The following is a 67718-nucleotide window of genomic DNA, read 5'->3' as shown; positions in this document are numbered from 1 at the left end:
CCCCTCCCCCGCCCGGCAATGCCGGGTACTTCTGCTAGTATATATTATATCCACGACATCCATTTTTCCGTTCTCCAACCTATAGCTTTGTCTTTAAAAAACTCAACGTTTCGGCCAGCAACCCAGCGTGCGCTGGGCCTCCACTAGCCTTCTATCTAACATCTATCTAGCTAATTCCATATTTGTGTAGTCCAACAGTGAATTATGAAGTGACTGAAATTTGCATGATTTTCCTAATCTATATATATAAAAGAAAGTTTTTGTTTGTTACTTGGCAAAAAGAAAAAAATTTTTTGCAAGTATGTTGCTCACTCCGGTTTGTGTGTGTGTTTGTTTGTTTGTCTGTCCGCTCACTTATACTTGCCTACAGGACACAATTTTAAACCGATCTTCACGAAACTTTACCAAATGGTAGAGTTCGTGGTCCGACAAAATCCTATATATTTTTTACTTCAAAAGGTCAAAAGGTCAACATAGGCCAAAGGTCACCATCTTCGTCAAATTTCTAAAATCCTCAATTTTCATCCGATTGACTTGAAATTCGAATAGGATTTACATATCGGGTAACTGAATTCAACCACCAACCATTTTTGAGATCAACATAGGCCAAAAGGTCAACATAAGCCAAAGGTCAACCACTTTTTTTCTATTTCTAAAATCCTCAATTTTCATCCGATTGACTTGAAATTTGAATAGGATATACATGTCGGCGAATTGAATTCAACCACCAACTATTTTTGGGATCAACATAGGCCAAAAGGTCAACATAGGCCAAAGGTCAACAACCATTTTAAATTTCTAAAATCCTCAATTTTCATCCGATTGACTTGAAATTTGAATAGGATTTACATATCGGCTTACTGAATTCAACCACCACTATTTTTGAGATCTGCAGCGGCAAAAAGGTCAACGTAGGCCAAACGTCAACCACTTTTTTTTAAATTTCTAAAATCCTCAATTTTCGTCCGATTCACTTGAAATTTGAATGGGATTTACATATCATCAAGCTGAATTCAACCACCAACTATTTTTGAGATCACCATAGGCCAAAAGAGCAACATAGGCCAAAAGTCAACAACAATTTCAAATTTCTAAAATCCTCAATTTTCATACGATTCACTTGAAATTAGAATGGGATATACACTTCAGTTAACTGAATTCAACCAACAACTATTTTTGAGATCAGCATAGGCCAAAAGGTCAACATAGGCCCAAGGTCAACCACTTTTTTCAAATTTCCAAAAGCCTCAATTTTCATCCGATTGACTTGAAATTTGCATAGGATTTTCATATCAGCCAACTGAATTCAACCACCAACTATTTTGAGGTTAAAAGGATGCTCTACTGAGTAACATTCCACTTTGTTCTGTTTTGCCAAGTGTCGCTCTATGAGTGATTTTTCATTTGTTTGTTTGTTTGTCTGCACGCGCTAATCTCCTGAACGGTGAAAGATAGGAGGAAACCTCTAAAACAAAAAATGTCGGGACGGGCCCCGGGAAGGTTATAGGCTAGGTGGCGAGGCCGGTCGAGGCAACTTCGGCTGGGTTGGGCCCATTTCGCAAATAAAAGCTGAGCTGAATTATAGTAGTCAATCTTCTATGGCTGCGAGTAAAAGCTGAATTATAGTAGTAGATTCATTCAAAAAGAACTAAAAATGTCGGGACGGGCCCCGGGAAGGTTATAGGCTAGGTGGCGAGGCTGGTCGAGGCCGCCTCGGCCAGGCTGGGCCCATTTCGCAATTAAAAGCTGAGCTGAATTATAGTCGTCAATCTTCTACGCCGCAAGTAAAAGCTGAATTATAGTATTAATTCATTCTAAAAGAACCCGGGCAACGCCGGGTGCTTTCGGCTAGTATCCCATATAATCTCACATGAGTTTCATATCATTATTCTGGTAGAGCAGCAATTGAGTGTTCCAATGTGTATATGGAAAGCATTATTAATACTAAGATTTTACCATAATGTTAAAAGAAATGTTGGTGTCCCAGTATTTTTTTTTTCATTTTCTTTGTGACTTATGGTATAAATATATTATTTTCAAATGCAACTTTACTGCTGTTCTTGAATTCATGTATTTTTCATTGCGAATAAAAACATTAATAATTAACAACAATTTTTGTATAGTTGTATAGTATCATGTGTTTATCTTTTGTGTGCCGTTGGTTTAACAATTATGACTCACAACGTAAATCTTCGTGTTCCCCAGTTTTACGTCTGAAACAGTCATTTCTATGAAGTGTAAATTCAAAATAAGTAGCCATGAGGGGGAAATGATAAATATATTCATGAGATTAATCATTCCACAAAATGATGATTAAGCATTTGGAAAACATAGTGGCATGTTGAAAAAGAAATTACGAACACTCGTGATGAGGTTGGAAATCGTGTCCCCCGACATTTTTTACGTTGTGAATTTTCCCATATAAAACTATCACATCAGATAAGCTCCGAGTTTCATGAAGCTACCCCTTGTAGAATTCCCGGATGTTGTTGTTTTTGAACGGGGCAAAACTGGGAGCGCGTGTGGGTGGCGAAATTTTCCTTCGTGTAGTCCCCCTTATACGTGGTGCGAGTGGGAATACCAATTTACGCTGTGGTGGGCACTGTGGCTGTAACCATCGCACCCTACTCAGCCCAGGTTTTGTAAAGCCTGGCAAACCTACGTTCGTGATGACATGGCTGACTGAAATTTGAGTGCAAGTTCTCATTTTGATGAATTATTTGCTGAATTTTCATTGATATTGATAGATTCTCAACGTGTACACTGCACAGCAAAAACCAGAGGGAAGCGAAGATTGTCGTGTCCCGTGTTTACGCTGTGAGTGTCTTGATAATCCAGAAGCTGGCCTTCGCGGCTAGGTTACAAATTGAAACTGATTCTTGAAAGACGAAGGGCAGTGGTTAAACGAGACAATTTTGTATGATGAATGGCTTCAAAAAATCAATTTAGCATGGTGATCTCCACCCCCCTCAAATTCATGTATAATATGTTTTACCCATTATTTTGGAAGACTTTTAAAAATTGACAGAGAGAAGACAATTCTGCATTGAAGACTGCATGAAAATGCACATTTCTTACCCTAGCAGGAGGAGGGGGGAGGAAATTTTGTTGGTACATTGTAGTTCTACATTTTAAAAATTTGTCTGGATATTTATGTCTTGGTCTGGAGACCCACAGACCATTACTAAGTTCGTATTGTCATTGAGCCAGATGGAATTTTGCTTGTTATGGTTTTCATAAATATCTTCGTGATGGAGTTTGGATCAGAAAAAGAAAACATACTGCATGTTCTTATGACCATTCTTTTGTACAGTAGTCTGTAATTCTATTTTTTTTATATTTCACTCTACAATAGTGCCTGTAGACTCTATATATTTTTTATTTCTTTCTTATTACAGATCTGCATTTGCCTTCAAGATGCCTTCGAGAAAAGGAAAGAAAAAACTTGTGAACCCATATCACATGAGGATACGTTTTGAATGTGGGAGGTCTTCAACAGCTAAATCAAAAACTAAATCCAAAGCCAAGAACTGGAGGGAACAACTTCGAGTATCAGATCCTGCCAAGTATGAACAGCTTAAAGAAAATGCAAGGCAGTACAGTAGGCGCTACAGGTTACAATGTGCAACAGCAGCAGCAACACATGGAAAAAGAAACTTAACAGAAGAAGATAGGAAGGAAGCAGAAATGTGGATAAAGAGGAAAAAGAGAAACAATGAGAGTGCAAGAAAAAGGATGAAGACAATGAATGAAAGAAGAAAAGCAAAGGCAGCTACAAATCGGAAAGGCAACACCAATAAAGTCATAACTAGGAGGGAGCATGAGGAAAGAAAAGTGTATGAGAGAGCTAAGAAACAAAACCAGCGGGCCAAGTTGAGCAAGCAACAGAGAGAAGAAATTAACAGAAAAAGACGAGAAAAATATCACCAAAACGAAATCAGTAAACTGATGCTCAAGGAAGAAAAAGGAAGGCTTGCAAAAAAGGAAGAACAGCTAAAAGAGATGGAGGAACAATCGGAAATGAAAGAAAAAGCACTACAAGAAAAGCAGCTTGAACTAAAAGAGAGAAATGATTCACTTGCTACTGAGGACGCCATTGACATGCGATCTGCTACAGCAAAAAGAAAAAGTCTTCAGCGTGTGACGGCCCGCATGCCTCGCAATACTGCATCCTTTGTTAATACAACAATTGATTTGATAAACAAAGCATCCCCAAGAAAGGCGGAAACTTTCAAGAAGGCAGGAATCACACCCACAACAGAACGAAAATTAGAGGAGATTGTGACAGAGGCTGTCAGAAAAGGACTCGAGGATCATAGAAAGAAAAAAGTACTGGGCTCTACTACTGCAATACTGAAGAAATATAAGTTGCAGCGAAAAGCTTGCCGAAGATTTAACATTAGCAGGAAGCTTCTGTCGACACATCTGAAGCGCAAGTCAGGAAGAAAGAAGGTTTCTTTGTCCATAGTGAAATCAATCCAGGAATTCTATGAAAGAAATTCCAACGCATTGCCTGACAAGGAATTGGTAAGCAAGAAGACAGGGAGGTGCAGAAGGATCCTTTGCATACCAATAGGTGAACTACATCGTGACTTCCTAAAGACACATGCTGACCAACAAGTGTCTGCAACCATATTCTATGCTCTTCACCCACACCATGTGAAGGCGAAACAGGCAGCGAAATACTATGGATGTTTATGCGAGTACTGTGAGAACGTTGAATTGAAGAGAAGAGTACTAGCTGCCCATGCATCAAGTACTGCCGTGAATTGTCAAAACCTGAAGAATGTATACTCACTTGTAAACTCTACAATGTGCCCAAAGCTGGCAGACGAGGAGCATCACGGACCCACTTGCATTCACCGCAAGTGTAGTGAATGTGGTGTCCAGAGCCTGGATGCATTCCTCTCCACTAACAAGCACAAAGAAGTTCAATGGAAAAGATGGGAATTAGTATCAACAACTTGCCACACCAAGAAGTCAACAACAGTCAAGAAAAGATCCCTCGTTACAAAAACTGGAACAATCGAAGATCTGGTGTCAGAACTTAAGAAAGAGGCTGGACCATTTGCTGAACATGTATTTAGCAAGAACTGGCAGCACAAGCAACAAACAAAACTACGAGCCAACATTCCCACCGGTGCTGTATCAAGCGTTTTTGACTTCGCTGAAAATTACACGTGTACTTACCAAAGAGGAGTACAAAGTGCATACTACAGCCATGACTCTGCAACGGTACATCCTATTGTCAGCTATTATAGATCTCCTCGCTGCAACAACTCCGTGACCGAGTCCTGCATCATGATTAGTGACGACTTGTGTCACGATTACCATCTGGTCAACACGTTCCAACAAGTTGTTTGCCAGCACCTCACATCTTGCCGACAACTGAAGATCTCTGCGATGCACCGTTTTTCCGTTTCCGCAAGTCAGTACAAGTCAAGAGGGGCCATATCTGACATCAGCTATGCGCAGGAAGACTTTACATATCCTATACAGCACAATCACGTAGGAACACGTCACGGCAAAGGTGCATGCGATGGGGAGGGCGCAGTGATTAAATCCCAGGCATCAATAGCAGTAAGAGCAGGAACGGCAATTATCAAGGATGCCAAGTCACTCTATGAATACTGCCAGGAAAACTTGAGAAAGGATGTTGACAGTGACCAGTGCTGTGGAAAATTCCTGCGAAGCGTCTTCTATGTTTCACATGACCAGGTTGACAGGGAGCGAAGCAGCAGGTGTGTGAAAACAGTGACTGGTACAAGGAAACTTCATTGCATCAAGACAGTTGCACCTGAAGTAGTAGCAACGAGAAATTTGACGTGTGTGTGCAACAGCTGCATGCAGAACGATGGCGTGTGCCAAAATTGCCGCTATGTAGAGGCATGGAAAGTCGTCAGTTTGCAAGGAAACAGTGAATCAGGTAATAAATGTATTTGACCTACAGATTTGCTGAAACACTAGATGTTCACTTATTTTTTCTTTTCTTTTCATTCTCAGGAAACGTTCACTGTAGATCACTGGCTCTTTTTTTTTTTCTCACATAAAGGCATGAAACATCTTGCCTTCATGGCATAAAATTACCATAACTTTTATTTTCAACATGTTATGAAGGCATTGAGTATTGCTTGCTTTTCAAATTTTGTACTTGAAAAGGAGGGAAAAATAGAAATGAAATCATGGTACGCCGTACAATGCAATCAGTTTTTTTCAGATTCAGACTATCATATAGACTTTATTATTATTTATGCATGTACTTACCTTTTTTGTTTTGTCATCGTTAATATAGACATGACCAAGTCACTTTGCAAGGCAGATGTTCACGATGCCCATCATGCCATCCCATCGCAGGACAACCAGGCTTTGAGTGATCAAGCAGATAACCATGGCAGAAATGATCAAACTACTCAACTAGGTAATATTGTTTTGATACTGAATAGCAATACAGATAATAAGTTTTCTTGTGCAAGTGAAGCCTTCAAGACAAAACACTGGTTCAGAATTATTTGTTATTTCCAACTGTAGATAATCATTTTCCCAATTTTCTTTACATCTTGAAGAGACAGCACTAACTACAATCAAGTCGATTCATTTCACTTCAATTTCAATTTTATTTCAATATCACACAAAGAACATACAAATCAAGGAACAAATTTGATAAAGAAGAGAAGAACCACCTTTAGAGGCCATTTTTCCCCGCAGAGCAGGGGTTGGCCTTTTTCGGGCACCGTGGTCCCCTTTTTTGAAGCAATGTTTTATGGCCGGATGCCCTTCCTGCCGCCAACCCTGTTAGTCGCCTCTTGCGACACACAGGGAATTACCAGTGAACTTGTACTAAATTTGCCGACCTCGGAAGGATGACAGGCTGAGTCAACCCCCTGGCGTTAATTCAGCGATCGACTGGGATTTAAACCCAGGATCCTCGGATCCCAAGCCGGCACCCTAACTGCTAAACCAACACCAGGCTTTGATTTTTTGATAAATTTGACAAACAAAAAGGAAGACTACAAAAAAGTTGCAATCTTGTCGAGTGTAATCTTCTATATATATATAAAACACAGTTTGTGTGTGTGTGTAATGTTACCGATAGACTCCGAACTGAGAGGCTCACGTGCTTGATATTTGGCATAGACATGGCCATTGAGCCTGGGACGAACATGGCTGAGACCATATTTGACGAGATTCATATTTTTTATTCATATTTACCTCAGCGCATTTCAGCGAAGTACCGCTAATCTCAGCCAGTGCGAGCAGCTCGCTGATTCGCTCAGAGCGATCACGTGATGTTCCATCCCGTCACACGTCACACGTTTGCACGTAATTCAGGGCGAAAAGCCATTGCGTTTTTCACCTTTATGCGACCGTGTTTTGTGTCGATTTTGTGCGATATGAATTAAATTTTAATTCATATTTCGTGTTTACGAATTCGAATACGAAGGATTTCCCCTTTCCCCTTTCGATTTCGAATACGAATCGAATACGAGCTTGAGTCGAAAGGGCGAATGTCCGGGTTGGGAATGTACGGGTCTCCCTCCCCCACCCGGCAATGCCGGGTACTTCTGCTAGGATCACGTGATGTTCCAACTTTGCCGCCATAATCTCACAGTTATGCGTTCGCACGTAATTCAGTTTTTTCACATTTCAGCGACGAACATTGCCATTCACACCACATAGGTCTTTTTTCACTTTCATCTGATATTTGTGATTTATTTCAGAACAAACTGTATTCCCATCTCACGGCCATGTATTCCTATTAACGTTATGTAAAGTACATAATTGTGTGGATTACATCATTTCTGGATGTGATCAATTGCCAGTAACCATCTATATCCCTCCCTCCCTTCCCTCCTCCCCCTCCCTTCCCCCTCCCTTTCCCCCTCCCCTCCCCTACCCTGCCCCTCCCCCCGACCCTGTCCCCCATGCCCCTCCCTTTCCCCCCTACCCCTTCCTTTCTGCCCTACCCCTTCCCCATCCCCCTCCCCCCCTGCCCCTCCCCCTCCCTCTCTTTCCCCCATGCTCCTCCCTTTCCCCCCTACCCCTCCCCTTCCCTCCTCCCTCTCCCTCCTGCCCCCCCTCCCTTTCCCCCTCCCCCTCCCCCCCTCCTTTCCCCTCCCCCTCCCCCCTCCCTTTCCCTCCCCCTCCCCCCCTCCCTTTCCCCCTCCCCTCCCCCTACCCTTCCACTCCCTCCACCCTACCCTCTCCCTTCCCCACTCCCCTTTCCCTCCTCTCCCCTCCACCTCCCCCTCGCCCTCCACCTCCCCCACCCCCCTCGCCCTCCTCCTCCACCTCCCCCTCCTCCCTCCCCCCACCCTCCCACTCCTCTCCCCCTCCACTCCTCTCCCCCTCCCATCCCCCTCCCCCTCCCATCCCCCCTCCCCTCCCATCCCCCCTCCCCCTCCCCCCTCCCCCTCCCCCCTGTCCTCCCCACCCCCTCCCCCTCCCCCCTCCCCTCCCCCACCTCCCCCCCTCGCCCTCCCCCTCCTCCCTCCCCCCACCCTCCCACTCCTCTCCCCCTCCCCCCCCTCCCCTTCCCTCCTCCCTCTCCCTCCGCTCCCCCTCCCTTTCCCCCCCCCCTGCCCCTACCCTTCCCACTCCCTTCTCCCTCCACCCTATCCTCTCCCCTTCCCCACTCCCCTTTCCCCTCCTCTCCCCTTCCCCTCCCCTCCCCCTCCCTTTCCCCCATGCCCCTCCCTTTCCCCCTACCCCTTCCTTTCCGCCATACCCCTTCCCCATCCCCCTCCACCCTCCCCTCCCCCTCCCTTTCCCCCATGCTCCTCCCTTTCCCCCCTACCCCTTCCTTTCTGCCCTCCCCTCTCCCCTCCCCTCCCCCTCCCCCTCCCTCTCCCCTCCCCCCTCTCCTCCCCTCCCCCCTGTTCCCCTCCCCTCCCCTTCCCCCTTCCCTCCCCTCCCCCCGCCCGGCAATGCCGGGTACTTCTGCTAGTCCCCTATATTGAGGAAACAATCATGAACGTTCTAAATTACTGAAACTATTTTCCAATTACACTAAGCAGAATTAAACTAACTACAGCTTACAACTACGGCTACATTTTTTGCTGCTTTCTTGTATGTAATTTTCAGATAGTCTGTAAAATATTTATTTTTAATCATGCATTTATTTTGTACTTTGGTGCTTCTCCTGTTATTCTAGGCTTGACTAAGTTGCATGGCAACATACATGTAGATGCACACCACGCAGGCCCAGCAGAAATGGGCAGCCAGGTTTCCGGTGATGGTGATCAGAGACAGATTACAGGTGAAACCCCGACAGTTGGTGCTCCATTTCACTTTGGCGACCACATTGAAGTTCAGCTGCCCACCCAGTCCAGGAACATGGTCAAAACCTATGTTGCAGTGGTACGATGAAATCCCCTCAATGTGTTACAATTAAAGGCATGTAAGGCACTATTGTAAATTCTCAAAAAGTGGCGCTTGGTGGCAGAAATCTGTTTTAAATGAGGTATTTATCTGTGTAAGTAAGCCATTTTGAAAATATCAAGAAGTCCATATATTTTGGATGAAAACGAGAGAAAAGCTTTTCCATGTATTTCACAAAGGATGTTGAATCTCTTTTATGGTCTTCATAAGTATCTTCAAAATGAAGGTTTGCATTAGTAAACGAAACTGCATGTTTCAGTTGTTAAGACCATTATTAGAGTCAGAAAAATGTTGATGTCTAACTGCAATAGTGCCTTAAAAGCAGATCACTTTTTTGGGGAAGGGAAATAGAAAGCAATGCGATATCACATTTTATATTAAGATGTGTCATCGTATAATGTAAAGATTGTTTTGACCCAAATGATTTTATTTTAACCTACAGTTGGATGGTATGAAACCCATCAGAGAAGTAGGGAATCTGGTCCAACCAGTCAAAACAGTCCAGGTCAGAAAAACATAGGAGTGAACTTAAGGTTGCTGTGAAGTCACTTTCATGTGCACATATCAGAAAAGGCATAAATATGAAAGTTTTCATGTTGAAAGCTGCTTGCAAATTTGAGAAATGGCCAATTCTGTATTGAAGCCTGTTTTGAGTGTTTTATTATTATTCGATATATTTTTATTTATTTATTTATTTTTGGTCCTTGTTCTCATTGTTTGTACCACCTATATGCTATCCATAGCTGCAACATGAAATGTTTGCACATATGAAACCTAGAAAGACAGTGTAGGACATTTTCAAGGTAGAAAATGCTCTTCATTATTGAAAGAGTTTAAAAGCCCCTGTAAATCTTGATATTCCCATGTGCCTTTCACTTAGATTTTGGTGTTCCTTATTGTTAACAGGTCAACAGTGTCGATGTCGACGAGTTGAAAGTCTCTTTCATGCGACAGCAGAAATCTTTCTTCATTTGGCCCACCGTACCAGACGTTTCATGGATCCCAAAAAAACGTGTAATGAGAAAGCTGCCTCCTCCTCTCGTTGATCAACGGAGTCACTACACCTTCCCTTGCGAAATTGGTGCACCATCCAAACGGGTAGAAGAATAGCCAGAAACTGGGGCTCATGTGAGATATGACTGTTTCTCCTTTATCATCATCTTGTATGGATATTTCCCACTATTGTGACAACAAACGTCACACTGTGGACTCTACATGTGGTATGCAGGTTGCTCATTGATTAAAATGTAGCAATGCTAAGTGCTGGTCACAGAGGATCTTTACATCACTTGCAGCAGAACCCCATTAAATATTGTGACATGCAAAAACTTTGGTGTGACAATTTTGCTTGGACTAAACTTTCTTTACAAAGCATGTTTATGTTTTCAAGGCGGGTTGTGTGTGGAAATCATATAATATCTTTGACAAGATTTTAATTCTCAGAGGATTTATCTAAGATGGTGAAATCTTGGATGGAATGCAATTGTTTGAATTTTTCTTACTAGGGCATGCCCGTACTATATATATATCTAAAATTATATCCCCCCCCTCTATTTACATGAAATGGTTTGGTCCAAAGCGAACGGCTTGCGAGTACGGTAGCAATCCCCCCCCTCTATTTACATGAAATGGTTTGGTCCAAAACGAACGGCTTGCGAGTACGGTGACAATCCCCCCCCTCTATTTACATGAAATGGTTTGGTCCAAAGCGAACGGCTTGCGAGTACGGTGACAATCCCCCCCCTCTATTTACATGCAATGGTTTGGTGCAAAGCGAACGGCTTGCGGAGTTTGGTAAAGAAATCGCCATAGCTCGGTAACTACTTGTCCGATTAATATGAAACCTTGAAAAGGCACATCCTCGGGTCCCCAGCAATATACCTGGCAAGTTTCAAGTATATCGGACCCGTGGTTGTCGAGAAACAGCGGTCACAGACAAACACACAGACACACACACAGACACACAGACACACAGAGATTACTGGAATTATAGATAGATAAATGAAAAGAAAGTGATTCATTTGAATTATTTTCATAATTCAAGGGCAGACATATATTTTCAAGAAAATGGTGATGGATAAAATGAACTTCATGCAATAGTTCAAGTAATTTGAACGTGATATTAAGTTAAACAAAAAACCGAGGAAATAATTCCTGCAGGACCAACACAGGTTTACAATCATTTATATTGACCAATGTACATCTACAATGAGCTGAACTTGAGGACAACTTTTCTTTTCAAAGAGGAATTCTGAATTTTTCAATGTAAGAATGTTTTCCTGTGCTGGTTTCGGTCCCTTCAAAGTTAATATTTGAGATCCATTTGTGTCTGGGACCTCCTGGGAATAATACAATATTGTATCATTCACAGGAAAGCTAAATATTGCTTTCTTCAGCTGAGGAGACACAAATGCTGATCTATGAAAACATTTTTTTTTTTTTTTTTTTTTTTTTTTGTGTACAGAATCGAGGCTCGTGAAAGAGCTAACATTTATTTCACAAACAAATCAAACAGACAAACAAAATATATAACTAGAACGGGCACTCGGTAGAGCGCATACCTTCGCCGCAGCTACTGTTCTGTACTTGGTAAAAATACGATTTTGACCTTTTCGTGACCTTGACCTTGACCTTTGACCCGATTGCTCCCAAAATCTAATCAAATGTGTCCCGTATAATAACCAATCATCCCACCAAATTTCATGCAATTCGGTTGAATACTTTTTGAGTTATGCGAATAACATACACACACACACACAGACATACAAATAAATACACAGCGATCAAAACATAACCTTCCGCTTTTGCGAAGGTAAAAAGAGGGAGCGGTAGACAAGATGGGGAGAGAAGGGGAAGCACACAAACACAACATTTGAGAGCAGGGAGATCGGGACATGTGTGGGAGGGAGAAGGCTTGGGGGGAGGAGACGTGGAAAGGGGGGAGGGGGGGGGGGAGAAGTATAAAACACAAGGACACCAAGGACTTCCAGGACAAAAGTTGGTATTTCAAAAAAGTGGATTTGGGGGTGAAATTAGCGGGGGTAGAAAAGATCAAGTTTTTGGATGGGGGAAGATAAGAGATGGTGGTGAACAGCTGTTTTAAAGACCTGGAGGGAGGAGTGGGATTGAAGAGAGTGAGGGAGTTTGTTCCAGAGGTGGGAGAAAAGAGGAATGAAGGAGTGAAGGTGAGCAGAGAGTCTTGATTTTGGCAGTTTAACCATAAGAGGGTTGCAGGCAGATCTTGTGCGACCTGTAGGAATATTTGGGGGACAGAGCCCAGAGAGAGCTGGGGGGGGGGGGCAAGGCCAGAGAGGAGTCGGTAGAAGACGGAAAGACCACCAACCTGCCTGCGGTGAGTGAGTGAGAGGCCCTTGGAGTTAGCTTCATTGCGGGAGATTCCAATGATTCTGAACGCTTTGGTTTCAACAGCGTGAAGACGAGCTAGGTGTGAGGCAGGAGCACCAGCCCAGAGGGGAGAGCAGTATTCCATTGAGCTGCGGATGAAAGCCTTGTATGTGGTGAGGAGCTCAGGTGTGCCAAGGAAGGATTTCGCACGACGGAGGATGCCCAGTCGGCGACTGGCTTTGGAGGCCAGATTTGAAATGTGGTTTTCCCAGGAAAGATCATGGCAGATAGTGAGACCCAAAAGCTTGAGTGACAGAACTTCTTGGAGAGGATTATTCAGAAAGTGGATGGGAGGGTTGTCCAGTCGGTCTTTTCGGAGAGACATCGTAAGAGTGTGAGATTTGTCAGGATTGAAAGGCATGTTCCACTTGTTTGCCCAGTCTGTGATTTTGTCCAGGTCTGCAGAGAGTGAGGAGGCTGCAGACTGCTGCAGATTTGCAGAGTGAGGAGGTTGTTGACCTTTGACCTATGTTGACCTTTTGGGCTATGTTGACCTAAAAAAATAATTGGTGGCTGAATTCAGTTAGCTGATGTGTAAATACTAGTCAAATTTCATGTTAATCAGATGAAAATTGAGGATTTTAGAAATTTGAAAAAAAGTGGTTTACTTTTGGCCTATGTTGATCCTTTGACCTCAAAAATATGTAGGATTTTGTCGGACCAACAACTACCATTTGGTGAAGTTTCGTGAAGATCGGTTTAAAATTGTGACCTGCAGGCAAGTATAAGTGAGCAGACAGACAAACAAACACTCAAATACACAGTGATCAACATACTTGTCAAAAAATGTTTTTTGAACAAGTAACAAACGGACCCAAATGCAATATCCTCCCCTTTAGAAAGGGTAAAAATATGCAATCGTAAAAAACGATTGCATTTATATTATTTATCCAAAATCAGCATATTCTTCTTTTACCTGAAGTATTGTTCTTAAAATAGTGGTGTGCATTGTGGGGCGATGTATCAGCTGTCCGCCCGCTTCTATGTTTGTATATGACGTCACATGAAGGGAAACATCTCGCGCTGGAGCGGAAGCAAGTGGACACACGTGACGCCACGATACTGTACTGATTGATATAAATCAAACTACAGCCCTGTTATTTTATACCTAATAAACGGTAAACGAGGAGTCCACTCAAAGTCCGAAAAAAAATTAAATCAGAAAGAACCTGCAGGTTGACTGTCCCACCGTGGCGTCCTTCCACCCCGAAATGTCTACAATCATGTCCTCTTTTGATTGGTTATTCCTTCTTCCTACACCACGCCCACTGATAAGATAATGTCAATCAGGTGTTGTATGTTGAGCGCGTAGATCTGATTTTACGATCAAAATGGTGAGCTGTGTTATATTATTTACTTCAGACAGAGCAGCTTGCTCCTGATGTAACATTGTGCATGAAATTATTAATGATTTAAAAAATGGACAACACTGCACACACGAAGCACAATGTAACTGTAACTACCGGTACCACAACTGATCGTGACTGAACGTGCCTTTCTGTTCCCCTTTAATTATTTTCGTAATGTAATGTTACGTCTACTCACACATTGCTGACGTCACAAATAATCTCCATACGAAGAGGAAGAAGAATGATGTCCGTAAACAGGAAGGATTTAATAATGCCGAAAAACTTCCGGGTGATCCTGTTGGAAACAATGTGACTGTGTCTGTAACGAAGGTTCACATGATCGGGTCGGGTCGGGTCTGAAGAAGTTTGTTTGGAGATACTCATTTTATTTTTAATACTGAGAAAGATCTGTAAAACGTTAATTAAAAAAAAAAAATTTATTGTTCGTTGATGACGGGAATGAAGGTAAGTTGAACGAGCTTTTATTAAATGTTGTACCGTATGTTGAGGTATTCGATTGTTCATTTAATGAGGTGTTTTTCGCGCGTTTTGTTTATTCACTACATTGTTTTATATCACATTATCAGGTCATCACTAAACCTCATCTGCCTGGTGTTTGCTCAACGCTTAAGTAGAGAGGAAGAGAGAGAAAGAGAAAGCTTAAGGGGGAGAGACACAGACACACAGAGACATAGACACACAGAGACATAGACACACAGAGACATAGACACACAGAGACATAGACACACAGAGACATAGACAGACATAGACACGCAGAGACATAGACACACAGACACACAGAGACATAGACACACAGAGACATAGACACACAGAGACATAGACACACAGAGACATAGACACACAGAGACATAGACACACAGAGACATAGACACACAGACACACAGAGACATAGACACACAGAGACACACAGAGACATAGACACACAGACACACAGAGACATAGACACACAGACACACAGAGACATAGACACACAGACACACAGAGACATAGACACACAGACACACAGACATAGACACACAGACACACAGAGACACAGACACACAGACATAGACACACAGACACACAGAGACATAGACACACAGACACACAGAGACATAGACACACAGACACGCAGAGACACAGACACACAGAGACATAGACACACAGACATAGAGACACAGAGACATAGAGACACAGAGACATAGACACACAGAGACATAGACACACACACGCAGAGACATAGACACAGAGACATAGACACACAGAGACACAGAGACACAGAGACATAGACACAGAGACATAGACACAGACACACAGAGACACAGACACACAGAGACACAGACACACAGAGACACAGACACACAGAGACACAGACACACAGAGACACAGACACACAGAGACACAGACACACAGAGACACAGACACACAGAGACACAGACACACAGAGACACAGACACACAGACACACAGACACACAGACACACAGAGACACAGACACACAGAGACACAGAGACACAGACACACAGAGACACAGACACACAGAGACACAGACACACAGAGACACAGACACACAGAGACACAGAGACACAGAGACACAGACACACAGAGACACAGACACACAGAGACACAGACACACAGAGACACAGACACACAGAGACACAGACACACAGAGACACAGACACACAGAGACACAGACACACAGAGACACAGACACACAGACACACAGACACACAGACACACAGAGACACAGACACACAGAGACACAGACACACAGAGACACAGAGACACAGAGACACAGACACACAGAGACACAGACACACAGAGACACAGACACACAGAGACACAGACACACAGAGACACAGACACACAGAGACACAGACACACAGAGACACAGACACACAGAGACACAGACACACAGAGACACAGACACACAGAGACACAGACACACAGAGACACAGACACACAGAGACACAGACACACAGAGACACAGACACACAGAGACACAGACACACAGAGACACAGACACACAGAGACACAGACACACAGAGACACAGACACACAGAGACACAGACACACAGAGACACAGACACACAGACACACAGACACACAGAGACACACACACACAGACACGCAGACACATGCACTGACTCTGCCTTTTAGCCGGCGAAGCCGGTGTTGTGAATGAACGCGTATGTATTATGTTGAAAAGCCACATTTTGCTGGATCCTTTGAGAATTTCGAAGCTTTGACGCACCAAATCGCTCTTTGGAGGCCGCCATCTTGCGGATGCAGAAGTATGCATAAAAAATTGCGAAAAAGTTCAATGGAGGCTTTGGCTTCGCCGGCTCATTGCGGCTTTGCAGTCGGGTCATATTATTATAAAAGTACAGGGTCAACAATTCAAACAGCAACAAAGGAGGAAAAAAGGTCAATCCGTTGTTAGGAATTAAAGGGAAATCATTAACTGATTAAGGAATCGTCCACAAGTTTACAGATGGTATCGTTGACTTGAGTGAGTGAATGAATGAATGAATGATCGTTGGAAGGCCATTTTTCCCCGCCAAAGCGGGAAAAAGAGCCTTGCCGGCCCCATGACAATCATGGTTCCCTGTTTGAGGCGACGTTTTTATGGCCGGATGCCCTTCCTGACGCCAACCCTTTAGTCGCCTCTTACAGACACACAGGGATACGGTGAACCTATTCTAAAACGGGGAAACCTGCACATTCATCCCAGCAAGCTGGTACTCAATTTTCCGACCTTGGAAGGATGACAGGCTGAGTCAACACCCCCTGGCGTTAATTCAGCGTTCGACCGGGATTCGAACCCAGGATCCTAGGATCCCAAGCCAGCACCCTAACCGCTAAGCCAACACCAGGCTTCTATCTTTGACTTGAGTGCCAATTTTTTTTCTCAAAAAGTGATAAATTGTTGTTCATTACAACAACAACAACAACAACAACAACAACAACAACAACAACAACAACATGCATTTTAAGGCCATTTTCCCTGCTAGAGCGGGGGTTAGCCTTGCGGTCCCCATGACAATCTTCTCCATTTTGCCCTATTTTCTGTATCTCTCCTTGTTAATCCCCTTGCCTGCATTTCTTCTTCCACCATCTTTAGCCAAGTCTTTCTCGGTCTTCCCCGTCCTCTACTTCCTTCTACATTCATTTCCATCACTCTTCTCAACCAGTCACTTTCATCCTTCCTCAACACATGACCAAACCATCTCAACCTGTTCCTCTTCACAGCATCAATCACAGGCTCTATTCCCATCATCTTTCGCAATTTATAATTTGTCTTCCTCTCTCTCAACGATACTCCGCACATCCACCGAACCATTCGCATTTCCACCCTTTCCAGCCTTCGTTGCTGCTCTACATCCATGACCCATGTCTCGCTCCCATAAAGCAAAACACTTCTCACACATGCAGCATACACCTTTCCCTTCAGCTTCAACGACACTCCCCTCCTCATCAGCATGCCACTCAGTTCCCGAAACTTCTTCCATGCACATCTCACTCCAGCAACCGTTGCCGAGTCTGATCCACCTTCTCCATTCAGCATGTCTCCGAGGTAGCAAAATGTTTTCAGACCTTCCAGCTTCACGCCGTCTCCAAGATCCAACTCAACATTTCCTCCATCTGCAGCTCCCTCTGTGCACACACCTTACATTTGAATGTAGCTGCCACACTGGTTAATGACCCTCTCAGACTGCTACATTTTTGATGAACCCACTCAGCGCACATTGTGCATTGAATGGAGTTCACTCCGACACCCTTCCTGCACACAGCACATGGCCACTTCCCAGTTCTTTCGACCTCACCACATGCTTTACCACTTGCCATCACCTTCGTCTTTCGTATATTCACCTTCAGACCTTTTGTCTCCATACATTCCTTCCACTTGTTCTTCTTTTCCTTCAGTCCATTCATACTTTCCGCAATCAACACCAGATAATCTGCATACAACAACCCTCCTTTACGTTCTGAGCCAGCACCTCCATCACAGCTACAAATAGTAGTGGACTTAGTACCGACCCCTGATGCACTCCCACCTTCACCTCAAACTCACCACTGTTCCCGTCCTTCGTCCTTACAGCTGTGCACGCTCTTTTGTACATTGCCATCACTACTCTGATCAACCATTCCTCCACTCCTAACTTCCTCAATGCCCATGTCAATACTTTGCGTGGAACCCTATCGAATGCTTTCTCCAGATCAACAAACCCAAGAAACAACTTCTTCCTCTTCTCCATGTACTTCTCCTGCAACTGCCTCACAATAAAAAGCACGTCTGTCGTTCCTCTTCCTGGCATAAATCCAAACTGCATTTCGTCGATCTTCACTTTCTTTCTTGTCCTCTCCAACACCCTTTCCAATACCTTCATTCCATGCTCCAATAACTCTATCGCTCGGTACGAGCCACACTCTAGAGGGTCACCTTTCCCCTTGTATAGAGGGACGATGGTACTCAGTTCCCAATCCACTGGAATTCGGCCTTCTTTCACCGCCAGATTACAGATCTCAGTCATTCTCTTCACACCCCAACTTCCTGCTGCCTTCAACATATCTCCCACAACTCCCGTCGGCCCTCCCGCTTTTCTACTCTTCATTGCTTTTATCGCTTCCTCAACTTCCTTCTCAGTTATCTTCTCTGCCGGTCCGAAAACTGGGTTACTCCCTATGTTGCCATCCCATTCATTCTCTGTATTCAACAGCATTTCCATATATCTTTTCCATCTTCCTTTAATTCCATCGGGGTCCACAACGATTTGTCCCACTTCATCCTTAAAGCAACTCACCCCCATCACATCACACCTCTTTCGCTATCTGCTTTGCAATCCTGAATACTGCTCTCTGACCCTCTTCTGAATCCAAGCGTTCTCCGAATATTTTCCTTCATGCCTCCTGCGCCTTTGCTACCTCTTTCTTTGCAGCCTTCTTGGCTGCCTTATAACTTTCATGCTCTGCTGTTTCTGCTCCCGTACCCTTCGCCTTCTGCCACTCCTTGAACTCCTTCCTCTTCTTGTCAATCCTCTTTCCAACTTCATCATCGCACCACCATGTTTCCGAGTGCCTCGGTGGTCCTTTTGTCCATCCACATACCTCACCAACGGCTCCCAACAGACTAGCTTTCATTGACATCAACCACTTTCAAGCTCAACCACATCATCCTCTACCCTACTCAGCCTCTCTTTTAATGCCTCCCTTACTGTCACCTATTTCAACCTCCACACCTTCATTCTCGGTTGGTACTTCACCCGCCGAGCTCTCCTCGCACCTTTCACCCTTATGTCCCAGACAACCAAGTGGTGCTGTGAAACAGCCTCCTCCCCCGGGATCACCTTTGTGTCCCGGAGGTGCCCCCTGTCTCGCCTACGCACCATCAGGTAGTCAACGGTTGTCGTCGACCCACCTGACGTGTATGTAACAAGCTTATTATCCTCTTTCTGGAACTGAGTATTACAAATCAACAAATCAGCAAACTCCAAAATCCTTTCACCTTCTCCATTTCTCACACCATATCCGTAACCCCCAATGAACTCCCTCAAAACCGTCCATACTCCTTCCCACATGTCCATTTAGGTCTCCTCCTACCACAACAACTTCCTCATCTTTCACGTTTTCCATCAGCTTCTTTATCGCACACCAGAACTTGTCCTTCTCTTCATCGCTCCGACCAACCTGCGGAGCATATCCCGAGATGACGTTCACCAAGAGCTTTCCAATCATCATTTTCACCATCATCAACCTTTCACTCACTCTAGTCACACTCACCACACTGTCTACGAACTCCTCAGAAAACAGGACACCAACACCATTCACGCCCTCCAGGCACCCTTGCCACATAAACATGTATTTCTGTCCCTGCCTACCCTTCACCATTCTCACACCACTTCCCTTCCATCTCGTCTCTTGCACACAGCATATGTCCACTCTTCTTCTGACCAATACCTCCACCACTTCTCCTGATCTCCCTGTCATTGTCCCTACATTCCATGTCCCAAACCTCAGAAACCGATCTCCACTTCATGCTGTACCCTGCCCATATGTAGTTGTAATTGTCATGGTTCTCTTTTTGAGGCAATGTTTTTATGGCCGGATGCCCTTCCTAACGCCAAACCTCTTTGTCGCCTCTTACGACACGCAGGTATACGGTGTACCTATTCTAACCAGGGTACACACCGGGATTGTTGTTCATTTCAATAAAACAATATTCAAGTTTTAATATTGCACTCATAAGAGCCTCAAAAGTAAGTAATACATTATGAGTGGTAACAGCAACATTCTCCATTTTTGTCTTCCTTGACTTGTAGATTGCAAACTTGGCTTGATCAACTATAAAATTTGCTAAAACTACTTAAAGGAAGAGGAGCCTGTAAGACCAAGGATAAAATCATTGTGAATAAACAGAAAGTCAAAGTTTGCTAAAAATTTGTTGGAGGAGATCAAAGAGTGTTTTCAGGGTTCCACATTTGAAGTGTATAAATATATATTGTTGCGGAACCCAACGTCGGCCTCTGTTCCCCTTTAGAGGGGGGATTAATCCCCTCTTCTATAACTGACCGACGTGGTCCCTGACGCTGCCCAGCGACCTCCGGAAAGGCCGGTGGCACAGCCCCGTTCGTACCGCGGACAGATGTTAATTCCGAGCGGTTTTAGCAACCGCGGCACGAACTATTAACAGAAACTAGACCCGATCCTTGAACGTTGCCAAATCGTGCCACAGGTTTTAATGGGGAAAAGACAAAGACGACGGATGTGAAGAAGAGGAAGACGAAGGCAAAAGGTTGGAAATACGACTATTATTTATTACTACTATTTACACAATGAAAGAAACCAAGGAAGAAGGGAGGATAATAAAATAATGCAGAAAGAGGGACGGACCAGAAGGACACAGTGAAACTCTAGCTTACCTATTAACAGTCTTACTTAAACCCCAGGACAACACAGAAGACGGACGAACAATCAGACTTACACGGGGGATGATGGCAGGAACGAATGGCGGGAAGGGTCCGGGTGGTTGGGATGATCGCGGCTCGAGTTGGGCAGCCGCCGGCTCTCCTCAACCGTCTCTCGTACGGCGATTCCTTTGAAGCTGCAACTGCCGTCACCGCTCAAAGCTGCCGTGGTCCAAAACTGCGGTGGTTCCCAAGCTCCGTCGGTTCAAGCTGCTGTGGTGTGCCGCATCTGACGTGGGGGTCTTGCGTGACGGGTTCTCTCTCTCTCTCTCAAAGGCTTGCTGTCTCTCTGCCGTTTCTCTGACGCAACTCTCCTGACTCCTGCCGTTTCTCTGACGCAACTCTCAGGACTCCTGCCGTTTCTCTGACGCAACTCAGGACCCCCTGCCGTTTCTCTGACGCAACTCTCAGGACTCCTCCAAAGGCTTCCGCGCGCGCTTATATAACGCCTCGGGCGATCAAGCCGCCGGCCTCCAGGACACGCCCATCGGTGAGCTCGCCTCGGCCCTGATTGGTCGCGAGGGCTCACCGATCCTGCCCTTAGAGGAGGCGTTGGCAAGGCCACGCCTTGTTCCCGGCGTTGGGCCGACTCCTCCCACCTTCCGCTCCGAGATGACCTCGTGGCTAATGGAGTCTTGCAGCGAAAAACCACAACCCCACAGCAGCAGCAGAATGCAGCAAACCGCCCAATGCAGTTGGCAATTGACGAAAGGGGAATGTGAAGGGAATCTACCTTGTGTGAATTCGGTGCAATGGAGTGTTCATTAATGGAAGACACAGCCTTAATCTAATACACATAATAAGGAGATAACTACTGAACAAGGAGGAAATCTATGATTTGCTACGTGATTGTTTATGGAATAACTACGGGCACGACCTTTGACCTTTATACAACAAATGGAGGAAGGAGGGTGATGTTTCCATATACACAAAAACACAATTCTCAAATCCATAACAATACACACACACACACACACACACACACACACACACACACACACACACACACACACACACACACACACACACACACACACACGTAATTTACACACATATACACATAAATGTAATTTCTTGTATAAATGCACATTTAGGGATTAAGCTCAATGAAAAGACAATTGTAATGTTCAGGAACTGTTTGCTCCAGAAAAATGTTTTTCTCATCAGTAGTAATAACATAATTTTTTAAATGATCAGTATCGCCCGTAATGATTATTGTGCTGTCCCACACCCGTAGAACAAAGAACAATGAGCGATACTCACTCATTCGGTGCTCCTCGCTTCTTGTCACAACCCAAGGCTTACACCATCGCTCTTGGTAAGGATGCTACTTTGAGCTGCCGCATTGCTGGAAGCCCTGCACCCTCGGTCTCCTGGGAGAAGGATCAAGATCGGCTTCAGTCGGGTGGTCGCTTCCGTATCTCAGATGATGAGGACACTTTTCGGCTGACTATTTGCGAGCTACGTTCCAGCGATAGTGGCACGTACACCTGTCGAGCATGGAACTCTCTTGGGGAGGCATACGCAGCGGTCACTCTCTGTGTTTCTGGCTCTGATGACAAAGTAAGCAGTAAACCTCCACCGGGGCACAGCCGACATGGCTGGAAAACCGATGAGACGATTACGTCTGAGGCACACCACAGAGGCCGGGATGAGTGCCGATGGTTGGATTACTACAGTGGCAATACCTTTGGTCGAGATTTGTCGTCGAAGCGTCGTCGTTACACGTCCCGCCCACCTGTGCGCACATTCTCTCCATCACCAGAAAGAATCAGAGTTCACAAGTCGCAATCACCAATTTCATCTCCTGGCAGCCATTCCCCTATCAAGTTGTCTCCATCATCATCACCATGCCGAATATCTCCATCAGTATCCCCAAGCCGGAGGGCCGCACAAGCTCGCCCCGTCTCTCTCTCCCCGGCTCAGCTATCACGCTCTTCGGTGTGGGTGACCGATGCTCCAAGCACTACAAGTGACAAGACATTTTCGGTAAGGCTGCACATGTGATTTGAAACCTTCAGTGTCATGATTGGCCTTGCTCGTGCCTTGTTCACCTTTTCGATTTAGCTTCGAACATACTTTGATAAGAATTCTATAAATCATTGCGGTAAATCGGATTCAAACTTCGGGTCACATTATCAGCAGACATGTTCTCAGACGATGAGGCCAAGTTGTCTGCGTATTCCTCTAAAATCTAATCCCTTCAATTTATTTTTTCCAGTGCAGCTGTTCAGAATTCCTTTCTTCTGTGTTAACGCAGAGTGGAATGTAACATTTGTGTGGAACAAGGCATACCATTTGGTGTTACAACCTTCTCTTGATCCTTCACCTTCACCTCACAGTTCAATGAAAGGTCACAGTAAAAAAAATAATTTCAAGTATGTACAAGACTGTGCAGTTTTCTTGGACAATCAACTTTTCAACAACAGACACAAAGTTATGAAATATGTAACTAAACATCACATTTTCGTTATGCCTTCATATTCTTATCCAAGATGAGCGGAGCTGCCTAAGACAATAATTATATGTTGTTACATTTGTACGAACATTGAATTGACTAAATTATTACCTCAATTTACTTTTAAATCTTTCAGTGGTCTGTACAATAATAGGAAGTCATGAATATTTGCCGGATATGCCAAACTTATAAACAAATACCGTACCGTGTTTTTGAGGCATTTTATTGGTAAGCCTCATCGGTTTTATAAATTTTTTTGGATACAATTCAGGCTCATGTCGGAGCGAGAACACTTAGTGGATCAGGGGGAGAGAGAGAGGAGAGAGAGAGAGAGAGGAGAGAGGGAGGAGAGAGGGAGGAGAGAGGGAGGAGAGAGGGAGGAGAGAGAGAGGAGAGAGAGAGAGAGACAGACACAGACACAGACACAGACACAGACACAGACACAGACACACACGAAAACGAACGAACAGAGAGAGACACGAGAACGAACGAGAGAAAGAACGAACGAGAACACAAATAGCAGGATTGAAGGGCAAAATAGAGGGAGACTTGGCCAAATAATTGATGTGCGGAGGATGCATTTGGTGGAGAAGGAGGATACAGTAGAAAACTCTCAAGAAGGAAAAATTGGAAATAATTGGGATGCGTGTAGAGGGTGGTTAACAGGGGTATAAAAGATCATGGTTTCGGATGGGGGGGGGGTAGGAGGGCGACTTGAGATAGTGGTGAACAGCTGTCTTAAACAAATGGAAGGAAGAATTAGATTGAAGAGAATGTGGAAGTGGTATTTGGAAGAATGTGATATTTCCAATAAAAGTTATACTTTTGCAAAATTGACACATGAAAATGTTGGTGAAATATTGCTTTCAAGCTCCCAATACCAATGGGAAGTTATTAAATTTAAATGTCTTCCACATATGAAGGATGTTCAAAAAGTTAAAGATGTTCTCAACAGTCCAAACCACATCATTAGGACATACCTGCTATGGGGAGGATTCAGTGCAGAGCAACTAGATTGACCCTGGGCTTAGCTAGGCTAAGTTTGAGGAATGACCAAAGGAGACGGGATTTTATCCATTAGAAAGAATAGAAACGGAACCCGCCCTACGGGCAGGACTTCAATTGGGAGGCCCAAATGAAAAGGCAAAATATCAGAAATTGAAGGCTTTTTTTATTTTAAACGATTTATATAAACATCCGCTAAATCATATCACACGCAAATCAACAAAATCTAAACAGTATTTGTAGAATTTCAATAAAAGCCTCATCACTGTTCATTATCGGTAAACATTATTCCATCGTGTTTGGAAAAATTGGAAATTGGAAAAACAATAAAGCGTATTGTTATGTCGGTAGGTGTGACTACCGTGACATTGTGAGTTGACTAGAGTGAGTGAAAGGTTGATGATGGTGAAAATGATGATTGGAAAGCGCTTGGTGAACATAATCTCGGGATATGCACGGCAGGTTGGTCGGAGCGATGAAGAGAAGGACAGGTTCTGGTGTGCGATAGAAAAGCTGATGGAAAACGTGAAAGATGAGGAAGTTGTTGTGGTAGGAGGAGACCTAAATGGACATGTGGGAAGGAGTATGGACGGTTTTGAGGGAGTTCATGGGGGTTACAGATATGGTGTGAGAAATGGAGAAGGTGAAAGGATTTTGGAGTTTGCTGATGGAGCTGATTTGTTGATTTGTAATACTCAGTTCCAGAAAGAGGATAATAAGCTTGTTACATGCACGTCAGGTGGGTCGACGACACGCGTTGACTACCTGCTGGTGCGTAGGTGAGATAGGGGGCGGGGCACCTCTGGGACACAAAGGTGATCGCGGGGGAGGAGGCTGTTTCACAGCACCACTTGGTTGTCTGCGACATAAGGGTGAAAGATGCGAGGAGAGCTCGGCGGGTGAAGTACCAACTGAGAATGAAGGTGTGGAGGTTGAAAGAGGTGACAGTGAGGGAGGCATTAAAAGAGAGGCTGAGTATGGTGGAGGATGATGTGGTTGAGCTTGAAAGTGGTTGGATGTCAATGAAAGATAGTCTGTTGGGAGCCGTTGGTGAGGTATGTGGATGGACAAAAGGACCACCGAGGCACTCGGAAACATGGTGGTGGGATGATGAAGTTGGAAAGAAGATTGACGAGAAGAGGAAGAAGTTCAAGGACTGGCAGAAGGCGAAGGGTATGGGGGCAGAAAAGGCAGAGCATGAAAGTTATAAGGCAGCCGAGAAGGCTGCAAAGAAAGAGGTAGCAAAGGCACAGGAGGCATGTTAGAAAATGTTCGGAGAACGCTTGGATTCGGAAGAGGGTCAGAGAGCGGTATTCAGGATTGCAAAGCAGATAGCGAAAGAGGTGTGATGTGGTGGGGGTGAGTTGCTTGAAGGATGAAGTGGGACAAATTGTTGTGGACTCAGATGGAATTAAAGGAAGATGGAAGAGATATATGAAAATACTGTTGAATGCAGAGAATGAATGGGATGGCAACATAGAGAGTAACCCAGTTTTAGGACCGGCAGAGAAGATAACCGAGAAGGAAGTTGAGGAAGCAATAAAAGCAATGAAGAGTAGAAAAGCGGGAGGGCCGATGGGAGTTGTGGGAGATATGTTGAAGGCAGCAGGAAATTGGGGTGTGAAGAGAATGACAGAGATCTGCAATCTGGTGGTGAAAGAAGGCCGCATTCCAGTGGATTGGGAACTGAGTACCCTCGTCCCTCTATACAAGGGGAAAGGTGACCCTCTGGACTGTGGCTCGTATCGAGTGATAAAGTTATTGGAGCATGGAATGAAGGTATTGGAAAGGGTGTTGGAGAGGAGGATAAGGAAGAAAGTGAAGATTGACAAAATGCAGTTTGGATTTATGCCAGGAAGAGGAACGACAGACGCGCTTTTTATTGTGAGGCAGTTGCAGGAGAAGTATATGGAGAAGAGGAAGAGGTTGTTTCTTGGGTTTGTTGATCTGGAGAAAGCATTCGATAGGGTTCCACGTGAAGTAGTGACATGGGCATTGAGGAAGTTAGGAGTGGAGAAATGGTTGATCAGAGTAGTGATGGCAATGTACAAAAGAGTGCGCACAGCTGTAAGGACGAAAGACGGGAACAGTGCTGAGTTTGAGGTGAAGGTGGGAGTGCATCAGGGGTCAGTACTAAGTCCACTACTATTTGTAGCTGTGATGGAGGTGCTGGCTCAGAACGTAAAGGAGGGTTTACCGTTGGAGTTGTATGCAGATGATCTTGTGTTGATTGCAGAAAGCATGGATGGACTGAAGGAGAAGATGAACAAGTGGAAGGAGTGTATGGAGACAAAAGGTCTGAAGGTGAATATCGGAAAAACGAAGGTGATGGCAAGTGGTAAAGCATGTGGTGAGGTGGAAAAAACTCGGAAGTGGCCGTGTGCTGTGTGCAGGAAGGGTGTCGGAGTGAATTCCATTCAATGTACAATGTGCGCTGAGTGGGTTCATCAAAAATGTAGTGGTTTGAGAGGGTCATTAACCAGTGTGGCAGCTACATTCAAGTGTAAGGTGTGCACAGAGGGAGCTGCAGATGGAGGAAATGTTGAGTTGGATCTTGGAGATGGCGTGAAGCTGGAAGGTGTGAAAACATTTTGCTTCCTTGGAGACATGCTGAATGGAGAAGGTGGATCAGACTCGGCAACGGTTGCTCGAGTGAGATGTGCATGGAAGAAGTTTCGGGAACTGAGTGGCGTGCTGACGAGGAGGGGAGTGTCATTGAAGCTGAAGGGAAAGGTGTGCTGCATGTGTGAGAAGTGTTATGATTTATGGGAGTGAGACATGGGTAATGAACGTAGAGCAGCAATGAAGGCTGGAAAGGGTGGAAATGCGAATGGTTCGGTGGATGTGTGGAGTATCGTTGAGAGAGAGGAAGACAAATGATGAATTGCGAAAGATGATGGGAATAGAGCCTGTGATGGATGCTGTGAAGAGAAACAGGTTGAGATGGTTTGGTCATGTGTTGAGGAAGGATGAAAGTGACTGGTTGAAAAGAGTGATGGAAATGAATGTAGAAGGAAGTAGAGGACGGGGAAGACCGAGAAAGACTTGGCTAAAGATGGTGGAAGAAGAAATGCGGGCAAGGGGGTTAACAAGCGGAGATGCAGAAAATAGGGCAAAATGGAGAACATTGTCATGGGGACCGCAAGGCTAACCCCCGCTCTTGCAGGGAAAATGGCCTTAAAATGCCTGTTGTTGTTGTTATGTCGGTAGGGTAGCAATATGTAGAGCGAGATAGATCTGTGTAGGTAGGTATTCGTCTGTCGCGGTAAAGAATCTGACTTGTAATAAGTTTCATGTGTAGGCGTTTTGTAGGGTGAGATGTATACTTGTGAACCTACCAGGAGGTTCGAGTGATAAGTAGAGTAGGGATTAAAGAGTAGCGCCCTTGTGTGTCTCACCTGCTCAGCCAAACCTTTGTCCCTTTTGGCACCGCATCCACTTCGACACCATAGATAGGGCCCTATTGCAACACTAAATAACACCCTTCCCTGACAGGACTTTGGGAGACGGGCAGGCGAAGAAACCAGGCCGGGGCACCGCCGATGATGGCCGCCTGTTGCACCTCCGACGGGCCTAACCAGATCGACTGCCACGCGCTCTGACCACGGAACAGTGAACGAGTGTTGGGGTGGCGCGGTATTGGGGTGTTGGTGTTGGGGTGAGCGAGAACGAGTGTTGGGGTGTTGGGGTGAGCGAGCCAACGGGTTGGTGGAAGACACTGATTGGTTGGTAGCGCGCCAAGGCTGACGTCACCGGCCAGGAGATATTAGTGAGCGCCGAACGCTATTTTTGGCAGTTGGTTCGAGAGAGAGAGAGACAGAGACAGAGACAGAGACAGACGGACGAGAGGGAGAGCACGAGAGTTGGTCGAGTTGGTCTGGAAAGAGCACGAGAGTTGGAAAGAGAGAGGAGAGAGAGAGAGAGAGAGAGGGAGTTGAGTAGTTGAGTTGCTCTCTTGGGTTTTGGACGTCATTCACTCTTGCTCTGACAGTCTCTAGCGGTTCGTGCTCTTGTTTTGCTCAGCTCGCTATTCGGCACTCTTGTTCGTCTTGCGCAGCCCGAGTTGAGTCATAGCCCGAGTGGAGTTCGCTTGCTTTTGGACCTCGCTTGGAGCCGCTGGCCTGCGTTGGATGCGCGGTGCTTTTCCTGCTGTGGGACCTCATGGTGCTGGGAGCGGTGCTGGTGCTTGGAGCGGTGCTGGTGCTTGGAGCGGTGCTCGGTGTTTGGGAGCTTGGTGCACGGACCTCGTGAGCGGCAGGAGGCTTGGAGCGAGGGGCCTCGTGGTGTGCGGCGGAGCTTGGAGCCGCGTGGGGGACGATACCCTGAAAGACGACAAGACAGATAAGCTCGCATACCACAGACACACATAACGAACGCATTTCTTTTGTTAATCCATTCCTGTGTCTTGTATCCGAAATCTGTGTGTGGGGACGTCCCAATTAGGATATTTTATTAACGGCGCGTGCTTTTTCCTGTCCTTGCCTTTTTCCTTTAATAAACCCTTGTATTATCTTGCATCCCCTGTTAAACCTGTGCCCGGTTGAGTTAATTTCCCTGCAGGACCGGAGCTACGTCGGTGCGCCAAGGTAAGCGCTTTTGCCGCAGCCTCCATTTTCCTTCTTCCTCCCGCGTGACATATAGCCGAATCCGTGTTTGGTTATCGCCTCAATTAAAGCCGTTCCGGTCTTCCGCGGCTTCTGGTGTTAACCGGGAGTCGCGCGATAGTATTTTACTCCAAGGGGTCCCAGGATTACCCACCCAGAATTTCGTTGCAATCGGTTCAGCCGTTTTTGTGGTACCTGGGAACAGACGGACAGATGGACATTTGGTGAATTATAGTAAGATGATGATTACAAGGGGATATGATAGAGATGTTTGAGATAATGAAAGATATAATGGGAATATGTGTGGAAGAGGTTTTCAGCATAATATGATTGACTTCTGATTCCAAACTTATTGACTTCTGGTTCCGGTTCCTTGAGCTCGGTCGTGCCGATTCTTGACTCCTCGGTTTTCCTCAAAGATAATTACTCCCGGTTGTTTTGCTAAATTTTCTACTGTTTATTTTGCTGTGTCTATGTTTACTATGTGCTTTTAGTTTGGTGTTGTTTTAAAATTTGTGAAAATTTGTGAGTATTCGTCGGACTTTTCTTACTGGGTTTTTTGAGGCCGACCTATTTCCCAAATTAGTCGTTGTGTGTCCATGATCGTCCTAGCTCTTTACTACCTTCAGTCTTTTTATTTTCACCCCTTACTTCCTCCCTCAATTTCCTCCCAACTTTATACCCTATGTCTTGCATATAAAAATAAATAAATTCCTCCTCACCACACACCCTGCGTGTGTTGTCTCACCCCTCCCCACCTTCTCCATATTGTCGATTTCACTTTTCCATCCCCACTCTGTTCATGATGTATTCACCATACTCACTCACGATCTCTTTCAACCTTTCTCTTTTTACTCAAATCTGCTTTCACCGAACCTTCAAAAGAAAAAAAGGAGTCCCTCCACCCGTACTAACCCAGTGATTGTATACACCTCCATGTTCATTCAAGCTCTGCTCCACCAGGGTTGTTAATAATCTTTTGTTGTTATTTTTGTCCGACTTTTGAACCTGTCTGCAATCTTCATCCTCCCAGCCTCCTTGCTCTCATTTCAGTGAAAACCTGGACGGTCAAACCTGTCTCCCTTCTCCAAATCGGAGTGGCATCTGGTCAAATCTGTTTCTGGTGTTTGTTCCCCTTCCATCCCCTCCTTTACCTCAAATGGCTACACAGCTGACACTGCATGGGAAAAGGCGGAATACCTCAACTCTGTGTTTGCTTCAAAATCTTGTGTCCCAAACCCATCGCTCTCTGTACCCACCTTACCCAGTCGTACCCAGATTCTCCTGGACTCTGTATCCTTCCCTTCCGACAAGGTAGAAAAGGTTTCTGTCAAACCTCGACTCTGATTCTGCAACCAGACCAGACAGTATCATCCCACAGGTCCTAAAATCCTGCTCTGCCGCTCTATCTCACCCGCTCTCTGTTCTCTTCACCCTCTCTTTTGTTCAAAGTCATCTGCCATCTGCTTGGAAATCGGCAAACATTACCGCTTTACACAAAAAGGTGCAAAAACAGATCCTTGCAACTACAGACCAATCAGTCTGCTCCCAATTATCAGCAAAGTCATGGAATCCATCATTGCTTCGGATATCAAATCCTTCCTCTTTTCCAATGGCTTGATCTCTGATCATCAATTTGGATTCAGACCAGGTCATTCTACTCTGGACATGCTGCTTTTGCTGTCTCAACAATGGATGGATGTCCTCAATGCCAAACACGAAATCAGAGCCGTCTCCCTTGACGTATCCCGTGCCTTCGATACGGTCTGGCACCTCGCTCTGCTCAACAAACGCTCCGCTCATGGTATCTATGGAAATCTCCACTTATGTATAGTGGACTTCCTTTCCTGTCATAGTCAACATGTGGCTCTAAATAAAATTCTCTCATCTCCTTTTCCTGTCCAGACTGGAGTTCCTCAAGGCAGTGTTCTGGTCCCTGTGCTTTTTCTGGTCTTCATTAATGATCTCTCTGACTCTCTGGAAAATCCTCTATCTTTTTGCTGATGACTCCACTCTCTACTGCTCCATATCTCAACTATCACATCGGCAGGCAGCAGCCTCTTCATTCTCTGCAGACCTGGACAAAATCAGACTGGTCAAACAAGTGGAACATGTCATTCAAGCCTGACAAATCTCACACTCTCACAGTCAGTCAGTCAGTCAGGCAGTCAGTTGTTAGAAAGTTAATGGAGCCATCACCAATTCTATCATGCTTTGTATGTATGTATGTATGTATGTATGTATGTATGTGTGTATATATATATATATATATATATATATATATATATATATATATATATATATACATATACTGGAGGGGATTCCTGGGGAGGGGTGGGAGGAGAGGGAGGAGCGGGAGGGGGGGGGGGGGGCGGTACCCAGCACTGCCGTGATTTTTCTTGTGTCCATGAGCTGAACCTGGGTACCCCGAGCATTTTTGCAAAATCTGGTGGAGATTGACCCACTGACCCAGCTGTTTATTTATTTCTATGATTTCCAGAGTGGACTGGTCAAGTTTCCAATGAACATGGAGGTGTATACAATCACTGGGTTCGTATGGGAGGAGGGACTCCTTTTTTTCTTTTGAAGGTTCAGTGAAAGCAGATTTGAGTAAAAAGAGAAAGGTTGAAAAGTGGATTAACGGGGTTGGAAAAGATCAAGATTTTCGATGCGGGAAGATAACAGATAGTGGTGAACAGCTGTTTTAAAGACCCGGATGGAGGAGTGGGATTGAAGAGAGTGAGGGAGTTTGTTCCAGAGGCGGGAGAAAAGGGGAATGAAAGAGTGAAGGTGAGCAGCGAGTCTTGATTTTGGCAATTTCACCAGAAGAGGGTTGCTGGCAGATCTTGTGCGACCTGTAGGAGTACTTGGGGCACAGAACACAGACAGAGCTGGGGGAGCGAGGCCGGAGAGGAGTCGGTAGAAGACAGAAAGACCACCTACCTGCCTGCAGTGATTGAGTGAAAGGCCCTCAGAGATAGCTTCATCGTGGGAGATTCCAATGATTCAAATTGATTGGTTGATTCAAGTGATTCAAATTGATTGGTTGATTCCAATGATTCCAATGATTCAAATTGATTGATTGATTCAAATGATTCAAATTGATCGATTGATTCAAATAATTCAAATGATTCAAATTGAATGATTGGTTGGTCTTGTGCATTATTCTGTCTGTTTGTTTGTCTATATAATCTGTCAGTCGCCTACAGGTCACAATTTTAAATCGATCTTCACGAAACTTCAAATGGTAGAGTTGGTCATAAGCAAGAAGCCGATTGTTTTTTGGGGTCAAAAGGTCAATAGGTCAACATAGGCCAAAGGTCACCATCTTAGTCAAATTTCTAAAGTCCTCAATTTTCATCCGATTGACTTGAAATTTGAAAAGGATTTGCATATTTGGTCACTGAATTCAACCACCATTTATTTTAAAGGTCAACATAGGCCAAAAGGTCAACATAGGCCAAGTTTCTAAAATCCTCAATTTTCATCCGATTAACTTGAAATTTTAAGAGGATTTGCATACCAGGTCACTGAATTCAACCACCATTTATTTTTGAGGTCAACATAGGCCAAAAGGTCAACATAGGCCAAGTTTCTAAAATCCTAAATTTCTCATCCAATTAACTTTAATTCTTTTTTAATTTTTACAATTTAAAAAAATAAAATTGTACATTTTTTTATACAAAATTTTTATATAAATAAATTTTACAATTTATTTTAACAATTAATTTCTTTCTGGAGAAAGCATTCGATGGGGTTCCACGCGAAGTATTGACATGGGCATTGAGGAAGTTAGGAGTGGAGGAATGGTTGATCAGAGTAGTGATGGCAATGTACAAAAGACTACTATTTGATTACAGCACAGCTGATTACACATTACAGCACAGATTACACATTACTGTGTGTAATGATTACTGACATAATGTGTCTGTGTGTATTACATAATGTATGTATTACATAATACATATTACATAATGTATTACATAATGTGTATGTGTGTGACATAATGTGACATAAGAGAATGACATAATGTGTGATTACACACACAGATACAGATTACACAGATTACAAGATTACAGCACAGCTGTAAGGACGAAGGACGGGAACAGTGGTGAGTTTGAGGTGAAGGTGGGAGTGCATCGGGGTCGGCACTAGTCCACTACTATTTGTAGCTGTGATGGAGGTGCTGGCTCAGAACGTAAAGGAGGGTTTACCTTGGGAGTTGTTGTATGCAGATGATCTGGTGTTGATTGCGGAAAGTATGGATGGACTGAAGGAAAAGATGAACAAGTGGAAGGAATGTATGGAGACAAAAGGTCTGAAGGTGAATATCGGAAAGACGAAGGTGATGGCAAGTGGTAAAGCATGTGGTGAGGTGGAAAGAACTGGGAAGTGGCCGTGTGCTGTGTGCAGGAAGGGTGTCGGAGTGAACTCCATTCAATGTACAATGTGCGCTGAGTGGGTTCATCAAAAATGTAGTGGTCTGAGAGGGTCATTAACCAGTGTGGCAGCTACATTCAAATGTAAGGTGTGCACAGAGGGAGCTGCAGATGGAGGAAATGTTGAGTTGGATCTTGGAGACGGCATGAAGCTGGAAGGTGTGAAAACATTTTGCTACCTCGGAGACATGCTGAATGGAGAAGGTGGATCAGATTCGGCAACGGTTGCAAGAGTGAGATGTGCATGGAAGAAGTTTCGGGAACTGAGTGGCGTGCTGATGAGGAGGGGAGTGTCGTTGAAGCTGAAGGGAAAGGTGTATGCTGCATGTGTGAGAAGTGTTATGATTTATGGGAGCGAGACATGGGTAATGAACGTAGAGCAGCAACGAAGGCTGGAAAGGGTGGAAATGTGAATGGTTCGGTGGATGTGCGGAGCATCGTTGAGAGCGAGGAAGACAAATGATGAATTGCGAAAGATGATGGGAATAGAGCCTGTGATTGATGCTGTGAAGAGGAACAGGTTGAGATGGTTTGGTCATGTGTTGAGGAAGGATGAAAGTGACTGATTGAGAAGAGTGATGGAAATGAATGTAGAAGGAAGTAGAGGACGGGGAAGACCGAGAAAGACTTGGCTAAAGATGGTGGAAGAAGAAATGCGGGCAAGGGGGTTAACAAGGAGAGATGCAGAAAATAGGGCAAAATGGAGAAGATTGTCATGGGGACCGCAAGGCTAACCCCCGCTCTAGCAGGGTAAATGGCCTTAAAATTCATGTTGTTGTTGTGTTGTCTCATCCAATTAACTTGACATTTTAAGAGGATTTGCATATCTGGTCACTGAATTCAACCACAAACTATTTTTGAAGTCAACATAGGCGAACAACTTATTTTTGGGATTTCCCAAGTATCCTGCTTTGCACGACATGTTTCTTTTTTCGTGATTTTCAAGACATCCTCTTCACAAACAAGTATTAATTGCATCATTGAATACACAGGATGTAAGTTTGTAAGATGGGAATTAAACTTGGAAAACTTTACTACTGTATAATTAACAAGTGATATGTTTTTGTTACTTATACCTCGAAGCCCGTAAGGCAATGCCGTCTAGAACAGCGTTTGTCTGTCCATATATCCCCTCAAACGTACACCAATCAGAGCTGAGGATCTGGTCACATGACAGGAGGACAGCCTTTAGTAACCGTTACAGTTGCATGTTTCACTAAGAGGAAATATAATAACCTTCTGTGGAATGTTTTGGGGTCCCAGCGGTAGGGTGCATCAAACGCCCTTAGGTTCTTGGATTTTAATGTCTATTCTCTCAAATGTTACACTTGTTGGTAGAAGTATGTATGCAAACAATAAATGAAATCAGAGGTGGTCCTGGGTGGCCACCGGCCACTTTTATATATTTAGGGCCATTTTCGGGGCCGCACTATGTAAAAATGTTTGATTTTGTTATTTTACACCCAAACCTAGTCATGTTTGGTATCAAATTGAAGGTCTTGATGAGAGGAATACAAATATAACAATTTTATGCAAAAAACGATGGTTTGATAATTAGTTTGTATTTTTACATGAATGAAATCGGAGGTCTAATCGTGGGTCCCATACTAGTAGTCTAATAATATCCTTTATTTTCTTTCAGATGGCAGATAAGAAGACCAGATTAGCAAGTGCCATTTTTGGTCTTGGCAATGCTTTTACAGAAGCAGATGGTACATTGACAGGAGTCCGCCTCCCAACTTGCCGGCAGGTTCTTCGATGCGTGATGTGGTACATCCAGAAAGAAATATGTGAAGGCAAACAAACTCAGCCACTGAAATGGAAATCTGCCAGCATCGTCCTTATCCAGCTGAAAAAATTCTACACTAAAGCAAATATTCCTATGCTTTCAGACCATCAATGCTGCAAACTAATACTTGACCTTCTTAATGACAATAACAAATTGCGTCAAATACCTGTTTCTCGCCGAGAATCTCCAAGCACTTTGGCTAAGTTGCAAACCATGAATGAACGTCTTGATAAGACCTTTGGTGTATGGACAAAAGATGCAATGACAAACATTAAGAATGAGGAAGATAGAGTATTTTTAGAGTCAATGAAATCTGACAGAGTAGCCTCATTTGGTGGTGTTGACAAGAAGAAAGTTGATAAAGATCATAGAAAAGAAAAACGCCTCTTAGCGGAAGCTTCAAGACGAGAACGTCATGAATCATCCAGTGTACAAGAGATGACAATTAGTTCTGTATGCTCTGATGATAGTGACTCTGCAGATAGCTTGGAAGAAACTGAAGAAGAGGCGATTCCAGAGTTTCAAAGGAAGCGTAGTCACCACAGATCAACATATGCAGGTACATCTGCCTTTATTCCTCATGATATTCTGAAAAGACATTCAGTTGTGTCTGTTGCTACTCGACTAAACATAACTCCTGTTCAACAGGTTGCGCTCACCAAAGCTGTAATTCAAGAGGCAGGAGGTGATCCACGTCGTGTGGCCAAGTCGTACTCAACTGCTGATAAGGCTAGACGATCAATAACAAGTGCTATCGCCAAAGATATTCAAGAAAATTGGATCGCCCCAACAGCTGCAACACTTCACTGGGATGGCAAGCAGATACCAACGCTCACAAACAAGAATGTCAAGGAAGAAAGATTGCCAGTGTTGGTTGGGAATGCCACTGATGTAAAGCTACTGGGGGTGGCTAGATATCCTCCTGGAAGTGATAGGTCATCAGGTGACATCATTGCCGAGCACACTTACACGTATCTACATTCATGGAAGTGCAAACAATCAGTTGTCAACTTATGTTTTGACACAACAGCATCAAACACTGGACACGTTACAGCTGCCTGTGTTACCATTCAATCAAAACTGGACCGTGCTCTTCTGTGGTGTGCATGTCGCCATCATGTTGGAGAGGTAATCCTGGATCATGTGTTTGACGTTCTCAAAATTGAGGCATCAAAGTCTCCAGAAGTATCTTTGTTCCAAAAATTCCAGAAGAATTGGGAACGCATATCGCATGCAAAGAATGAAAGTTTAACCAAAATTGACATTTCCATGTACAATGACTATGCACAACAGCTGCTTTTATCCTGCAAAAACAAGGTTTTAAGCACAATCCGCACAAGCGCTTCATACTGTAGGGAAGACTACAAGGAAATGGCACAACTCTGCCAGGTAGTCCTCGATGATGATGTCACAAAACAAGGAACACTCCACAGACCAGGGGCCATGCATAAAGCAAGGTGGATGTCAAAGATTCTTTATTCCATCAAAATATGCCTACTTGAAGAGCAAATTTCTCTACTACCTCGAGGAACTGTAACAACACAACATCAACAGAAAAAACTGAAGGAGTTTGTTGTTTTTGTTGTTTATATTTATTGTGATTGGTGGCTCATATGTCAGTCTGCTTCAAATGCCCCATGGTTTGATTTGTGCTTTTACAAGACTCTGCTCAACTATAAAGCTGTCAACTCAACCATTTCAGTCAGCGCTGTGAAAGCCTTTGATAGACATTTGTGGTATTTAACCCCAGAACTGGTTGTTTTGGCACTGTTCAGCAATGCAATTCCTCAAAAGGATCGTCGTGCCCTTGCAGATGTGTTACTGGCCATACAACCAGATGAAATGCCAAGCACTCCAAAACACCGCTACGGTTCTGGATATGGCAAACCGTCATTTCCAAAAATTACAGAAGCGACAACCCTGGCTGATCTTGTGAACGAGGACTCGTGGTTTACAGTAAACCTTCTTCACCTAGATATGACCTTCCTAACAGAGGATGTTGACACTTGGCAGAACAATGAGCACTTCAAGGCAGCCAAGTCCATTGTGGATGGGCTTAATGTTGTGAATGACCCTGCGGAGAGAGCAGTAAAGCTCGCAACTGATTTTGTCTCAACTGCAAGAAGAGAAGACCACTTCCAAAATCTTCTTCAAGTGGTTGAATGTGACCGCAAAGCGAGGCCAAATTTGCGGAAACGAGCAAAGTTGGAGTAGTGACATTGGCGTTGTGCTTAATACATTTTCAAACTTTTAATCAATGAAAGTACAATACTACAACACTGTACTACAACTTTGTAATATGAAGAACGATTTTGGTTAATTTTACATTGACATGTAAGGTTGTTTTAACTGTTTGATATGAGGCATTTAGTAAAAGTAGGACTTTACTTTTGTATATAGGTATAATGGTTAATTTTACATTATCTTGTAGTTAATTTTACATTATCTTGTAAAGTAGTTTAGCTGTGGCCCTAAATGGCCCTAAATATATAAAAGTGGCCGGTGGCCACCCAGGACCACCTCTGATTTCATCTATTTTTTGCATACATACTTCTACCAACAAGTGTAACATTTGAGGGAATAGACATTAAAATACAACAACTTTTTGAAAATCATGGGGCGTTTGATGCACCCTACCCAGCGGGTATCGTAAGGTAGGTAGGAGATTTCAGAAATTCCTCAATACAATTCTAATTTTGAAATGCGATCGACACGGACCTTGCTTCGGAATCTGGAAGTGAACAGATGATGGCACTTCACTGGTTTGATAATCCCGATACAATCATGATTTAACAATATATTTTGATATATTAATACTATCGTACTAATTTGTGATAGGAATGATGAATGATGCTGTTTGAGATGTGAGACTGTTTAAAAGTTTAAAAGACTTTTAAAAATGTGAGATGAATGATGCTGTTTGGAATGAAAATATTGAGAACGTGCTGTCAATGCCTGACGTTTGACTGAAGGTGGCACAAGAATGTGGAATTTATTGGTTCATCGTTTGCCATTCGCCATTTTTTTACCAAAGTCATTCACGAGCTGGCTGTCCATGTTTGAAGTCAACAAGACCGAAAGTCTAACAGCGGCGTATTCAGGCTTGTTTGATACTTTAGTTGAAGAGGATCGTATGACCTGGGTGGGGATACCAGCAAATAATGTAAGTATTAAATTATTTTGAAGTACTCTGAGTCTCTAAGCTGTCTGTCACCATGGAAGTGAAGAGATTGCATTGAGACACTGGTTTATTCTTGATATGTTTTGAGTCAACAATGAACCAACCATACACCTCTTCAATCCACTAGCTTTGTAGGAACAACAAAGGGATTGCAGTGTTATGATTATATTTACTATATCATTATTATTAACTTTATTATTATGATTACAAAACGATACTACGGTATTAAGAAACCTCAGCAAATTTTTCTGAAGCGACCTGCAGTTGAGGCATGAAGGCAAGAAGTCTAAGGCCTATATGTACTGTGTCGTTGGAAGACCATGCTTTCGATATTTGATGGTCATTTTAACAATCTGTTTGTGTTTCACATGAATGAAAAACGTAAAGGTATAGCATGCAGATTGTGATACATGACAGGTTCAATGAAATGTCCGGCCTGAACGGCATAGGAATCAAAATGGCGGTGTGTTGGGTCAGCCGTCGTACCGCCGTAATGACATCACATCACCCTCGTCATGTGACCAGATTTTCAGCTCTGATTGGTGTACGTTTGAGGGGACATACGAACATAAGGACAGACAAACACTGTTCTAGATGGCTTTGCCCTCTGGGCTACACCGTAAAAAACTTTTTAATACGAACATTGTTTGCTAACTGGTATCCCCTCCCAGGTCATACTATCCTCTTAACTAAAAGTTTCAAACAACCCTGGCCACGCCATTATTAGACTATCAGTCTTGTTATTATCTGAGAGTAGGCCTTGTATTATGCTGGGACCCTAGGTTTGAATCCTATATAGACTACATTGATTTGTCCATCCTGAAACTTGTACAAATATCCTTGTATAAGTCCCAGGTTGTGGCCATCTAGCTTCTTTCATGTAATGGAATTACAGTATACCTTGAATTTCAGGTATTCCTAAAACATTGCGGTCACACCTCATTGTTGTGTGGTTGCAGCTGTCCGGTACCGGTGTGTTCATAAATGATTACTTCCACTCTACGCAGGTACGTGAGGGAAAACATGCACGTTTCAGCTGTTACGTGACTGGAAAGCCACGGCCGGAAGTTATTTGGAAAAAGAATGGACTGGAAGTGCATGAAGGTCGGCGATACTGGATGTACGAGGATACTGATGGTAACTCCATCTTGAAGGTGTTGCACTGCAAACTTCAAGACAGCGGCCTGTACACCTGTACTGCCAGAAATTTTGCTGGTCAGACATTTCGTCCGGTGCAACTTTTCGTTAATGGTAAGTGTAATTTAAATATTTTTTGACCAATCGTTTTTTACTTCGACAAGGAAATTGTCCAATGTTTGCTTTTTGAATGTTTCCCCTCTTTTCTTGTGAACTTCCTATCTTTGTCACATGATTTCATCCTACGTAATGGTTTCTCTAATACATCCACATCTATGCAAATCACGTATTGATCTTATCAGGAATTATAAGGATGATGCACCAATCTAACTACTTTTATTTTATAGCAATTAGAAATTTCACTCTGTATTAATGGCCATGCATCCTCCACCTGTAAAAAAGCCATTTTGTGTCTGTGTGTCTGTATGTGTGTGAAACGCCATCATGCGCAAACTACTGGGCAAATTGCCACCAAACTTGACACATAGCTCCTGTTGAGCACAGGCTACTTGCTTTTTATTATGACCATGGCTAACAACGATATCGGCAATTTTAATTCAAAATTATATTAAGGCAGTTTTGGGTGTGGCCTCAACGTCACCCATTCCCACCCCCTTCCAATGGCAAACCCAGTTCCCCACCTTCTCCACCTTGCACCTCTGATCCCAAAACCGAGAGACTGATGAGAAGCACACTGTCCTGTTGAGATCTTTCCCCTCTGAGGTGAGCTTCTTGCCCTGCTTCATTCCCTTCCGAGTTAAACCTTTTCTTCTCTCCCCACCCCCCTTCCTTAATGCACCATTTCCAATTTCTCTGGCCAGACCTTTTCATTCATTCAACGTAGCCTCCCGTCTCTGCAGACAATGGCTGCGATGCACCACCAATGTGCACTCGTAAAAGACTTGCCCTAGCCGGCCCACAAAAGCAGGGTTGCCATATTTGAACTTTCAAAAAAGAGGACACAAAGGATTGTTCACATATTGTTCGTGTGTGCTCGTGAGGGACTTACCCTGTCTGGTTCATGCAGAGACTTGGGACTTCCCTCCAGACAATCTAATGGGAAAGTGGGATTAATGGTTGTGGACGGTTTGAGAAAGGGAGGAGTCTCATTTGGCATTGTCCACACTGGGGGTGGGAGGGGACTTTGTTTGAACATTTTCTGCAGTCAGGTCAGTGCCCCATAACCCCCACCCAACTTGGCCATGCCTTGGAGGTGGCATGATGTCCTTTTTGGATGGTTTTGTGAACGCCCATCGGGGGTATGCTGGGTATCCCAGTGGATGCATTACTCCAGATGGCACCCTCTCCCTTGGATGGGGTGGTGGTCATGGGGCACCGTTTCTTCCACGGTTAGAAAGTGTGGGACTTGTGTGAAAATTGCATTGCTTGGCTGAGATGGGTATTTTGAAGGGGTTTGCTATAAAGAAAATTCATGTGTTATTCGTAATTGACTTCATGATGTTGTCTTTTTCCGAATATTCAAATGTACTTTGACAACAAGTGTATTGATTTGAGTCCCCTGTGTCCATATCCTGGTGGAGTGATGCAGTACATTATCTCCAGGGTGTTTGTGTTTGGGTGGAATGGCTCTGTGGCTGGAGTTTGAACCCTGCTTGCCTCCCCCTCAGGATTGTGGAGTTCAATGTTTGTTGGTCTGGTCCAGCTGCACATCCCTCCCTGGTGTGGTGCGTGATTTGGGAATGTCAAGATCTCTGACCTTAATTTCACAGATGATGCAGTCATCTTTGCGCAGACCCTGCACTTTCTTTTACAGGGGCCCTCAGAGCACTGAATGAGGAGTCTGAGCCGTTGAAATTACGGGTCTCCAGGGTCAAGACTAAGATCCAGGCTTTCAATGACACCTTGGATGCTATTATCTTGTCTATACCTGTCTGTGACAACGACGTTAAGGTGACACAGAGATTCACTTCCCTTGGCAGTGATATTCATGTCTCCACATGTTGTGTGAGCTGGAAGTCGACAGACATATTGGTTGGGCCTGTGGAGTCAAGGATTCACTGGACCATGTGGTGTGGCGCTGTCAGTACCTATGCAGGATGATGAAAGTCCCAGTCTTCAAGTCCTTTTTGCGTCTTAAAATCTTGCTCTAGGGATGTGAGATTTGGGCTCTGACAAGCTATCTGATACAGTGACTTAACTCCTTTGGTACCAGATCTCTTCAGAGATTCATTGACTATTGCTGGTTGGACCTTGTTTAATGAGCATTCGCTGAGAGAGCCATAGATGACATGTGTTACCTGTATGGTCAGTTCACACAGCTACAGCTGATGCTCACAGTCAGATGCATCAAATGTATGGCTTATTTTTCTGATGCTGATCCTGCTCACCAGATTCTCTCAGTGAGGGAGCCACATGGGTGGAGGAGGCCAACAACATTCCTTGTGGTTACAGTTGGTTGATCGGTATCTCAAGAGGATGGGGATGGGCCGGGCATTGAGCTGCCTGGAGCATGGCCACATGGAGACACAGCTGGAGTACCAGCGGAAAGTGGATGTGGCAACGTGCTGCTCTAGCACATGCTCCCATCTGACCTGACCTGGCTGGTCTGCCAAGTCGCATTGGCCATTGAAGTATGATGCAACCCACCTCTTCATTTCCCTTACCTCTGTTTTATAAATTATTCAGGGCATTATTTTTGGATCACTGTATGTGTTGAACAAAAACTTTATGGAAAGTTATTTCATCGGGACTACAAGCAGGGAGGGACTTGGTAGGGACTATAAGAAGCCGTCACACTTTAGGACTGGTCTCCTATATCTGCCACCTTTGATATTACTTCAGCCTGGCAATTTTTCCACAGAAACCTGCTCTCTTGTATGCATAGATTAATCGTCTTCAGTTATCTTACCCATCCTCTCACTCTTGGTACTCTGAATCCTGTGGTGAGGCAGTTGCTTTAAAACAACTTGCATTCTCCTCCTGGAAGGCAAATCCAACCAAAGGCAACCTCGGATCATTCCACAAAGCCCGCAACAAGTGTGTGTCTACTCTCAGGAGAGCCAGAAAACGACATCTGTCCAATCTCAATAATGAGCTTTCAAACTTTTCTCTCTCCTCTAAAAACTGGTGGCGCCTTCTCACGTCGGTCTCTACCCACCCTTCCTAGTCATACCCAACTGCTCCTGAATTCTGTCTTTTGTACCTGAGAAGGTGGAAAAGTTTCTGGCAAACCTCGACTCTGACTCTGCAACTGAAATAGACGGCATTAGCTCACATGTCCTAAAAAACTCTGATCTGCTGCTCTTGTACTTCCTCTCTCTCTGCCCTTTTCACTCTGTCACTTATGCTAGGTCATCTTCCATCTGCTTGGAAATCAGCCGACATCACAGCATTACATAAAAGGTGCAAAAACAGATCCCCTTAACCACAAACCAATTACCTTATTACCTAACATCAGCAAGGTCATGGAATACATCATCGCAGTTGACATGAAATCATTCCTTTTCTCCAACAACCTCATCTCAGATCATTAATTCAGATTCAGACCTGGTCATTCTCCCTTAGACATGATGCTTTTACTCTCCCAACAATGGATGGAGGCCTTCAATGTCAGTCTTGAGATCCGGGCCATCTCTCTGGAAATATCTCGAGCTTTCAATACAGTCTGGCATCCCGCCTTGCTCTCCAAACTGTCAACCAAGGAATCCAAGGCCAACTCCCCTCTTGGATTAATGACTTCCTCCACTCTCGTAGCTGATGTGTGGCTCTCAACAGATAAGAACCCTTTCTTATCTTCTCCCTGTCAAGGCTGGAATACCCCAATGCAGTGTTCTCGGGCCCCATCCTATTCCTAATCTTCATCAATGATCTCAATGATATTCTGAAAAAACATCTTTATCTCTTTGCTGATGACTCCACTGTCTGATGTGACATCCCTCATACCTCATCCGACTGAGACAGGCAGCAGCCTCTTCCCTCTCCCCAGACCTTGATGAAATCACAAACTGGTGAAACACTTGGAGCCCGTCTTTCAAACCTGATACATCCCACACACTCATTCTTTCTCTCTGAAAGGACCATTGTGCAAACCCTCACTTCTAATTTTTCAACAACCATCTCAGAGGCTTAGTCATTCAAACTCGTGCCTCATTCTCAGCCATGATCTCTCTTGGGAAAGCCACATTTTAAAGTTGGCCTCCAACTCCAAAGCCCAACACCGACTGGGCATCCCTCCATCATGGAAAGTCCTTCCTTGGCCCACTTCTTCATTCCCCTTAGCTCTGTTTTGTAAATTATTCAGGGAATTGTTTTTAGACCACTGAATGTGCTAAACAAAAACTTTGGAAATGTTTGTTTCATAATAACTTCTCAATATAGTGGTATTTGTGGTACTTTCAGAAAGGATGAAAGTTACGAAAAAAAATCCGAGTTTAATTATGGCGTCAGCAATGGTGGCTGCAACTTGCAACACATAGTCAATCATATTGGCATTGCCTGCGTCTCAGACATGAAAGACCTTTGGATTCCCACAGTGTGCTTGGAGGTAGCTGACTAATTACCCCATGCATCAAAGCAAAAAGTGAGGTTAAGCAATTGGTTCATGTCCGTCCATCTGTCTGGCTACAAACGTCAGTTTATGATTGAGGAAAAACCTATTTAAATTGCATGTTATATTTTGAACACAAATTTGAACATGAACCAGAAAACAAACCTGAAGTGTAACAGTACCTTGCGTCTGAATTCATCCCGATCACACATGCGCAAAGGAGTGAGGTAATATTTTTACTTTGTCTGCCTGTGTGATTGTCAAACAAAATTGAAAATCGTTACAAACAGCAAACTTGCTGTGTTTAAGGACATCATAAAGGACACAAACAACAGGCACAAATAACGAATGTAACTTGTGAGATAGAGTGGTTTAATTCTTTGTCTAATAATTAAATGTAATTTTTGTTTTTGTAATAACACATTCGTGTTCCAAGGCAGTAAATTCTGGAATTAATTTATTTTTATGACTTTTACAATCTTTATTTTATTTAAACTGAATTTTTTTTTTTAACGATCTTCAAATTAATTATTATATTTAAATTTAAGTATACAGGGGGCTGCAAAAGTAGGTATACAGTAAGGATTATACCAGTATTACCAGTATTATAATAGTGATGCTAGGATTCATTTAATACTAGAATTCATTTAATTCATTAAAATCATTATTACCATTTTTAATATTTTTATTTTCGTAATTTTTTCTATAATACATCTATTATTTGCAGGTGAAGTGGAAATTTAACGTGCGTAAAGTAGTGCGTGCGCTACTTGACAAAGAATTTCCCAACAGGTGGATTGGACGTCGGGGAGCCGTTGACTGACCACCACGTTCGCCGGATCTCACCCCGATGGACTTCTTTTTCTGGGGATGTGTAAAAGACAGGGTTTTCGCACGCAAGCCACGTTCTGTTGATGCCATGATTCAGTTCATACGGGAGGCTTGCCAGGAAATTGATGCTGATAAAGACCTTTGTGCCAGAGTGTGCATGGGTGTCCACACTCGACTAGTGGAGTGTGTGAATGCCCGGGGCAAACAGTTTGAACATTTGAGGGATTAATATGTTTATTATTGATATGTTTATTATTGATATGCTTGTATAATCAATAAAATACGTTTTGTGCGCACGTTTTGTTTTTCATTACTGTATACCTACTTTTGCAGCCCCCTGTATACCTGACTACTGTGAGGAGTTATGTGCTCTATGAACTCTCCAGTTAAAATGTGTTAATTTGATGCAAGTGTTGGGAGGAGGTTACAGTACTGACACGCACCAAATTCATTATACTCCTGTGATCATTGTGTTGTAGTCAACTCGTACCTTTTCACGACTGAATGAATATCCGATCGACTTGATTTCTCTTTTGCAGCATTCTCAGTCTCATTTCCCTGCAAACGACTGACGCTGATTTGTTCACAGGTGATGTCTATCCTGTAAATGTTGAAGGCAGACAACACAACAACGATTCATCTGCCACAGAAGATTCAAAATGTGCTTCTGCAAAGGAAGGATATGATAGTCTTCTTCCATTGCAGAAGATGATTGCAGAAGATGACATTCACATGACAAACGGAAGTGCTTCCTGTTCTGCAAATGGTGAGTGGAAACGTAAAAATTTAACATGCAATCTTTTGTGTTGAGGCTATGTACAGTGCATTCAGAAAGTATTCAGACCCCTTCACTTTTTTCACATTTTGTTATGTTGCAGCCTTATGCTGAAATCGTTTAAATTCATTTTTTCCCTCATCAATCTCCACTCAATACCCCATAATGACAAAGAGAAAACAGGATTTTAGAAAGTTTTGCAAATTTATTAAAAAGAAAAACCTGAAATATCACATTGACATAAGTATTCATACCCTTTGCTATGACACTTTAAATTTAGCTCAGGGGCCTCCCATTTCTCTTGATCATCTTTGAGATGTTTCTACACCTTGATTGGAGTCCACCTGTGGTAAATTCAATTGATTGGACATGATTTGGACATGCACACACCTGTCTATATAAGGTCCCACAGCTGACGATGCATATCAGAGCAAAAACCAAGCCATGAGGTCGAAGGAACTGCCTGCAGAGCTCAGAGACAGGATTGTGTCGAGGCACAGATCTGGGGAAGCCTACAAAAAAATTTATTCTGCATTGAAGGTTCCCAAGAGCACAGTGGCCTCCATAATTCTTAAATGGAAGAAGTTTGGAACAACCAGGACTCCTCCTAGAGCTGGCCGCCCGGCCAAACTGAGCAATCAGGGGAGAAGGGCCTTGGTAAGAGAGGTGACCAATAACCCGATGGTCACTGGCTGTGCTCCAGAGATCCTGTGTGGAGATGGGAGAAACTTCCAGAAGGACAACCATCACTGCAATACTCCACCAATCTGGGCTTTATGGCAGAGTGGCCAGACAGAAGCCAAACAGTTCAATCTTGGTTTCATCAGACCACAGAATCTTGTTTCTCAGTCTGAGAGTCCTTTCGGTGCATTTTTGCAAACTCCAAGCGGGCTTTCATGTGTCTTTACACCGAGGAGAGGCTTCCGTCTGGCCACTCTGCCATAAAGCCCAGATTGGTGGAGTATTGCAGTGATGGTTGTCTTTCTGGAAGTTTCTCCCATCTCCACACAGGATCTCTGGAGCTCAGCCAGAGTGACCATTGGGTTCTTGGTCACCTCTATTAAGGTGCAGTCACACTATGACGTTTTAGAGAAACTTATATCTAGCGTATGAAAAATCATAAAATAATGTCAACACGTCGGCATACGCCCAAAAAAGCATCGAAAATTCTACAGCATGAATAAATTGGGCGTATGCATAACGTATTGAACATATACATAGCGTATGTCTAACCTATTAGTAACCTATCACTAACTTATATATAACTTATGACAGCGTATCACAGCGTATGGCCAGCGTATGTCCAGCGTTCTCGACTTATGCCCAACGTATGAGTAACTTATGAGAAACCTATGCGCAGCGCGCTCGGCGTGTTGCCGACGATCACGTGACGTTCTGCATAAATATGGTGCCGATCTCTACAGTACCGCGAGCTATCAACATCAACATGGCACCCAAGAAAACGAAGAAGACAGCAACCGAGACGTCTGCCAGGGGCCGAGGTAGAGGCAAGAAGAACACATCTACACCATCATCCTCACCATCTTCGTCCAAAGCCGCCGATCCACCTGCTCATGATCTCCCTGCTGTGCCCCAAGCCGGCTGCTCGCAGTCACCACGCTCTCCATCCCCTCATTCCGGTGATGGTTCCCGTGCCTCCCGTGCCTCTTCTGTTGACTCGGATGCTGCATCAGTTGCCTCCACCTCCTCCCGCCAGTCTGATGACAAGACCAAGAAGAAGAGGAGGGCCAAGAAGACTGCTTGCTCCCTGTCAGTGCAAGATGAGGAGCTCATGCTTGAGTTCCTCCAAGACAATCCTGTCCTCTGGAACATGAAGATGACGGACTACAGGAGGACTGACAAGAAGGGCAAGATATGGGAGGACCAGGCACAGCGGATGGGCAAGACTTCAGAACTCCTCAGGGGATGGTTTAAGTCACTCAGAGACAACCACACACGCCTTGACAAGAAGAAGAGTGGGGATGGTGCTCCTGAGCTCACTGAGAGGGAGGAGTGGATCATGGCAAAGTTCGGATTCCTGAAAACCGTCATCCGACACCGTCCTGAGCCCTGCAATAGTGTAAGTATACAAATATTTTACTTTTTCTGGACCTCATTGTTTTAATGACGATTCAATTTGCATTCATTTTTGCATTCATTTTACTTATGATTTTTATTATTTGTCTTTGCAGCTGAAGGCCACTATTGATGCGCATGAGGGAGACCTAGATGCTGCTGAGGCTGCCTGCGCCGAGCAGCAAGTTGGTCTCAAGGAGGCTGACATCATCCCTACCCTCCCCTCATCCTCACGGCGCAAGCGGGCTCACGACGACGACTGCGCTCTCCTGGAATCCCTCCAGAAGAGAGTGCAGGAGTCCGGCGAGATCCTCAAAGGCCTCAGCCATGCACACCAGCAGCCCATCACCGAGCGGACCGCCTTCGCCACCTACGTCCGTGACAGCTTGATCAGCATGTCCAAGCCCAAGTTCAGGAAGACGAGATCAGCTATCAACAAGATGCTGTCGCAGTTGATGGAGGAGGACAGTGATGATGACATCCCAAGTTCCATGGGAGGCCCCGCCATGCCTCAACTACGTCCTAGTTCGGCACCATCCTCGTATGTCTCATCACCATCCGAGATGTACCAACCACCTCCCCACATGTGGAGACACAAGGCGCCACCTGCTTCAGTGTGGGGTTCACAGACACAGGAATACATGGAGAAGTACATGTAGCAACCAATGCAGTATCAGCAGCGTCTTGCTCTGCAGATGATGCCTCCTCCTCTACCTGTGTTAACCCAGCAGCAGCAACAACAGCAGCAGCAGCAACAACAGCAACAGCAGCAACAGCGCACCCCCACCTCGGTGTCTGCGGCTTTGGGATCGGCTGCCCAGGCACTCAACCAGAGTCCAACCACCTTTGACAGCAGCCTTTCGAACATTTCCAGCCTTTCAAACATGTCAGGATTGAGTGGACTAATGAACCTGTCTCCTGGGATGGAGATGGGAAACCAGGATGTGGATATGAATACACCACCACCACCAGCAAAGAACCATCAGTGACTGTACTGACTGTTGTGCCATCCTAGAGATGAGCAGTGACTGTGTTTTATATGTTGTACCATTATTATCATGTGCCATTATTATTGATCAGTTGATCATTTCAATAAAAGTTTAATAAAAGATTTTCAAACTTAAATTTGGTGTCTTATCATAATTTTATATTTGTAATTAATTTTGCCCATTACTACACTCTACACTACACTTTACACTCTACACTTTACCCAATGTCTCCATATGTACTTATTTTATTACTTATAAATTGATGTATTTCATTTTTATCATAAATGAAACAAAACAAGAGTTTGTGGCAGACACGAAAGCCCACTGGCGTGGTGACATCATTCCGCGCACCAAGTGGGCAGCGGCCACGCCCAAGGGGTAGGCGTGGCCTCAGGATATACACCGGGCGCGCAGCCCGGAGCGCGCCAGTGCTACAGTGAGCTCTTTTAATAAAGACTCTTAAACTCACCGCGTTGTCCGCTTCCTTCTTGTTGTGCAAGCAAGCGCGCATTGCACCACGCTTCAAGTTCATTTTAAAAAGACAAATTGATATTTTATTTATGACAATAGACATATGAAATGTCATAATATTTAGGCAATGCAAACATGTGGGTGGTCAACATGACCAGTGAAATGTTCCTATTTTAACATATCTATCACATATTTATCACATATTAAAATCAACGAGGTAATCTAGATCATCCTGTCTTGCCATGGAACTGCACCGGCTGGGGAGTTGGCCCAGTTCTTGAGGAGATTCCTCTGTTTCTTTCCTTTCTTGGAGGAGGTGTTGCTGCCAGAGACTGTGTGGGTGTCTTTCAAGTTACGGCCCTGTCTCCATGCTCCTGGGATGAAATTGCGGTTCATATTCTCTGCATAATCATATGGTGTTGGGCATATGGTATCGTATGGTATCATATGTTCATAATCCCTGGTGTTGGGCTAGCGGCTAGGGTGCCGGCTTAGGATCCAAGGATCCTGGGTTCGAATCCCGGTCGATCGCTGAATTAACGCCAGGGGGGTTGACTCAGCCTGTCATCCTTCCGAGGTCGGCTAATTGAGTACCAGTTCACTGGTAATTCCCTGTTTGTCGTTAAAGGCGGCAAAAAGGGTTGGCGTCAGGAAGGGCATCCGGCCGTAAAACATTGCTTCAAATAGGGGACCGAAAAACAACAACAACCACGGTTCCCGAAAAAGGCCAACCCCCGCTTTGCGGGGAAAAATGGCCTCTAAAGGTGGTTTTTTTTTTTTTTTTAATTCCCTGCACGGTCGAGCTGCTGGTTCTGGAGTCCTGGGTACCGGGTCCTCATCAGGTTGTGCAGGACCATGCATGCTTTGACGATGACCTTGACGGTGGAGGGGTGATGCTGCATGGTACTCAGCAGAACCTGGAATCGGTTTGCCAGGATGCCGAAGGAAGTTTCTACGACCCTCCTGGCTCGGGAAAGCCTGTAGTTGAAGAAGCGTTCATCATTCGTCAGAGCCCGGAGGCTGTACGGCTTCATCATGGTCGGTCGTAGGGCGAAGGCATCGTCGCCGAAGAAGAAGTAGGGCACATCCTGGTAGTCGTTGGGAAGAGGATCGGGGTCAGGGAAACCTATGGTACCATCTTCAGCGTGTTGTGGAAATGAGAATTGTGTTTTTTTATTGTTGTAAAAATATCACCCTCCTTCCTCCAGTTGTTGTGTATAAAGGTCAAAGGGCGTCCCTTAGTTAGGTCATATACAATCACGTTAGCCAATCATAGATTTCCTCCTTGTTAGTAGTTATCTCCTTATTTTATGTAGGTTAAGGCCTTGTCTTCCATTAATTTAACACTCCATTGCACCGAATTCAAATAGAGTAGATTCCCTTTCATTCCCATTCCTAAAGCATCCATTGCCAACTGCATTTGCCTCCATTGAGCACGCGGTCGGCTCGGAGAAGAAAGGCGTGTCTCCACCTCGTCATAGAGGGGAGGAGTGAGCCGGCCCTTGCCGACCAACCCAGAACAAGGGGTTTGGCTTTGAGAGGGCGTGGGGAGAACCGTCGAGTAGGTTCGCGAAGGTTGAAGGGCGGGGCCTATATAACCAGCAGCGGGACGCTCCCCACAGGAGATGAGTTCTGAGTTCTGCAGAGAGACGCGCAAGAGATGAGTCCAGATGAGTCCAGATGAGCTACGGAGATGAGCACAGAGGATGAGCGCTTAAAAAGCACGCGACGCACCTGAGACGAGCTGCGTGATCCAGGAGAGGAGAGAGGGATGTCCCATGAGCTTTAAACCACCACAGCCTTGAGCTTTGATGGCAGTTTCGACCGTGGCCGCGAAGGAACGGCGGCTGCTGAACGTGCCGATCGAGAAGGGGGCGGCGGCTGCTCACTCCCGGCCCGACCGTGCTCCGGTTCCAGTTGGACCTTCCCCTCCTTCCAGCCAATCGTTCCTGCCTTCATTCCCCATTCGTGTGAGTCTGTCTTTTGTTTGTTCTGTCCTGGGTTAAGTAAGACTGCATAGGTAAGCTAAGGTGCACTGTGTCTGCTTCTTCTACTTCTGTTTTTATTTTATTATTCTTCCTCCTCCTTGGTTGCTTTCAATTGTGTAAATAGTAAATAAATCATATTTGTATTTCTTACCCTTTGCCTTTCTTTCCTCTACATCCATCGTTGTTGTCTTTTCCCTCATTGGACACCTGTGGCACGATTTTGGCCAACGTTCAGGATCGGGTTAGTCTTGTTAACAGTTCGTTCTGCGGTTGCTAAACACCGCTCGGCAATCAAGTAACATCTGTCCGCGGTACGAACGGGGCTGTGCACCGGCCTTTCCGGAGGTCGCAGTGCAGCTTCAGGGACCACGTCGGTCAGTCACAAACGAGGGGACTAATCCCCCCTCAAAGGGGAACCATAGGCCGACGTTGGGTTCCGCAACAATTGGTGTCGGGAGCGAGATACGGACCTGAAGCGCTTAGCCTGCTCAAATTACGAGTGGGCCGAAATTTGGTTATAAAATTCTAAATTTGAAAATCGTGCCATGTATGGTCAAGATGATCGGATGCCGGTGGGGGAACTAGAAGAGGGGTTAGGGGTAACCCAGGACCAGAGGGAAGAAATGGAGGAGAGAAATGATGATGTGGTTGAGGAGGTGTCAGGTGCACAAAATGGCGCCCTCGCGCACGTGGTATCAGACGCACAAAGTGGCGGCTCGCACGAGCGCGGGGTAGCCGCTGCGCAAATAGGGGGAATTGATGTGCGGGACCTCATGGCGCAGATTAATGCAGCCATACTAATGGGGAATATGGGGCTAGAAGCCAAAATCGGGGAATTGAGAAATGATATGGGGGGCCAAATGGGAGCAATGGGGGGCCAAATGGGGGCAATGAGGGACGAAGCGAGGGGTACCAGCGAACAGTTGGGAAATAAACTTGAGGGTTTAGACAATAAATTTGAGGGTTTAGACAAGAAATTTGAGGGGTTAGACAATAATTTTAAGGGGTTGGACAATAAATTTGAAGGGTTAGACAACGGGATAAAAGAGGTGAAGAATGGGTTAACGGGGCTAGAAGATAGGATGGAAGACAAATTGCGGGCAATAGGGGAGCAATCCGCCCAGGAAATCAAATGGATGGGGAACCTGATAGAGGAGGTGAAGATCGGGTTGGAAGGTAAACTGGATGCTCAGAGGGATGAATTGGGACAGATGAGGGCGGCATCTACTAAAGAAATGGAGGAGATGGGGGAGGAAATAAGACGAGGTGTAAGCGAGGAGGTCTCGGGGGTACGCGAGGAGGTAAAGCGAGGTGAGAAGCGTATGGAGAAAGAGGTGAGAAATAGTACGGCAAAGTTACAAGGGGGCATAGAGGACCTGACACAGGGGGTGGAACAGCTGACAGTGGGACAAAGGGAGCTGAAGGATCAGGTACAAAAGAATACGGCTGTGATCGAGGGGTTAAAGGCGACACAAAACGAAATCAAAAATGACTTAATAGCGACGAAGAGGGAATGTCAGATGGTACGTGAGGGACTGACAACGAGGTTGGACGAGGTGACAGAGGCAATGGAGACGAAGGACCAGGAGGTGAGGACGCACATAGAAACGGTCAAGGTGGCATTAGAGGACGAAATTGAGGAGACGCACCGGGAAATAAAAGAGGTGAAGCAAAAGTTAGAGGAAGTGGAAGAGGGGTGAGTGAAATTAAGAAGAGACGGAGGGAAACTAAGAGGGAGATAAAGGAGGAAGTGATGGAATATGTGCAAGGTCGGTGCTCAAATCGTGATGGTGTGCTCGCTAACCAGATAAAGAGTTTGCAGGTGGCGAAGGAGGTGCGGAGACGAGGTGCCGAGGTGAGTGGCGATATACGCGGCAATGTATATGGAGTGAGGGGAGCTTCAGTCGGCATGGGGGTTGGTTTGGACCCGGGTGTTCGTGAGAGGTCGCTGGTAAAGTGTGCGACAGGTGCAGAGTGTGAAGGAAGAGGTGTGCGAGAATGTCCGACTATGGGGTGTGTGAGGAAAAAGTGCGCGCCGAGGAGTGAGTGTGCTGTCGAGAGTGAGTTGGTCGTAGCGCGTGTGCGAGGGGGCACATGTAAGCGCGTAGTGGGGAGTGTTACAGAGGATGTAACGAGAGAGTGCACACCTGTGGTGAGTGTTACGGAGGGTGTAATGGGAGAGTGTGCGCAAGAGGATGCGCGAGAAAGGTGTGTAACAGAGGAGTGTATGGGTACAGAGTGCGCTGTCAAGAGTGAGGGTGAATGCGCGACCGAGTGTGGTGGTGAGAGTAGTAAGAGTGACACGGAGCGTGAGTTGGTTGTGGCAGGTGAGAGAGGATGTACACCTGGAATGGAAGGATGCACACCTGGAATGGTAGAGCGCGTATGGGAATGCACACTGGAATTGGTAGTGAGGCACGTGATTGGGTGTGCAAGTGAGTGCACACCCGTGGTTGTCACAGAGGAGGTGACCGAGGAGGGGGCGTGAAGAAGGGTGATGGTGAGGTGTGCGAACGACGAGTGTGTGCAAAGGTGTGCGGTGGTCAGGTGTGTGACCAAGTCTGTGCGGAATGAGTGCACCTGGGTGTGTAAGAGAAAGTGCAATGACAAATAGCATGGGAACGGCTGGATGTATGAGCAAGGAACGGGCTGCGGGGTGTAAGCATGCAAGTGGAGCATCGACGCTAAACGGGATAGCGGTTAGATCGACTTATAGCCGAAGCGGGCCCTCGGTGCGTGCCGGGCAGCTTCGTGTGCCGCGGGGACCAGCGGGGATCGTAGCCGCGGCGGTTTCGAAAGAACCGCCGTACGCGATCCACGCCGGGCCGCGCTCTGAACGGCCGCGTCCGTGCTCTGCCAGGCGGAACGGGCGGCCCGGTAAGAAGGGTCGTCATGGCGACCCCTTTTTGTTGAGGCGTTCCGGCAGGGCGAGATCGGGCCATTGGACGGCTCCGTGCCGAGATGGTGCGTGGGATCTCGGTCCGGGTAAGCCCCCTTCCCTGCACTGAATGCCGGACGGATCTAACCGCCGGCACCAAACAACCCGCATTCATTGCTCGGCTTTGCGAAGCCAAGCTTTAGAGATGAATTGGCGCACCGAGAGGCTCAAGTGAGTAGACGTGTGATGATGATAGTGTTTTGGACCCGAAATAAAAATGCAAAATTTGATGATTGGCAAAGTTTTGGCAGATGATTGGTAGAGTGTTGGCAAATTTTTGATTGGCTGGAATTTGGTGAGCAAAATTCATAGTGAGAGATGCCCGATGTGGAGGAGTGGCACCTCTGCCATCCCTCACAGCGGGGGAAAAGGAGCACTAGTTATGGGGTTTATGGCAGTGAAAACTAGCCCGGGGAGGGTTAGGATATCGTGTGTAGGGATCTAGAGAAGATGACCATAGGTAACGGTAAGGTTAGGTAGTGACAATGATACCTGTAGTGGGGACGCAGGTAGATTAGTTTGGATTATAATGACGAGGGAGCACAATAGTTTAAAGGGGCGACTGGGAAGCGCAAGTTCCAGAGGGGAGTAGTTAGATAAGATGATGCCGTGTGTTTGAGAATCGAAAGTGTATTGAGCGTGGAAGTGTATGGAGCAGTGAGTGAAGAACAATTGCGATTGCACAGGTGTGCAACTGAACAGGTGTATGGAACAGTGTATGAGTGAGTAACTGGTGATGTGTGTTGTGTTGACCAAATGGTCCAGGAAGGAAGGAGGGTGCAGGTGGCACCAGGTGAGATTGCACAGGTGTGCAACTGCAGGTGTATGGAGAATGGTTGTGTGGAATATATGGAGTATGGAATGGATGGTCGTGGAGTGAGTATGTTGGAAACAGTGGAGTGGATGGTGCGAAGGTGTGTGTGGGGAGGATGGACCCCATCACGAATACCCGGGGAGGGTAGTGTAAGTGTTAGGTAGAGGGTATAGGTAAATTGTGGTTGGATATTGGCATCTGTGGTGCATAGTGGAAGAATGATGTTTGGATGGGTGCATTAGTGACGTGGAAATGGCTGGGCGTGTAGCCTGTTAGTGTGTGTAGTTGAATGGACACTCCGCCACTGTGAGGATGTCGGCCAGGTGAGGCCGCAGGTGGGCTCTGGGAGCCGGTAGAGTTGTGGATGGGGCCTGAGGATCCAGAGGACGGACCCGGGTAGCCCAGTGCCAGAGGGCACCGAGTGGGGAGAGCGCCAGAGGGCCTTCCCCAGTTAGATAGGTTAGGGTGAGGAGCTAGGTAAGCTCGGGTGGCAACTACAGTGGTGGAGGTGTGCGCAGGTGGGTAGACCTGCTGGGAGAGCTACACGACTCAGCCCGGAAATTGTGCAAGGGCACCGGGAGATGAATCGGGGGAGTGAGACCCCAAATTGAGAAGCACCACCGCTTGGTCAATGGGAATTGGTTTTTAGAACCCATAGTGCAAGTTGGCCAATGGATTGGCAGGGAAAGACCCCGGGTAGTGTAAAGTGTATTAAAGTCATTTCGAAGGTAGTTAGGATGGAGATCTCCTCGCACCATCTGCATCCACTCACCTGAGGTGACAGGACTCCACACCATGCCATGTTTTTGTTATTTTATTGTGCAAATGTTTGGAATGTGAGACGCATCATGACGTGGGTGTGACATTGTGCTTTGTGTTCCATCTCTCCCTCCTTATGAGGATTGATGATAAATTGGTCATGGCAAATTTTGGATTAGTGGGAGTGAAGACGAATTTGGTATAGGGGAGATATGGGGAAGACGAGACATTAGTGACGAATTTGTAAATGTGTAGATTTTTGTACATAAGGGGTAAGGGCAAGGGTAGTGTAGGTCACATGTGGGGGGGCGTATGGTAGGGACGAGCTTTCTCACTTCACTCTCCGTACGCACCTTGTTTTGCATTGCCTTATTGATGTGTACCCTTGTGACCTTACCCCTCGCTCACCTGTCTTTCCCCCCCCCCTTGTCTCCCACACGAGGACTGTGCGCCACTGGGCGCCGAGGGGAGCGTGCGGGAGTCCGCCATTGTGCGCCCGAAACTCCCGGAACCAGCTGTCTGCATCGATGCACCACCTTATGGACCACATGTCTGTGGCTGAGCACCACTTATGGACCCCATGGGTTGGGGCATGGCCCCTCTGCTGGAACCGGCCATGATGGCCCGAGATCTTGCTGGCAGACCTTGGTCACAGGGCACCTATGCCATACAGGTGAACCACACATAGTCGGCCCTGTGGGCCATAAATAAAAAGAAACGGACACGTTTGGTGCATTTCATTTTATGTCCAAATAGGCCGCCAGCAAAGAAGTTGATAACATCTGGAAGAACCATAGCCAGCAGAGGGAGCCGAAGAGGAAGACCAGCACCAGGGTTTGTTGGGTTTTTTTATTGAACTATGATGACTGTGCACCAAAGGGTGCTTTGTGGTGCTTGATGGTGTTTTGGTGCGCTTTTGGTGCTTTCTGGTGCGTCGATGCAGGGCAGACTGTCTCCCCCCCAAAAGAACAATCACAGGTCCTGGGTTGCGTTTTGTAAATAAAATAGCATCGTTGCAAATAATGCGCCCCCACCGTAAGTGTTTTAGTTTGAAGACAATTCCGCAATTCGGTTAGTTGTGGGCGTGAGTCTGTTAGGCAGGGTGCAATGGAGCAGCGGGACATAGTTATTTGTGTTTTAAAAACTGTCACACTCAGGGTCAGATTAAATGTAGAGGGAACTACACCTACGTGCCACACTAAAAGTAAAAGTAATAGGCCTGGGACGTGCCTAAGAGGAGGAGGGTGCAGTGTTGTGGAAATGAGAATTGTGTTTTTTTATTGTTGTAAAAATATCACCCTCCTTCCTCCAGTTGTTGTGTATAAAGGTCAAAGGGCGTCCCTTAGTTAGGTCATATACAATCACGTTAGCCAATCATAGATTTCCTCCTTGTTAGTAGTTATCTCCTTATTCTATGTAGGTTAAGGCCTTGTCTTCCATTAATTTAACACTCCATTGCACCGAATTCAAATAGAGTAGATTCCCTTTCATTCCCATTCCTAAAGCATCCATTGCCAACTGCATTTGCCTCCATTGAGCACACGGTCGGCTCGGAGAAGAAAGGCGTGTCTCCACCTCGTCATAGAGGGGAGGAGTGAGCCGGCCCTTGCCGACCAACCCAGAACGAGGGGTTTGGCTTTGAGAGGGCATGGGGAGAACCGTCGAGTTGGTTCGCGAAGGTTGAAGGGCAGGGCCTATATAACCCGCAGCGGGACGCTCCCCACAGGAGATGAGTTCTGAGTTCTGCAGAGAGACGCGCAAGAGATGAGTCCAGATGAGCTACGGAGATGAGCACAGAGGATGAGCGCTTAAAAAGCACGCGACGCACCTGAGACAAGCTGCGTGATCCAGGAGAGGAGAGAGGGATGTCCCATGAGCTTTAAACCACCACAGCTTTGAGCTTCGACGGCAGTTTCGACCGTGGCCGCAAAGGAACGGCGGCTGCTGAACGTGCCGATCGAGAAGGGGGCGGCGGCTGCTCACTCCCGGCCCGACCGTGCTCCGGTTCCAGTTGGACCTTCCCCTCCTTCCAGCCAATCGTTCCTGCCTTCATTCCCCATTCGTGTGAGTCTGTCTTTTGTTTGTTCTGTCCTGGGTTAAGTAAGACTGCATAGGTAAGCTAAGGTGCACTGTGTCTGCTTCTTCTTCTTCTGTTTTTATTTTATTATTATTCCTCCTTCTTGGTTGCTTTCAATTGTGTAAATAGTAAATAAATCGTATTTGTATTTCTTACCCTTTGCCTTTCTTTCCTCTACATCCGTCGTTGTTGTCTTTTCCCTCATTGGACACCTGTAGCACGATTTTGGCCAACGTTTCAGGATCGGGTTAGTCTTGGTAACAGTTCGTGTTGCGGTTGCTAAACACCGCTCGGCAATCAAGTAACATCTGTCCGCGGTACGAACGGGGCTGTGCACCGGCCTTTCCGGAGGTCGAGGTGCAGCTTCAGGGACCACGTCGGTCAGTCACAAACGAGGGGACTAATCCCCCCTCAAAGGGGAACCATAGGCCGACGTTGGGTTCCGCAACAAGCGCATTCCCTCAGCTCAGAGTCATTGTAAATCTGAGCGTCTGATGCTGATCCTGTACCACCGACATCTGCCCAGATGAATTTGTAGTCAGCATCTACAAGCGCCATCAGAACAACGGAGTAGAATCCTTTGTAGTTGTAGTACATGGACCCAGTCTTTGGAGGACACCGGCAGGCAACGTGCTTTCCATCAAGTGCCCCACATGTATGGGGGAAGTTCCACTTTTCATAGAACTTGTCAGCAATGGCACGCCATCCATCAGGAGTGGTGGGGCAAATCATCACCTCGTCCATGTATTCATCGATGATGGCTTGACGGACTTCTCGGACGAGGAGTGACTGGGTGTTGTGAGGGACCCTCCAACCGAACTTCATTGAGGCATACTTGCTCCCAGAGGCAAGGTGACGCAAAGTCAGGGCAAGCTACATGCCAGGCTCCAGGGGCTCCCTGTACCAGGTTTGTTGCTTGGTGATCCTGGGACCCACTCTGGCTAGCAGCTCGTCGAACATCTCGGGGGACATCCGCATGAAGTTCTTGAAAGATGCTTGGTCCTCGTTTCGGAGTTCCACCAGAAGCTGGTCGTACAGGCCAAACTGCCGTCGCCTCCCGATCCATGGTCTGACCCAGACCTTCCCCCGTCGTTGACCTCTTCTCCTCCTCATCCTATTGGCACGGATCTGGTGAAGTGCCAATTCGATGATGTCATACTGATGTTGGAGAACGATTAGTTGGTATTCTTGTCGAAGCCTCTCAGGATCCTCCATCTTCTCTGATGACGGGTGGAGAAGTGATGGTGAGCTACTCACAGGCCCCCATATATACAGTGACCGCAAAACGCTGGCAAAACGCCAATAATACGCTAGTTGTACGGTAGAAACACGTTCAATAAGTTACTCCATCGTCAGACATACGTCTAATACGTCTGAATACGTCAATATGCGTTGCAGATACGTCAGATATAGGTTAGATATAGGTTAGAAGTAAGTTACTCATAGGTTATCAATAAGTTAGCTGTATGGTACACCTTCATGCCAACGTATCTCGACGTATGAGTAACCTACCTCTAACATATTTAACGTATGTCTAGCGTATGTCTAGCGTATGCATAACGTATGCCTAACCTATGAAGAGGACGTCGGCATACGCCCAAAATTTTTGTGCATGCACAAAAATTTATTTCGGCCTCTGCGTACAACAACGTATGCCAGCTTATACCAGCGTGCTTTTAACGTATACAACTTATACCAAACCTACCCCTAACTTATGTCAACGTACACCAGCGTGTTGGTGAAAATTCACATACGTCAGCATAGGTTACTGCTATACGTTATAGTGTGACTGCACATTTACCAAGGCCCTTCTCCCCCGATTTTTCAGTTTGGCCGGGCGGCCAGCTCTAGGAAGAGTCCTGGTTGTTCCAAACTTCTTCCATTTAAGAATTATGGAGGCCACTGTGCTCTTGGGAACCTTCAATGCAGAAGAGATTTTTTTGTAGGCTTCCCCAGATCTGTGCCTCGACACAATCCTGTCTCTGAGCTCTGCAGGCAGTTCCTTCGACCTCATGGATTGGTTTTTGCTCTGATATGCATTGTCAGCTGTGAGACCTTATATAGACAGGTGTGTGCATGTCCAAATCATGTCCAGTCAATTGAATTTACCACAGGTGGACTCCAATCAAGGTGTAGAAACATCTCAAAGATGATCAAGAGAAATGGGAGGCACCTGAGCTAAATTTCAAGTGTCATAGCAAAGGGTATGAATACTTATGTCAATGTGATATTTCAGTTTTTTCTTTTTAATAGATTTGCAAAACTTTCTAAAATCCTGTTTTCTCTTTGTCATTATGGGGTATTGAGTGGAGATTGATGAGGGAAAAAATGAATTTAAACGATTTCAGCATTAGGCTGCAACATAACAAAATGTGAAAAAAGTGAAGGGGTCTGAATACTTTCTGAATGCTCTGTAAAATTTTAGGAAAGGTGTTAAATATTTTGCAATTTGATTTTGACAAAAAAATAAAATGTCATGTTTTGTTTCTGTAGAACAATCACGAGGTAATATTGGACAAACAAGGCCCAGTCACAGTTTGACACTGAAGAAGGCTTTTTTGAAGAAACGATCACAAGATGAAGACTCGCTGCCTTTAAAATACAAGTGCTCTGTCTGTGATAAAGGTTTCTTGACAAAAAGCAATTTGAATACACATATGAGGATCCATACAGGAGAGTGTCCTTACAAATGCTCTATTTGTGATAAGGATTTTATTTATAAACAGAGCTTGAACCGCCATCGTATCACCCACACTGGAGAACGCCCACACAAGTGTTTTGTATGTGATAAAAGTTTCTCTCAAAAGTGCGATTTGAAAAAGCACATGAGGATCCATACAGGAGAGCGTCCTTACAAATGCTCTAATTGTGAAAAGGATTTTATTTCTAAAGAGGGCTTAAACATCCATCGCCTCACCCACACTAGAGAGCGCCCGCACATATGCTCTGTCTGTGATAAAGCTTTCTCGATAAAAAGCAATTTGAAAATGCACATGAGGATCCATACAGGAGAGCGTCCTTCTTACAAGTGCTCGATTTGTAATAAGAATTTTACTTATAAACATAGCTTAGACATCCATAGTATCATCCATACTGGAGAGTGCCCACACAAGTGCTCTGTCTGTGACAAAGGTTTCTCTCAAAAAGGCCATTTAAAATTGCATATGAGGATCCATACAGGAGAGCGTCCTTACAAATGCTCTGTTTGTGATAAGGATTTTATTTCTCAAGAGAGCTTCAACCGCCATCGGATCATCCACACTGGAAAACGCCCGTACAAGTGTTCTGTCTGTGATAAGTCTTTCTCGATAAAAAGCTGTATGAAAATGCATATGAGGATCCATACAGGAGAGCGTCATTCTTACAAATGCTCGATTTGTGATAAGGATTTTATTTCTAAACAGAGCTTAGACATCCATAGTATCATCCATACTGGAGAGTGCCCACATAAGTGCTCTGTCTGTGACAAAGGTTTCTCTCAAAAAGGCCATTTGAAATTGCATATGAGGATCCATACAGGAGAGCGTCCTGACAAGTGCTCTATTTGTGACAAGGATTTTATTTCTAAACAGAACTTGAAGCTCCATGCCATGATCCATACAGGAGAGTGTCCACACAAGTGCTCTGTCTGTGACAAAGCATTCTCTCGAAAAGGTCATTTGAAATTGCATATGAGGATTCATACAGGAGAGCGTCCTTACAAATGCTCGATATGTAATAAAGCTTTCTCTCGTAACAGCAATTTGAAAACGCATATGAGGATCCACACAGGAGAGTGTCCTTACATATGCTCAACATGTGATAAAGGATTCCCTCAAAATAGCAATTTGAAAACGCATATGAAGGTCCATATAGGAGTAATTCCAAAAACAGGTGCAAGTGCAGGATACTACACAGGAAAACAAAACAGAAACAAATACAGCCGCAATGATCTCAAAGAAGAAAAAGGAAAACTACAAAAAGAAATATCAGCAGATATATTCTGACAAATGGGAGAATGACAAAAGAGCAGGAAGATTCAAAAAAGAGCTTGGCAGACCATGGATCGACAAGGAAGGCTCATTGGAATAGCTACAAAGAGGTCAAATTAATTGGGATGGAGAACGAGTCATCATAAATGCACAAGAGCAAGGACCCTACACTAATGGCTTTAACAAAATTGCGAGATTCAGCGTATCGGACAAATACAGGTTTTGTTAGGTGGAAACAGTACCAGTCACCTTCTTCTGGGATGTAAAGAAAACGCATATCAGAACAGTTGTACACAGAAAGACATGACAGTGTCTGCAGAGTAATCCACTGGCACATCTGTAAACATTTAAAAATGAGCATATAGTGCTCACGCATGACAAGATGATCCCATTAAGTGGGACATTACAAACAAAGTATTGCATCTGGACATAGTGCTCAAACACAAAAAGGAAAAGACGGCATTGTTAATTGAGGTTTCAGTTTCCAATGACTTTGGAATAAATGCTTCAGAAACCAAGAAAATGCTCAAATACCAGGAGCTGAAAAATGAGGTCAAGAGGACTTGGAATTTGAAGAAAGCTGAAATTGTACCAGTAAATTTACCAGTAATATTGTACCAGTAATTAAATTAAATTTAAGTGAATTTAAATTTAAATTAATTATTTTAAATGAAATTGTACCAGTAATAGTAGGAGCAACAGGGATGATCAGGAAAACGCTTACTGAGCACTCAAAAATCATTCCAGGGAATATCGCTACAAACGAGCGACAAGTGGAGGCTAACGGAGGTTCAGTTAGGATTCTAAAAAGAGCCCTTGGAATGAAGCTATGGGAAGGAATTTTCACAACCTGGTTCATGAATAATGATCCTTTACTGAAAAAGGTGGACATTTTGAGTTCTGGGAGAACTTTCTCCCATCTCCTAAAACCCGCATATGGAGATAACAACCAATGCGAGAAGCCTTTAAAGTGTTCTGTTTGTGGTAAGGATTTTAATTCTAAACGGAGCTTGAACATCCATAGTGCCACCCACACTCGAGTTGTCTGACATAATACAAACAAAGTTGTCTGACGATGGGAAGGGTTTTGCTAGTAAAGGTTTGTTAAATTCACATAGCATTACCCATACTGGGTTGTGCATGCTCCTCTTGCAAGCGATCCTCAGCAGTAGGCAAGTTATTCGGTTAACCTGTGCGTAGAAAGCCCGAAATGAAGATGGATACTTATACCAGGGAGGACTCTGGTCCACCTCATCAAACAAAAATGGAGATTGCAATCAATGAGATGTCCCAAATAATCAGCCTGACTGTGGGAAGAGGTTTAATCGGGAAAGTAACTTTTACTTAAGTGGGATAAATCACATCGGAGTGCTTCCACACAAGTTATATGTTTGTGCCAAAGATTTTGCTTTTCTGTTTGTCTTGATGACAAATCAGATGACCCACGATGGAGAGCATGGAAATGAGCAAACATCAATCCTATCCAGAATACGGTTGCAAAAAGATATCCAATCAAATATCGGTGATAACCTTGCTTCCAGTTATAAACCAAGTTTAGGAATCAGTCATTGCTGCTGGCATCATGCCATTACTGATAACATCACATCATTGCTGCTTTTGAAATGCCTGATCTTTGGCAAAAAAAAAAATCCGAGTTTGAACTGTTTAAAACTCATGGAGGAACTGTAACAGAACTCGCATACAGACACCTGCAGACAAATACACAAGACAAAACCAGACTTACTTCAGATAAAGAGCTGTTGAGCTTGGGAAAAGTAGCAAACCTTTCTGGGGCACTTTGGTATCAGAGATAACATCTTTTTGTATTTGGTATGAATCTATACCGATCAGAAGTAAAATGCCAACATGTGAGATACAGAGACAGCACGCAAACATTATGGCACAGAGTCTCGTCATGTATATTCCATTCCAGTGACTCAACTCTGTAGCCTGGTGTTGGCTTAACCATGAAGGTGGCTAGCTGGAGATCTTAGGGTCTTGAGTTTGAGCCACTGTCGTTCCGTTGAAATAACACCTGGTGGGTTGACTCAGTCTCTCATCCTTCCAAAGTTGGCAAAATGAGAACCAGCTTACTAGTAACAGGGGCACTGCATCAGCGTCACAACCTCGCTTCCAGGAATGATTCAACCAACAGCCACAGACTGCATAAGAAACAACTCAACTCTATTTGCTGCTCCTCTTTCTGCATTGTTTGGATGTCCGGAATGTCAAATGAGGTCAGGACAGTCTCTCCCAAGACACAGTTGGGGCATTTAACACAGTCAGGAATCCTAACCTGCTTAGCAATCTCTCTGCCTATGACACTCAAAACCACCTTGGTACCGGTACCTGGCTTTATGACTTTCCTCACTTGTGTAGTCAATGCTTTGTAATCAATGGTATTCTCTCCTTTATTACTGGAGGTTGGAGTGTCCAAAAGCAGGGTCTTGGACTCTATGTTGTTCCTCGCATACATAGACTACCTCTTCACTGTTCTGCAAACTCCTCTGCTCTTTGTTTTTGTAGATTCTCCACAAGACTGGCTTTCTCTGGTAGGCAGGTGGCGTCTGTGTCACTCACTGCTGATCTGGAAGTGATTAGTTGCTGGTCTTACAAGTGGTACATGCGTTTAAATTCTGTCATATCTCGGTTTTGCTCCGTTGCACTTGAAAGATTGTCAAACAAAACCACCTTTATATTTCTCTCATTAGACAATGGAAAAGGATTGGTCTCTTGGTGTTTTCAGCCTCACAATCAGCCATGACCTCTCCTGTGCTGACTATATCATAAATTTCACTGTCAGTCATTCCTCAAAATAATCCACTCGCACTCGATTAAGTCAAAATCATGATGGAGAACTGTTCTTTTCTTTGGAATTGTGAACCCGTTTTAGTCCGAGAGCCCAAAGGCCTTTAATTAGACTCTCGTACAAATGTTTTGACCTATTCAGGGTATAAATGTTGATGGTCTAATGGAAGAATGTGGATTTTTGCGTGTCCCGATGTAGAGTCAAGGGTTTCTGGCACTTTGAAAGAAGAGCACCAAAATCGGTCTTGATTCGAGCTTCATGCACAAATATGTAGTTCTCACCACATTATAGATCTCGGCGTCCTGTTCCAAAATACGGATCACTAGATCATATATAGACTGTAGACAGAAGGGGTTCCAGAATGGCCCTAATTTGTGTTCTAATTAGACTTTCGAGCCCAAGCATGAAATTGATGGCGCTATATCCTCCGATCCCATATCGGTCAGAATCAGGTACGTAAGAACGATTTCACTTGGACCAAAAGTGATCAAGAAGCCCTTCTTGGTAACTAGATAACCCAGACTTTTCCTGAACATACAAGGCCATAAATTTCTCTAACAAGAGTACAGTGTTTCAAGAACGTGTTCCTGCAGACCGAAGGGATTCAAGATCTTCAAATAAGTCAAAGTCGTAAAGTCAAAGTCATAAATTAAGTCGGCCTTTTACATATATCCTGATCTTGTAACAGTTGAGATTCATCACTTACGAATCGTTCTGTTATGACCGAAGGTATTGAGAAATGCCGAATTAACTATTTAGCGGTTTGTAGAGCTTTTATTCAGAATTGAGAGGAATGTAAAACTTCACATCGAATGATACAATTAACAAAATTAAGAAAAGATTCTGTCTGCCATCGGACTTAATCTGTGGTGGTTCATGGAACGGATCATAGAATCAGCCGAAATAAATATTGTATCCATATCATTTATGTTTGAAAGATTGACATAAACATGCATTATAAATGGGCATAAACATGCATTATAAACGGCCATAAACATGCAGCTGGCATGTGCCGGCGATTTATTTGTTACATTATGTTTTTTCAAATTGTTAATCAAAATGTGTATCCCAATGTTGGCAGGAAACTCACGGACTCCTTGTCAACCTCATTATCCTCATCTGACTGCAGGTTAGGATCCAGATAAAGGATGGGAGATAGAGGGTCCAGATCATCGGGTCATTTGGTTTGAAGGACAGTGACTCCACAAATCTTCTCAATTCTGAATAACTCAGGTTTCGAATTCATAGTTGGCTGCAATATTTAAAATGCTTAATTGGGTCGCCAATTAGCAAAACAAGCTTCTTGATCAGTTTTGGTCGAAGTTGATTCATTCTTACCGGGTCAATTCTGACTGATATGGGATCGGAGGATATTTTACCATCAATTTCGTGCTTGGGCTGAACGTCTAATTAGAACGCTAATTAGGGCCATTCTTCAAACCTTTCTTGGTCTACAGTAACGCATTCTAATGATCTGTATTTTGGAACAGGACGCCAAGGTCTATCATGTGGTGAGAACTATATCTTTGTGCATGAAACTTGAATCAAGACCGATTTTTGTGCCCTTTTTCAAGGCGCAAGAACCCCTTGAGTCTACCTCGGGATACGCAAGAATCCACAATTCCTGCATTAGGCCAGCACCATTTATACCATGAATAGGTCAAACCTTTTGTGAGCAAGAGTCTAATTAAAAGCCTGTAGGTTTTCGGTCTATTTTACATCTGCTTTTTATGGATTCTGTGGAATGTGAAGTTCTCAAAACCTAACAGAAAGGTTGGTGGCCTCTGTTTTTTTTTTTTTGTTTTTTTTCTCTGCCACTGAAGGAAATGGGGGTTATGTTTTCACCCCTGTTTGTTTGTTTGTTTCTTTTTGTCTGTGAGCCGGATATCTCAAAAAGTTATGGACGTATTCAGACGAAATTTGGTGTACAGTTTGGGTGTCTGACAATGACGAATTGAATCCGTTTTGGTGAATATCCGGATTTGGATCAGGCCTATCATGTAGATACAAAACGTAAACTGGTCAGCCGGGCAGATGTGTACTCTACCGAGTGCTGTTCTGGTTGCTTATGCTGCGATCTCGCTCTCTCTGACACACTTCAAACACTCCAAGATGCACACATTCGTGCATTATATTCTAGGTGAAAATACCAAAATCTCAGCTTGCTGCAAACCTCCATGTTTGTTTGTTTTTGGTTGTCCAATCCTCATCTTCCCTCCTGTGTTTTGAGCAGGCATTGGACCACCATCTCAAGTCATGTCTTTCCTTAACTGTTAAGCCATCACCAGGTGTACATGAGCATGGACATTGCATGACTTGACGACCACACTAGTTGGTTCACCTGAGGACAAAATCCTTCCTCAACATTGTACATTCTGTTCTGAAGATTTTAAGCAATTTGAAGTCATTGCAATGCAGTAAATTGATCTCTCAATTTGATCTTGGATCTCCTCTTGCTTCTTTCAGGGCCTTCCCGAGGTTGCCAGTTTGTAATTCCTGTCTCTATACTCTCTGCCATGTATCCAGGCAAGTTCCATTTGAGTTTTTTGATTGTGACGAATGTGTCTAGGAATTTTGTTTTCTATGTGATTTAGTTGTTTTTCTTGTCCCTTTTTGGTTATGCTCAAATGACCTATTTCCATGGCAGTTTGGACATCATTTTTTGCTCAATCTTTGCTGTAGTCCATGTTTGTAAAATTGCAAAATTGTTTATCAGAAGAAGTCTCCTGCCTGTTTGTCATGAAACTTGAATTTGTGAAGGGTTTCTTAATAAAGAGAGGTTCTCAAAGCACATATGTTCTGTCTGTGTTAATATGTAATGGAACATTATGATCAATTATTATCAGTCAGCAGAGAGTTTGGAGTTGTCCATATCCCCACAGGTAATCTTGAGCAAACAGTGAGCTGTTCAGCAAACCTGTCCAAAACATTGTGGAGCATTTACCATCATTGCTTGACTGCACTGAATGCCATCAGTGATTGCTGCAAAGCAGCTCGGGTACCC

The 67718-nt window shown here is 44.7% G+C and overlaps 2 protein-coding genes across 3 annotated transcripts; both read left to right on the top strand.

Annotated features, from left to right (window-relative positions):
- Window positions 1–3403: 3403 nt before the first annotated feature.
- LOC137414376 (uncharacterized) lies at window positions 3404–10701 on the top strand. The gene is made up of 4 exons (XM_078779486.1): window positions 3404–5926; window positions 6293–6418; window positions 9152–9357; window positions 10285–10701. The coding sequence occupies exons 1-4, from the start codon at window positions 3418–3420 to the stop codon at window positions 10486–10488; spliced, it is 3045 nt and encodes a 1014-aa protein (XP_078635612.1). The 5' UTR covers window positions 3404–3417; the 3' UTR covers window positions 10489–10701.
- A 3660-nt stretch (window positions 10702–14361) lies between these two features.
- On the top strand, window positions 14362–67507 carry LOC137428866 (uncharacterized). Of its 2 annotated transcripts, XM_078780693.1 has the most exons (6): window positions 14453–14597; window positions 22334–23085; window positions 39580–39823; window positions 45637–45813; window positions 47247–47902; window positions 48015–49023. In XM_078780693.1, exons 2-6 carry the CDS (start codon window positions 22345–22347, stop codon window positions 48555–48557), a joined length of 2361 nt encoding a protein of 786 aa, XP_078636819.1. In that variant the 5' UTR covers window positions 14453–14597; window positions 22334–22344; the 3' UTR covers window positions 48558–49023. The 2 variants fall into 2 exon arrangements, with proteins under 2 accessions (XP_067974786.2, XP_078636819.1); XM_068118685.2 differs by lacking the exons at window positions 47247–47902; window positions 48015–49023 and adding an exon at window positions 60428–67507 and having other exon boundaries at window positions 14362–14597.
- Window positions 67508–67718: the final 211 nt, after the last annotated feature.

The sequence above is a fragment of the Myxine glutinosa genome, chromosome 6, assembly GCF_964187855.1.
Source record: "Myxine glutinosa chromosome 6, kmMyxGlut1.1, whole genome shotgun sequence".
NCBI classification, from domain to species: domain Eukaryota; kingdom Metazoa; phylum Chordata; class Myxini; order Myxiniformes; family Myxinidae; genus Myxine; species Myxine glutinosa.
This window is presented reverse-complemented; position numbering and strand designations above follow the sequence as displayed.

Excerpts from the sequence above, each read along its gene's own strand:
- LOC137428866 (XM_068118685.2), top strand. The coding sequence starts at position 22,345 with ATGAGCGATACTCACTCATTCGGTGCTCCTCGCTTCTTGTCACAACCC. Across the intron at positions 23,086-39,579 it reads CAAGTGACAAGACATTTTCG|GTACGTGAGGGAAAACATGC; the intron begins GTAAGGCTGCAC and ends CACTCTACGCAG. Across the intron at positions 39,824-45,636 it reads GGTGCAACTTTTCGTTAATG|GTGATGTCTATCCTGTAAAT; the intron begins GTAAGTGTAATT and ends ATTTGTTCACAG.
- LOC137414376 (XM_078779486.1), top strand. The coding sequence starts at position 3,418 with ATGCCTTCGAGAAAAGGAAAGAAAAAACTTGTGAACCCATATCACATG. Across the intron at positions 6,419-9,151 it reads TGATCAAACTACTCAACTAG|GCTTGACTAAGTTGCATGGC; the intron begins GTAATATTGTTT and ends CTGTTATTCTAG. Across the intron at positions 9,358-10,284 it reads TCAAAACCTATGTTGCAGTG|GTCAACAGTGTCGATGTCGA; the intron begins GTACGATGAAAT and ends TATTGTTAACAG.